The sequence below is a fragment of the Terrapene carolina genome, unplaced genomic scaffold, assembly GCF_002925995.2.
Source record: "Terrapene carolina triunguis isolate 2854851 unplaced genomic scaffold, T_m_triunguis-2.0 Scaffold397, whole genome shotgun sequence".
Lineage (NCBI taxonomy): Eukaryota > Metazoa > Chordata > Testudines > Emydidae > Terrapene > Terrapene triunguis.
The window spans coordinates 1,210,532-1,280,791 of NW_020664748.1; the positions used below are offsets into that span (position 1 = coordinate 1,210,532).

The window sequence follows — 70,260 nt, forward strand, 5'->3', positions numbered from 1 at the left end:
CACGGAACATTGCTTGTGGCAGCACCAGAGATACCAGCTGGCAGTGCAGTTGAGTATCTGTCTCTCTTTATAAACCAGCAAGAAACTTCTGTCAAGATAATAATCAATCCTAATGAAATTACGCTGCACTAGACAGTTATGCCTGTAGAAAAATTCTCATACCCTACGTGTGATATTGAAGCTTTCACTGCTTATGCTTCATTCCTCACAAAAGCTTTGAATCTGTTAGTGATTTGGCATTTTCCAGTCTCATCGCATTCAGTAGGATTTACCAACACTGATTATTAGGCACAAGTTTCCTGTTGGTGATACTGATCCTTTGCAACTAATCCTCCCTTTCGTGATCTAAAACTTGAGGATCTCTTTTTCTGTCTCTTGCTAGTACTTATATCACAGATTCAGTGTCAGTTGCTGTCGTTTAGTCCTATGTGAACCACCAGAGATGAAGACAAGTGTATTTTATAACACTATTTAGCATTTATAGAGCCTCTCTCATCCCTAGACCTGAAAACACGTTATAAAGATGGATAAGCATTGTCCTCACCATCTTACAGGAGGGGAAATGGAGGCAGAGAGATGGGAAGTGACTTGCCCAAGGCCACACAGCGAGGCTGTGGCAGAGCCAGGACAGGCACTCAGGGCTCCTGACTCCCAGGCGAGTGACCTAACCACTGACCTACACGGTATTTGAAAGGGGGAGCAGATGGCTACCGTGGCTAGAATATCTCCTCCTGGCCAGAGTGGAGGGATACTGGCAGTGATCTTAGCGTAGCCATCTCTCCGCTCCGAATGCTGCACATGCAGTCAGGGCTGGGAAAGGGGGGAGCAAGGCTCAAACGATGGCAGTGGAAATGGAAGCACTCCTGAAGTAGGAGAAAGGCCTGATGGCTACGACTGGGAGGGTGACAGGCCAAGCAATGGTTTGGCTATAAACCAAAAACCTCTCCCGCCATGGAAAGGGGTGTGCCTGAGCCCTGGCTTCTCAAGATGGTGACAGATGTGCTGAGTGAGGAGTACCATGGCTATTGGCGCAGGAAACCCTCGGAGGGTATGTCTACACTACAAAATTAGGTCGATTTTATACAGTCGATTGCGTATGTCCACACTAAGCGCATTAGTGGGGTGGGGCTGATGGAAAGGTGTCCATGGTGCCCTTGTTCCTGCTGGCATGGGGCTGTGTAACATCCTGCCTTGCCTCTGTAGTACTTCTTCGGAGGGTGTATAATTTCCCTCCTGACCTTGGTCAATTGTGTTTATGGAGGCTCATTTTGCTCCTGCATTACCGACGGGGTTACTCATACCTCTGTGGTACTAGGGCATTATTAGCAGAACTCCCTTGGTATTTCTGCCACAATATGCAGTAGAGCAATACCGTTGTGCCACCAGCGTTAGAGCGGGTGGGAAGAAGGCATATTCCTCTCTCCAACTAGTGATGGTTTCAGTGTAGGGTTTGACCTACCAGCAGCAACAAGGAGAGTTTTGCATGTAAACCCCTCTGCTGCTGATAGATCCCTGCCTAGGTCCCTATGGAATCCAGTGTTCTTTATAGAAGTGAGAGAGTTACAGAGGAGAAGTTTCCAGGCTAAGTGCCTGGAGTAACAGAGTGACTTTCAGTACAATTAGCAGACACCGCTGGGTGATGTGTAATTAATAGCACAGAGTAATTACATGGTTACTTCATCCGTTTAAAAATATATAAATATCCTCTGCTGAGTTCTCATTGAGAGCAGCCAACCCCATCCCCGGAGTTCTAAGAAAGCAAGCCAGCGCCTTGCGGCTGCCCCCAGGCCTCTGAACAAAGACCAGACAAGGCATTAAAACAACAAAGGCAGGAGCTGGGGCTGAACAAAGAGTTTTTAAAGAAGTGAAAACGTCAGAGGGAGAAGGGAACATTTTAGTTCCCAGAGGAAGCTGGGAGGTGACAACCAGCAAAGATTAGCCATCTCTCTCTCATGGACTGCCCTCTCCCACAGCCAGGGGCGGTAACTCGCACGTCCATCCCCACTCCTGACCATTGCTGTTGAAGGCAGCTCCCCCAGCAGATGGCCATAAAGGGCAGCATCTCGGGCTGTGGATATCTGTCTAGCTCAGGGGATCTCAAATTGGGGATCGGGACCCCTCAGGGGGTCACGAGCTGTCAGCCTCCACCCCAAAACCGCTTTGCCTTCAGCATTTATAATGGTGTTACATTTCTAAAAAAGTGTTTTTAATGTATAAGGGGGGGTCGCACTCAGAGGCTTGCTATGTGAAAGGGGTCACCAGTACAAAAGTTTGAGAACCACTGGTCTAGCTGCCTGCGAAGCCGCGCATTGCATCATTTACCCCGGGGTGGTTCTGCTGCTATCTACCAAGACCCAACAGAATCACTGCAATGAATTCGTCTTTTGTTTTAAACTGATGAAGTGTCCTAATCAACATTCTTTTCTGTTTCTCCCGATTACTACCTCCCATTAAAGCAACCTCATGGTTAGGTCAAGCACTGTTTGAGCTAGTAGAATGTCATTGTTGTCAGACAAGCTGAAGGCAGGGGGGAGAATTTTTAAATTATGTCACATGTTAAGACCCTCTCTCTAATTGGCCCTGGGTGTTTCACCTTTCAGTTCTGAAGCCTCTTCAAAGAGTACCTGGACTGGAGAGGTACTGGATTATTTGCTGAGACTATAAATGGTGGCCCTGGTGTGTGGCTGATGCAGGTAATTCAAGATCCACCACAAAACTTTTTCTACTCCTCAGAGGGGTTTTCAGGAGGAATGCAGGGTGCCCCCTTGAAAGCCCTGCAGTGCAGTGACCTTTGCTCCAGTCAACAGGACTGGATGCAGCTCCAGGAGGAGCCATCTGGTTCCATTCCACAAAGCCCTCCCTGACCCTTGGCTGAATGCATTGCTTCTGCAACCCTCGCTGCCCCGCTGACTCAGGGTGCTTGGAACTCGGATGCCTCGCATGGCTTCACTGGAGTGGCAGTGCATTTTTAACAATCCATGTTGGATTGACTTGCAGTGTGTTTCATCTGCCTGTAACCGCCCTGTAATGCAATAAACACCCCCGCGAAGCCGGCATGCCCCAGATGCTGCGCTCCAGCACGTGGCTTCAGGCAGAATATGGACTCACTCCTCTAAAGAGACTCAGAATAAAGCAAATGAAGCACCCTCCCCTAGCTGGAAATGTGTGTGTGTGGCAGTGTTTTGGCAGGGGGTGGGGTGGCAAACGGGCCTCTGAGCTCAGAGCCTGTGCAAGAAGGCGAGATATTGGCAGTTCCCCGGTAGGGCTGTGGGAGGTGCAGGAGGCAAAGGGATAGCAGTCGTGGCAAACTAATTGTCCTCCTCCCCCACTCGTCCTTGGCAAGACACTTAGCGAACAGGGCTGGGAGGAGTGGGGACGAAGGAAGGCCCCGGAGATAAGCCCCCCTTTTGCCCATGGCTCACAGCCCGCGCTGTGGAGTACTCTCCCTCTGGTGCAGCTCCATTGCTTCAGTGCTTCGGACTGTTTTTGTGTTTTCTATTTGAAGACCTGAGATTGAGTGTGGATTTCTGTCCTCCACCAAACACTGCAGCAAGGGCCTTGCCAGAGGCTTCCCCTCACATCCGCTTCCTTCTCATCGCAGGTAGAGGCACCGAAACAGAGATTGGATTTCTGGGTCCAAGGCGTTGTTGAACGCCGAGGGCTCTGAGCTAACCTCGGCGTTAGTTCGGTCATGCTTTCAGCATTGGCTTGGCCTGGATGTTTCTGTGGCGGCCAGAGGGCCGGAAGAAAGTTGACTTGACTCTGAAGACCCACAAGTAGCTCTTCTTGTCTGTCTTCCTAGGGCTTGGGGGCTCAGTCTGCAATTTAGCAGCTGCTTGAACTGGTGTAAGGAGTTGGGAAGGAGGTGGAGCTGACCCCAATCGGACTGTCGGACAGGGGCGTCTGGGGGGTTCCCCCTGCCATACTGATGCCACGAGCCTCAATAACAGCTGCGAGGAGCTGCTGCTGCTGGTGGCGCAGGGTTTCGGCGATGAGCAGGGGAAGAGAGTTGAAGCTAGTGGTGAGCTGCTCCAGTTTGGACTCTAGGCTGCCAATCTGCTTCTCCAAGTCCTCACTCCGATCATTGAGCTCTGTGATCAGGTCATACATAACGTTCTGCATCTGGGGGACAAAGAAGACATCACAGGGATTAGTGCAGAAGACACTCACAACCAGAACAAGTGGGAGGTAAAAGCCCTGTTTACAGCTGAGCTGGCACAGCTGGCAAAGACCTGCAAGAATGGAGCAGCAGCCGGCAGGATGTTGCATATGAAAGACCTGCCCTGTCTCTCTTGGAGATCAGAAATATTTGGGGGTGAATCTCTTTGGTTGCATTTCTGATGGGCTGGGGAGAGCAACAAGCTGGCTAACCCTGGAATGAAGCCTCAGAGGCCGAGAGTTCTGTACTGGGACTAAGAAGAAAACATTTCACCCAGCGAAAGCTAAAGGGCAAACGCTGGATGTTTACTCTCTGTCCCGCCGAGCTGTCGGCTGTAGAAACCTTGAAAATACATCTTGTTGGCAAATCCTGGGAAGATTAAGGACAGAACATTCTCCCAACTGAGCAGCTCCTAACCAGCTAATGGCCAAAAATTAAGAAATTAAAACTGGCTGCTGTCTTTTGGGAACGCTTGGAATCATCAGAGTCAGAGCATGTAAGACTAGATCTAAATAACAATGCTGCTTCACACTCAGGTAGCACCTTCCATGGAAAGATCTCAAAGCGCTTCACAAAAGTAAGTGTTGTCTAAGGCGCCTGGAGGGGAACTGATTTGTTCAGGGTCACACGGTGAGGCAGTATCAAAGTTGGGCTTGCCCCTACTCTAACCATTAGGCAAGGCAGCCTCTCTGGAATCTGGCGTATGGAAATACCAGCTCTTTTGGAAATTACAGAGTCTTCCATCACATTTGGTCTTTTTTGCTCTTGGTGTGGTCTGACATGGGTGCGCACACATGCAACCTCAGTGAATTGATTTCTGCACACCTCCACCTTGTGATTCTGATGCTGTTCATAAAATAGAGATGGGAACAGCCAAATACAGGTGGCTAAAAGGGGAGAAGAAAGAATAGAATAGAGGGAAAATTACAGCAGGGAGGTGAAAGTTTGATTAGAGGGAGTTCGGGCACAGTTGCACCTAGCTAAACCAATACTTGTAACAAATAGAGCAGTGTGTGAACAGTGAAGCCTTTTCACATGGATACTGGGAAGAGGGAAATCTCTGTTCAGAGACTGAACTTCCAGTGCAACAGAGCAAATTGCAACAAAAGTGCTGAGTCAATAAGTGAAGATGTTTCCTGTGTAGCGAGGCACAAGCGTATTTTCCAAATCAAGAGAGAAGTCTTTAAAATGAATCAATGACCCGTTAAAAGAAAAGCCTGTTACAGGATTTTGCTCTAACGAGTTTATTCCTTTAACAGGTTTTTACCAGAGATGCTATGCTCTTCTAATTCGTTGCCTGGTGACTGAATGCCGGGGGAAGCCTGGACAGAGACGAAAGATGTGAGACTTCTGGCTGGTCCAGAGCATCCCAATAAGAAAGACATTGATCAGCAGAACATCAGAGTTCACCTCTCGGCTGCAAGGTGCACACACTGGCAGCAGCTGGAACCGTCTGATTTAACTCTTTTCTGGCAGGACTCAGCCTAGGCTTGATTGTATCAGATACTTCGATTTATTTACTAGCGGTGCAAGCAGCCTGCGCAGCTTCGCCTCTGGCTAATGCTCTGCAGCTTGTTCTGTGTTATGATCCATCTGCACGCTGCGGAAATGATTAAACATGATCCCCAGCCTCAGCTATGCCTATCACCCCCACAGGGATTTGCATGTGTTCTGCCTCCACCTCTAGCCCTTCATCTTCTGCACTGAAAGCCTTGGAGGCCATGAAGAAGTCACCTGTGTTTGTACAACACCGAGTACAACAGGGCCCTCATCCTGACTGGGGCCTTTGGGCACACCCATAATACAACAACGAACAGAAGAGGGACCTGCTTTCTGGGTTGGACCGGATCTTCCCCTGGTTTTAGGCTACACTGCTGTGTGGGTAGTTCCTGAGTTGCTTGTGGGTAATTTGGGACACTGATATTTGCATCATAAGGATAATCCCCATTGGGGACCTACTGTCTTAGCCCATCTCCGCCGTAAAGACAAGCCATTGCATTGACAGCAACCCAACTTCTATTTGTCAGGGAGAGGAAGCACCAAGCTGCTCCCTAAATTAAATCTTTTTTTCAGCAGGACACCGCACGTGAAAACTGAGCTCTTAGTCTGGCTCTCCAACTAGGTTTCCCACTGCTACGAAATCTAACCCGGGATCGAGATGAGAGTAACCAGAAATAATGTCCTCCTAACATCTGAGCCCTGCCAATGGAGCAGCTGGGCCTTCCAGGCCTGGGAGCTTTTAGCTCTTGCAGTTCTTTGAAGACATGCATATTGTGACGCTGCTGCGGCTCCATTGATATTCTGTCTCTGGGATAAGCCCCTGTCTGCATGGGTGAGACTTTACCAGAATTTTGTCTTCAAATGAAGAGCATCTTTGGCTAATGTTTTAGGCTGTCATTTTCAACAGGGCCTGAGCTAGTCCAGCTGCTGCTGATTTTCAGTGGGAATTGGGCACCTCTCTGCCTAAAGCCCCTTTGAGAAGCCTGACCTTAAAAGATTGATCCCAGATCCTGCTTTGCTGTGTGTGGGCTGCAAAGGGAACTGGCACACCCCATCTGCGCCAGCCGTTCCCGTTCCAGAGATGAGACACAATACTATTGTACCTGTCCAACTCCAGCCTCTGTTAGAATCCACACTGCCCCAATCTCCGAGTGCAGTAACAGCTACAACCAGGGGCCTTATCCCTCGCTGCAGGGTATGAGTAATACCTCAACTGTCATTTCCAGATGCCTAGTGTTTGACCTTTTGTCTATTGCGTTCAGCCAGCTCCGACTGATTGATTATACAGTAAATGGAGATGGAAGGCTTGCAGCCCTGTGGGCCTCGGAGAGAACTTCAGGGACTTGCCTTGGAAAGGTCAACCAGCGTGTTGGCCTGGTCACTCAGCTTCCTCTGCTCCATCTTCACACTGCGCAGCCTGTGGAAGAAGAAAACGCTGATACAGCCATGTCCTTTTTCCGTGTGCTGGTCCCTCCATCAGCATTAACTGCTCTGGAAATCCAGCTGGGATTAGCCCCACACACCAAATGGGTCACAAGAGACAAGCATATTTATAATGGCAGCTGGCAAGGAAATGGAAAATTGCTCAGATTTTCTTCTCTATGAACGGAGCTGGAACATCGAGGTCTGGACCATGTTGGTCATTCTCCCTCCCACCCCACTGTTCTTCTGGTCGCCCTTTGGAGTGGATTCCACTTACTGGTGAATGGCTTGAAGGAACTTTCTCTGATGCTTCCTGACTTTGGCATGATCAATCTTCTTTAGCAGCTTTGTGTGTTTGTAGATAAACCACGTTTCCCGAAGGACGTTGGCTGCAGCATTCTTGATCTGCAAGACAAAAGTGGAGACCCAGCTGCAGGTTAGTTCCTCCACCTGGCTCAGAGAGCATATGGGATGCAGTATCTTGTACGTTAGGCCTGGGCCAATGGTTTGGATTGGTCTGTACTGGTCCTACAAGCTGCTGAGCACCCTCCCCTCCATTAAAGTCAGTCAGAACTGAGGGCACTCGGCACCTTACAGCACTGCTTGGCACTTGGCAGGATCGAGCCCTTGCTCACAAGAGCGACGGGTAAGAAAGAGGGTTGGTGGCGAATGGGCAGGTCTGAGGAGACACGGGATGAGTGGGCTCCTCCTTATGCTGACAAGGTGCTTTGCTGGGCACTTTGCAGGCGAGGCAGGAGTGGATTCGGGACCACGCAGCAGTGTTCTTGTTTGGGTTCCCACACACTCCCTAGCCTGCCCCTCAGTTTTTACCTTGCGCCTAAATGTGCAACAGTCTACCCTGTGCTGGGCAGGACCACGTTCTTCATGGAACCAGTTCCAGGCCATCCCCACAAGCCACTGAGAGTCCCTGGCAGCTACGTTCCCTCTAAGCTGCGTGGGCACACAGCAGGCTATCAAGAGGCACGCAGGTGCAAGAGGCGCCTCTCTCCCAGACCCGGAGCTGCTGCAGCTGATGAGAGGCGCCTGGACCTGGGCTGCAGTGAGAGAGCTGGGGGAAGTCCTCTCTCCCTGCCGCAGCCCCAGGGCAGCCTGCACCCCAAACTCCTCATCCCTGGCCCCACCCTAGAGCCCGCACCCCCAGCCAGAGCCCTCCCCCACCCCAACCATGTGCCCCAGCCCTGAGCCCCCTGCCACACTGTGAACCTCTTGGCCCCACCCCCACCACACGTCACCTCCATTTTGGTGCACATAACAAAATTCATTCTGCACATGGATGTAAAAAATTAGAGGGAACCTTGCCTGGCAGATATTTAGCCCTGTCCCCGAGAGGGCATGGATTCTGTATCGGCCGCCGGTGTGAACATGCCTCACATGCAGAGAGGAATCCACCCCCAGTGCCAGCTGCTCCTTCCCCACGGTAGCCAAACCATTGTGACAGCTGTTTCACACACAGGTAGGTTTGGTTACACTGGAAATGGGGACAGCACCACTGCAATTTCCTGTACTTATCCCCAATGATTAAAGCCAGAGCTTTTCCCCTTTGCAGCGCCCTCTCCATGCAATAAAGCCACATATTCCTGCTGATGGCATGGAAACGGCTGATATCACTCAGTGCACCACCGATTTGAGACAGACCAACAGGATCCAGACGGCTAGGGACAAAGTCTTCATTTAAACACAGACATCTTGAGTAATTAGTGAAAAGAGCAGGGGGAAGCGTTCCTTGGTTGCAGGAAAGACAAACTGATTTGTAATTAGCTGTTACCTTTTGGGTTTTTGCATGTTTTGCTCTGTGTCGGGAGTTTAAGCACAGATAACCACTGCTCAGACATTTCCAAACGCATTGCAGATTGCTGGGGCAGGAGAACAAAGAGAGGTTGTGAGTACCAGGCGTCGCCACTGCTTGGAGGGACTGACCGTGGGGCAGCAGTCTTCATGGCTCACTCCGTCTTTGGCCTCGCTGCTGAGACTGCCAACCAGCCAATCGTTTGCTTTTGTTATGGCCACTTGTCCACTAGGGACTTGACTGAGACCCCCCCAGCAGCCGTCAGATGTTAGTGACTCTCCGTCACGTGCTTCCCAGGTTTACTTGTCTCCGGTAGCAGGTCACACCTGAACACAGGCCTGTTCTATCATTGCCGGTGCTGGCGAGAGAATGAACCAGGGCTCTCCTCTTTCTACCACCCCCAAGTACTGCACTTTCCATACATGGGTTTATAATTCAATTTCACATTAGGCTGGTGGTTGTGCCCAGAGTAATCAAATCCAGGTATTTCTTAAATCAGGACTTCACGTGCTCTCGTCTTGGCTAGGCCGGGCTGTCAGGTGTGGGAAAACAGGATCCTCCGCCTGCGAACACACACGTACAAACCACAGTGCAACACGGACATCACTGAATTTATTAACCCCCTGCTGGTGGCTCGGTCCGAGAGAGTCTGTGCATGAACCTGGCTTGAAGAGTCTGCTGTTAAATGCAGCTTTGGTGCTTGCTTTGAAATGAATTGGCCACAGTCCACCTGGTACAAAGCCAGCAGATCAATAGCCACAGGAGGAGGAGGAACAGGTTTTAACCACTGTTTGCTTTTTGTATTGCTTATGTCACCATAAACGCCACTGTGGCTGTGGTCTCCCTGCAAGGCAGGCACTCTGCATTTCCTGCACAACACCCTTTTGGCAGCTTGCTCTTCGCAAGACATTCCTCCCTTGCCAGACACTCAAGCTCAGAATGGGCACCCTGCAGAAACGAATGTCTCTTCGCAGTGACACTGGGGCTGGGAGGGATGGAAAGGAGGAAAGTGCAGATTTCCTGAGGAAGGAGTGAGGCACCAGAATCTCCCCAAGATCCCTGGATATTCTGTGGGGTATGACAATTTTATCCCTAAACTTTTCAGGGGGCTCTTAGTTTTCCACCAGATTTTCCACTTGGATTTTATCTGCAGCTGCCTTTGATTTCTGTAGGTCCTAGAGCACATTTAACAAATAAAACATACATGAGGGTTGGGGAATGGGGCGGAGGGCAAGTAACACGGGGCGCTGCTCTAGTGAGGAGAATGGAGAGACCAGAAAAGAAGCTGTAAGGAGGGTGCATGGACAATTAGGCTTCCTCCATTTTCCTTCCAAACCATCACTTCAGGGGGTTTGTTGCTTTATAACAGAATCACGGTTTTATCACCAAAAGGGACCAATCCACTGCATGGTCCTTGGAAAAATACGTCCCACATCAACCTGCCGGCTTATTTTTTCACCATGTTTTAAAATCCCTTAAAAATGAGCACAGAGGAAGCTAGTTTTGCTCTTCTGACTGCCCCAAGTCCCTGGCTATGAAGATGATCATTTCAGTTCTCTGCTGCTTATGGGAGGCATCTGGTTTTCCTCCTAGATTTCTCCCTCTCTTCAGCAAGAGGGCACTGCACTCAAGATTTGTGTAACGTTCTTCATCTCTGACAGTTTCAATTCAATTCCCTGCCCGTGGTCTCGATCTCCTCTACTGCTAAGTCTCCACAGGATCCAGACACATTTGAAAATTGAGTTTCCAAGTCGTGTTGCTGAGCCAGTCCAAAGTCATGTACCTACCTTTGCTTCACTGCCATCTCACTCGTACAAAACATTGCTGGCGCCACTCACATTTGAAATGACATTAGGTACAGTCACCACAGGGTATAAAGTGATTATACACTGCCAGATTTCTAGTGCAGTTCCATGGCTAGGCTGCAAAGACTGGGTCCTCACTGATTTCTTCCCCTCTGAGAAACTCTCTCATTCATGCTGGTGAAATCCAGGCTTAGGGTTTTGTCTGTACTCACAGCGCTGTACTGGTGCAGCTGCTCCTCTGTAGAGCTTAGTGGAGACACTACCTACCTCCGCCTCCCCGAGAGGTAGCAGCTGTGTGCACTGGGGGCGAGGCGGTGTAATTACCTTGCTCAGGGGTGTGGATTTTCCATAATTACACCAGCACAAGTTTGTAGTGTAACTCGGCTAAAGTCAGGAGAGTTGCACTAGTGCCACACTGGTGTAAGTGGAAAGATTAGCTCAGCATGCTTTGCAAGGATCATCCACTCTGACTCATGAAAAGTTAATGGGCCAAATTCAACCCTAGTGTAAGCAATTCCCTTCGCTTCAGCTGAGTTGCACCTATTTATACAAGTGTGAACCTGACTACTCACGGCGAGAGGTGTAACTGCGCTGACTCCATCCTCTCCTCGTGGAGCGGCTTCCTGGCTAGACTCCCCTACAGCTGTCAGAACCTACTGCTACCTGCTGCGCTCCAGGCTGGCTTGGTCTATGCATCATTCTAGCTCAACACGAGGGCTCATCTGGAGGCTCTTGAAGAAAATGGAAAATGGCTTTAAGAATGAACTCCCCCGGGCAGAGGTGCGAGTGGGGGTCTGCGCGTGCTAGGCCACGATTAACAAGGTCACTTTACCTCCTGGTTTGCCTCTGGAAGGTTCCATGAGGGGAGCGTCACCGAAATCCCTGCACTGCCCTGAGTGGGAAAAGTTTCTGGCTCTGCAGCTTTCCCTCCAGCCCTTTTTGGGAGCAGATACTGGAAATCAGAGACATGAGGCCAAATTCTATGCTGATGTAAATGGATGAAATTCCACTGAAATCAGAGCTGCACCCATTTATACCAACTGAGAAGTTAGTCCAAAACGTGGTAAGCCCCGGATTCGATGTTCTGTTGAATCCCTCTGCTGGCCAACCCGCCCAGTATGGCTCTAAATAACACAATATCTTGTTCACGTAGAACTAATTCTTCAGGAGACTTTTCCACTGCTCCTACAGCAAAGGCAGAATAAGTCCTACCAAAGGATTTGAAACTTACAGTAAACAAACAAAACTATATTTTATAATGAATGTATCGTGCTCTCTGTTTGTATTATAGATTCCTTTGTTTAGTACTTGGCCCTGTGGCCCTCTCAGCCCTGGAGTGCTCAGTTGCTGTAGGTATCCCTTCTGCCTTACAGTCTGTCTGAGCTTTTCTGATCATGAGATCTTGGGAGCAGGGCCAGTGTCTTCCTGTGTGTCTGTACAGTGCTTAGTACACAGTGGGTACCATCCCAGCATAAAGAACGACTAGTAATTGGATGGGCAGCTGTCTGAAATGCTGGCCCTGCTGCTGAAGTGCAGAGAACCTCTGAGTGATCATTAGGCCCTGCCCAGCTGGGATCCAAAGCATGTAAATAAGCACTGTGCCTCCAGTCAGCACAGGCCTGCTCTGGAGAGATGAAGAGGAGGATCCCCTTCTGAGAGGGGAAAGGCAGCCTGTCTCCTCCTAGGACAGGGTTGTGGCACTTCCTCTGCTCGGGTGCACAGCTGGGCTTTCCAGATTTTCCTAAGTCCCTTGTAAACAGGAGACTTTTGGAGCAGAAGATTGAGAAAGAGCTGGTGTTACTTGCTCATTACAGACTTGACAGCTCCTCTTCCAAGCCTGCACAGCATTCAGACCATGTACGGCTTATACAATTTATTTTCTATTATGCTACAGCTGTTGCCGTGCCATTGTAGCGTGAAGTAGGCCGTATTTTTTGTATCGACAGCAAAAGAATATGTCCCTAAACTTTCCTTTTGACCTCTGTATATTCTCCTAAAAAAAAAGCCCTCCGCCAACACAATTTATAGTCAAAGCAAAAAGAACAGGAGGACTTGTGGCACCTTAGAGACTAACAAATTTATGTGAGCATAAGCTTTCGTGGGCTACATCCCACTTCTTCGGATGCAAAGCAAAGCAGCTCAACTCTCATTCTCATGAATAATTCCCCAGTGAAACGGGGCTGCAGGGACAACTGGCCATGCATTGCTACGACTCCACAATAAAAATCACTCCACGCTTAATTCAGGCTGCAGAGGATTAAAGCCGAGCTCAGTTTCTAATGAAGCTCCCAATGGGCGGCCGCTTGACAGAGACCTGTTGAGCACAGCAGGGCTTTGACACTGGTGGCGGTGGTGTTTCAGGATCCTTCTTGGGAAAAATATTCGTGATCTTCATGCAGACAGAAGTGTTGGGAAAACTTGTCACAAAAGCTGTCCTTCAAGAAACAGCTCCTGACCTGTTAATGTGCTCCATTGCTCTGTGATGGACACATTTCTGCCTGCTCTACAGGAGCGTTTTCCCCTTTGAGTGCTGTCTTTGCAGGCCGACCTGCACCAAGGCACCAGCTCAGTGATCTTTTGAGCTCTGCCCCAGAGAGGAGACTTTGGTTTTTCATTTTAACTAGCCACTTCCATAAGGAAATGAGGAAAATTACCTGGAGTGACCAAGGGGGGAAATGATTTAGAGAAGGGCACTTTGGAGAGGAAAACCTTCCTGCAGAAATGTGGGGAAACAGAAACACTGCAGCATTCCATGATATTTTTCTGTCAGGGCTCAAGAAAAGCTTACAGTGCAAATGGCCAGCGGCCCCCTTCAGCCAGCATTGTTGATGCTTGAGGAGTTTCTGGGTACAGGCAAGTTTTCTCCTCCCGGATCAACGTCCGGTCTCATTGTGATGTCACAATCTAGTTTACAAGATGAGAACGGTCAGGCCAGACTCTCAGCAGGCCTAGAGTAGCATAGTTCCATTGAGATCAAAGTGGATTTACACCAGCTGGCTTAAGGTTTCCTGCGGTTACATTTGGGGATTTTTACCCCAACCAGCCGTGACGGACGCCCCACTGCCTGGAGCACCTTACCCGCTTCGTCAGCTGAGTGTCCATCATGAAGTTGTGCACGTGCTTCTCGGCTTTGGTGAGTTCCAGTTTCCTGGCCACCACGGCCACCACCAGGGCAGTGCAGCCAGCCCCCTGCCGTGGGAAAAGCAAGGGGAGGAGAGAAGAAGGCAAAGAGTTAATCGTGGAGCAGCGAGCGGCCCCCTCCTACTTCCAAAATGCCACTTGCCTTCCCGCAGAGGGACGCTTGGGATGAAGCGTGCAGTGATGGTGCTTTGCATGGCCGCAGCCCCATCCCAGCCATTTACATACATTAATTACACTTCACCCCCCCACCCCCTTGTGCAGCAGGTCATCTATTTAATTACTCCATGGGGTCAGCTGCCCACAGTGCTGGACATGTGTCCTTGAGCGGCTGTTTGTGTAATTACTGGACCATGCTGCTGGTTGGCAGGGGGTCATCAGGAAACGGTCGCCCTCTCCTCACCCTCCCAAGACACTTAGAAGCTGCACTCAATACTCCAGCTCAGCTGGTGCAGTTGGCATAGTGCCCCTGAGCTAAGGAGCTGGCCCCACTGCTTTTAGGAGGAGAGCATCAGGACTTGGGGGCATTCCTGGCTCCTGGAGGAAGTCTGTTTTGTGGGTTAGAGCGGGGGGAGTCAGGACTCCTGGGTTCTATTCCCAGCTCTGGAAAGAAGCATGGGTTAGTCATCAGGTCCCCGGGGACCTGGGCATCAGGACTCCTGGGTTCTGTTCCCAGCTCTGGGTGGGAGTGTAGGCTCACAACTAAGCCAGGGGGACTAGGAGCCAGGACTCCTGGGCTCCATTCACTGCTGTGGGAGGATTGTTAATGCAGGCAACCGGGACTCCTGAGTTTCTTACCCTGACTCACTGTGTGACCTTGGCAGCATATTCCTTCCCCTCAGTTTCCCCATCTGTGAAATGGGAATAATGACACTTACTGTCCTGACTAAACCCTTTGTTATTTAAAAAATAGCTTCCTTTGTGAGAGTCATGAAGGAAGCCCTTTGTGTGTTGCCTGTATTAGGCTGCAGGGCCACGTGGCTGGGAAGAGGATGGCTCAAACACCCCAGCAGGTTTGCAGGCACGCTCCCTCGCTCTCTCTCAATCTCTGTTTTCTCTCATGGAGCTTCAGAGAAAAAGAAACCCGCCTATGCTTTTGGCGCAGCTGAAGCTGGCACCTTCTCCTTGGCTCTTCCTAAGCGATTCCTTTAGAAAAGGCTGCTGGCACCCTGCACGTTGGTCAGCTACCCATTTTTACTACAGTGAGGCTCGGCATAGAAATGAGATCATGTGAATCACTTTCTCTGTCTCGTCCTCCCTCCCCCCATCTCCCTCCCCCTAAACGGTGACAGCTGGTAGCTCCTTTTTACCAAGCAATTACAGTAGGAACTGTGCCCGTTTGAGTCAGGATATGTTCCATTTGGCAAGCGGAGAGCCCCGTTGGTAGCTATTATCTCCTGGATAGATTTGGCTTTGAAAGCAAAAGGTGCCAACCTGAAAGCGAATCTGTGCATGTGTGAGAGACAGAGTGAGAGTGTCTGCCCGAGTCTCCCTGTGTGGGAATGAGACCGCCTCCCTTGTGCTGCCTGGCAGAGACCGTGACCTTGGGGAGCGACCTTTCATTCCTTAAAAATCATTAACAAACATCCCGGTCTGAGCTCTCCTGTAAGGCTCCGTACGTACACTTGGAGTGGAGGTTCTTCTGGTTCGCCCAGTCTAGCTTGGGATTGGACATCTGCCCTTGGCTGTGAGGTTAGCTCGGGGCCAGGTCACTGCTGCAAGCGATTTGTGCTATTGCTCTTCTCTTCTGCCTTGCCCATCATGGTGGTGTCTGAGCTCTGCAGACCCACCCTGGATCTAACACCAGGCTGATGTCTTTTACAGAGTGCACGTCCAAACGTTGCAGATACGCCAGGCATCCGTGCCTGGGGACTACCTGCCTTCGCTCCTCCAGACAGGACTTTCCATCAGATGGAGGGGGTGGGTTTTCACGCCATGCCTCGGGTTCACAATAACCCCTGGCTTCTCTTTCAGAGCTTGGGGGGACAAATGCAGCGCCCCCGGGGAGCTTCCGGCCTCCGCCCCTCTGAAAATCAGACCACAGACTCGCTGCAACCCGCCAGGAGGACTCAGCCTTCACCTGGAAGTGATGGAGGCTCTGTCCGTTCTCCATGGACCTGGCATGATTCGTAAGCCCCGGGGTCACTGGGGAAACATTTCCTTCCTTCCCTGGCTGTTGTGCAGTTAATTCTCACCCTCCACCCCGAAAGTGACTGCACTCAGGGATGCTGTGTGCATTAGCCTGGGATCTGCTGAGATGCCAGGGGTTGTATCAAGACGCTCTGGTTAGAAAAGGGAACAGGGGGATAACGATATCCACATTTCTTACATTTTCATTCTCTTCCCCTTTCATCTTCCGAAAAGACAGTGAACTAAACCTCACAACTTTGCTGAGAGCGGAGTGTGCTCACCTCCATTTTACAGATGGGGAAACCGAGGCACAGAGCGAGGCAGGGACTCACCCAAGGTCATTCAGGGAGTCGCTGTTAGCCTGAGGATTAGAACTCAGGAGCTCCTGGCTCCCAGCACGTGCTCTTTCCACTAGAGATAACCCAATCTCTCTAATCCTCGAAGGAAACAGCTCACCGATGGGGAAACGGAGGGTCTCTCCCGTTATTCATGGGCATGTCTACACTGAGTTTTAAAACCTGGGGCAGCAAGTCTCAGAACCTGGCTCTACAGACTCAAGCTCATGGAGCTCATGTCTGGCACTACGAACAGCTGGGCAGGTGTTCAGGCCTGGGCTGGAGCTCAGGCTGTGAAGCCCAGGACAGTTCTTCGGAGTCTGCGCCCCAGCCTGAGCTGTAATGGCGGCACTGGTGGGTTGAGCACCCTAGCGCAAGCCGCAGCAGCCCGAGTCGGTAGAAGCAGGCTCTGAGGCGCAGCTGGCGTTTTGTGATCCCTCACCTGTGCTGACAGGTGTTCCACGGAGTGGAATGGCTGGGGCTGCACTGGAGGGCTCCTTGTGGTTCATGAACCTCTGGGGCTCAAAGAACAGTAGGCTAGACTGTGATAGGCAGCATAGGTGGGTCCCCGATGTAATTCACAGCATATTTAACCACGCTGGAGGGCGCTATACAATCCTCTGGGTCCCAGGAAAGCAGGGGTGTACTCAGGTCCCACTGTTCTGGGACTACGCCTGCTAAACTCAGACTAGGCCATTGGGTGACAAACTCTCCTTTTTGAGAGGATGGGGAGAGGCAGCCAGCTTAACTCCCTCATCATCAGGGTGGCTCTGAGCAGGCAGGTTCCCTGACACCCGGCTCCCTGTATGCTTAGCCTCACTCACACCTAAGCCTGACCCCTGTTGCTTCTGTTCAGCTGGGGAGCGTCTCCTCCCAGCTGCAGGAACTCACACCCCAGAAGATGCTGCTTGCTCTTCTCCACCACGGCTGGCTGAGCAGAGGGGCTGATCTGTCAGCTGTGGCAGGAAGCACCAGGGGCTGTGGCAGGCGCTAACAGACTCATTTTCTGGCTGTTTGCTGGGAAGTGTCACACTCCTCCCATTTGGCTGGCATATCCCTGGCAGCAGCCAGATAAAGTACTTTCCCAGGCTAGCGAGTGAATGCTCCCCAGGGGAGCTGCATTAAAAGGGTCTGAGCATGCTGGCCCAGCACAACAGCAGCAGGAGCTCACCATGGAGGCAGGACTAAAACCCAGACACTGAGGGGTAGTTTCTGGCATGTTGAAAATTATCTTTCTTGAGAGTCCGGCGAGCCTGGGATTCTAGGGGCAGGAGAAGGAGGGGGAACCAGTTGCTCTCATAGAACTTGGAAAATCTGTGAACTGGTCAGCCAGTGGAGCAAATTCATGCCTTAGTAGTTTGGCATGGTCCCCCAGGCCATGCCAGCCAGCAGATGGCTCCCACAGCATTGCTCCAGCCTGATGCACTAGATCCCACCCTTAGTCCCACTCAGGAGCTAGGAGGAGCAGCAGATGCAGCCCATAAAGGAGAGGGTCTTGCAAGGGAGGCAGGCAAGTCCGGGCAGCAGAGTGGAGAGAAGCAGAGTGATGACGGAAGAGGAACCCTTGGAATGAAACAGGGCTGGGCTTGGAAATACCTGACACGGTGTGTGCTCGGAAACGTGTTAGGGGAGCAAGCTGAGCCCTGGTCTAACACTGAAACGTCGGCTGCCCTACCTCTGTGAAAAACCCACACCCCTGAGAGCTGCCGTTCAGCCACCCTGAGCCCCCGTGGAGCTCCTGCGAGCTCGCCAGGATTCTTCTATTGCCCGAGCTATGGCCTCACTGAGAGCTGGATTAAATCCAGCAACGGGAAAACCCCCTTTGTCGGGGTCATGAGGGTCTACACTACAGCCACAGCACTGGAGTGGCTGCAGTGTAGACACAGCGTAAGCCTGTCTCTCTGGAGTTCCCAACTGCTGTTCTGGCCTTTGTGCCCCTCCTGTGAGCCCACGCTGAGCACCCACCCAAGGCAGCCTGGGGAGCGTGGACCATACCTCGATGCCAGGACCTGCATCCAGGGCTGTGGCCATTTAAACCCCAAAGGAGTAAGCAGGGCTTAATTGGTGCATAGGCCTCGTGCAGCTGCTCAACACAGGTAGATTTTTACCCAGATTTCTGCGCACCCACAGTGGTTGCTGGGATCTCTCCTGATGATAGAAAGGAAGAGGAGAGAGAAGACACACCCCTCTCCCCTGCACCCAATGACTGGGGAGGGAAGACTGGGCCAGATCCTGAGCGGTGCCAATTTACAGCAGTTGAGGACCTGGTGTCGTCTATTGACTGGAGAAGCAGAGACCCACAGAGCAGTTCCAGTGCTGTCTCCTGGTGGATGTGGTGGCATTTGCCTGGTGACAACGGGTCAGTACACAATAGAGCTCAGTTAAGATCATGCTGCGTCATGGCCCAAACAGTGCAGCACAGCACCAGGGCCTCCCACACGGACAATTTTGTGCATCTTCATTCAATAACGACCCATCCATCTCTGGCTAGTCAAGGTTGCACACCTTCATCTTCAAGTGCCTCTCGGCTTCTCCTTCAGGCTGGCTTCCATGGGACATCTCCAGCTGGAGAACTCTAGAAACTGGAACGTATCAAGAGGATTTTGGAGAGGGGACCCGGTATCTCTCACTCAGCCCTGGGAGAACTGACTTCATTAGCTTAGTTTACGGAACACAAACAAAATGAAATATTAATGAAGAGGTGAAAATGACAAATGGAATGAGGGGGTGTGGAGACTTCACAGCTGGCTTCTCGTCTCTCCCAAGGATTCCTTACAACAGCTGGAGTAGCTCCAACGTGATTGAAACCAGCTGGCACTGAGCAGTTTTAGGATGGAATCTAGTCCCCACAAGTACACTAGGGATGCTCACCATCTCTGTTCACTGTTCTGACAAACAGTTCTAGGAACCAAGCACCAGCCTGCTCCAGATGTTGGCTTGTCCTGGAGATATCCCTACCTATGATGGGGGTGGGTCACCCCAGCCTCCTGTACCGAATCCACCCATCCTTTGTTGGCCTGGAAGCTCAGAGTCGGCTTTGCTTCTCTCTCAGAGCGAGATCGAGAGACGCTCCTCTGCAGGCAATGTCATTGCACTGGGGGAATCAGCCCCAGTTCTCACTCCTGCTCACTCTGATACTGCAGCCTAGAGCCGACAGGGCCTCCGGAGGCCACTGGCTGGACACCGCGCTGTTGGGTGCTTTCGAAATGCCTAGCCAGAGAGGCGAGCTGTGCGATGCTGTGAGGCAGCTGCCATGGCGTCTCCTACTGAAATGCAGAGGAGCTCCAAGTGTCTGCTGTGGTAGGTGAAACTCCCTGGTCGGCAGGAGCCACAGCGCTCTGACCCCTGCTTGGTGGCAAATCACCGCACGGTTACTCGTGAACTCTGCAAGATGCCTGTTATTAAACCTAGTCACAGCACGCGCACATGCAGCCCTAGCCTTGGCCTCCATGGTCACCATGGTAACCAAATGGGGAGGTTGCCTTTAACTAATTACTGTAATCATCACCAGGAGCCTGGCATAGGAAGGGTGTGGCCGGGGAGGGAGGAGAGAGAAATGTCTCAGCAAGAGAGATTCCTTGATGCAGAGGGTGCCCATGAGGACTAGCGCCTGCCTGGGTAACCCCACGGAGCTGTTGGCCTGAACAGGGGCTGAGGAGCAGAGTTCCCCGCATCCAAGTGTACGTGAAAGAGGAACAGGCCTTGGCTAGTGATATAAACGGCTGTGGGACTCAGACACCGGCTGTAAAACAGTGGGTAGCCATGGCTGGTTCGTTTAGCTTGATTAAGGAAAACAGGGAGCATTATTTCATGCCAAAGCGAGGATCCTACACAGCGAGAGTCGCCCATCGTAGGCTGCTGAGGAGTGAGGTAGCTGGAAAAGTTTGCTGTACCAGGTGATGTTTCATTCCACTAATAAAAATATTCTCCCTGCTCCCTTCATTCTGCATCAGTCTCCCAGTAACACGTGACATCGCGAGGAGGCAGCTCTGCACACGGAGGAAGGGGCCCGCTTTCCACAGCTTTTCTTGAACTTGGCTGCGGGAGCTGGGGGGATTCGATAGTCGGTGAGACAATCCGGGATAGTCAGTCAGACGGGCTGCAGCTCAGTGTGGGGAGAGGAAGGCAGATGCTTGTAAAAACCAGTGGCTGAGAGGTTGGCCTGTCTGGGACAGCTGCGAAACCCCACTGCTGGGCACCGATTGAGGGATATTTCTGTCGCACAGACCAGGGTCTCTGCGGAGCTGCTCTGATGAGATCAGAAAATTTCTGTCACACAGCACTGTTCAGCAGCCTGTACTCAGTGGCAGCTGGGTCTCTGCCCCAGCCCCGTACTTGTTCTAAAGACTCACCTGTGCCCATTACATATCCCCGGCTCACCCTGCGTGGTTTGGCATTAGCTGCTGTGTTAGAGCCTCCCTGCTTAGTGGGCAGCTCTCACTGCCCCTCTGAGGGTTGGCAACCACTGCTGTAGCCCAGTATTGCTGAGACACTATACACACTACAGCCTTCCCACCCAGCGTAGCTCTGGGCATCCACTGGCTACAGAACTGGGCCCATGGTACTTTGGCAACTGTGTACTTTGCGGGCTTTTCAGGTATCCACACAGACACACCCCCTCCAAAGTCATGTGTCAAGATCTGGAAAACACCTGTTAGATCCTGTCTAAGTGTCATTCACTCCTCAGACAAAGGACATGTCAGATCCAACGCAGTGATCCAGAGACCGGAGTGAGTTTCACCACTGAGTGCCAGCCTGCCCGGGAGGCCTCCCGTTCGTCCCATTGTCCCAGTGCATGCAGTGGTTCAGATTAACGCTGTGAGTTTTGCTTACCATTGATGAGGGTTTGACCTCCCCAGCTCCCAGCATCCTGATTGCTCACAGCCTTGCCAGTTTTCAGCAGTAGAGCAGCAGGAGCAAAAGCTGTGAAGCCTTGCTCACAGACAAACTAGCTGAGAAGCCCCCGACCAGTGGGGAAGGAAGGGGGCTCTGTAAAATCCCCCAACCAAAACCTGCCTGGTCTTGCTTCCCAAGCTGTAGCCCTGGGTTAGACCCTGGGAGGGGAATCAGTGGAGTCCCAAGGAGCGTGTTCTAAACGGGAAGGAAACTGAGGCAGGATCTCCATGGCTCAGTATAGGAAGGACCCAGTGGGTGGGTGTGAGGGGCAATCTGTTGGCCCTGGCTCCCCGAAGCTTTACTCCGGATTGTGTACTTCCCCCTCCTGGGCCGCTTCCTTGAGAAAACACTCTTACCATGATGCCGGTGAGGAGGCAGACACCTTTCCCACAGTATGTGTGAGGCACCATGTCACCGTAGCCAATGGAGAGGAACGTGATGGAGATGAGCCACATGGCACTCAGGAAGTTGCTGGTCACATCCTGCTGATCGTGGTACCTGCCAAGGAGACGTACACCTCAGTGTGGCAGGAGAGGACAGGAAACCAGTCATCTCACACAACTCTCCTCCCGCACCCAGGTGTCTCTGCCAGGTCAGATAATGGTGCTCAGGGAAATAGGGCCTTGGCTATCCCACTTTCTAGTCCCCAGTGTCAGAAGGCAGCTGCAGAAGACACTTGTCTTGTTCTTGCACAACCCAGCCCTGCAAAACCGACAGGTCAAAAGGGCATTTTCAGTGGCCTCAGGCTGGATGTCTCCAACCCTGCCTCTGTTTGGCCTCAGGACCACAGCTTAGAACCATGCACTGCTAAAGCAGCTGGTCTTAAAAAATTACTTGCAGCAAGATTATGGAATCAGATAAGCGCCACACCCCTCCCAGGACATAATTAACCTTGGGCTGAAAGCCTCTGGACCATATTGCAAAATAGGGAATAAATAATAATGCAACAAAATGTTCCCCAGCAGCGGCAATTTCACAATTTCCTCATAAGAAAACCCCCCATGCGCCCACACCACACACACACACACACACACACACAGCAAAGCCTCAGCAGAAAGATTGATTTGCTTTCAGTCAGCGTTGCAGTCACATTTCAGCGAAATACCCTCCAAGCTCCATCTGCACTGGGGCCATGCTGCTGGGCAGGGACGTCTGTTTGATGGGGAAACAGACGTGACTGAATGGAGAGGAGAGAGGCAGGCTGAGAGCTGCTGCTGCTGCTCCGTTCCCACCAGCTGCTCAACCTGTCAAGGTTCCTCATGAACTTTTCATTTACATTTGAACTCACAGCACAATGTTGTCTCCTGCAAACTCATTATCACCACCTCCCCGCGAGTGATGGAGACCTCATGAGAACAGATTCCTTCCCCTCCTGACAGAACTGAAATGCACCTGCGCCGGTTTACACCTTTGATAACTTTGAACAGGATTCCCTACTTGGGCTCAAGCTGGCATGGAGACTGTCTGCATTATGGGTGTTTGACAGCAATGGCAGCTCACCTCCTGCTTTTCAAAAGGAGCGTGCATGTGAAACTGGCCCTGGATTATGGGTTTAGCACGCACATGCCCCCTGCGAACAACGAGCATAAACTAACAGAGCGTGTTGGCAATTTCAACGCCTTTCTGTGGCTTTATACATCATTCTGAACTTCTCTGGTTAGCAGCTCGGTCTCCAGGCAGGCGAGAGGCTTGTAAAACAACCCGGGGGGAGCAGATGACGTTAGTATCAACCCAATATTAACGTATTTTTCCTGACTTCTGTTACTACACCGACACACACGCACACCCAGCCACTGACTGAGGTTAGGGAGACTAGAGACCCAGGGTCACATTAACCAATGCCCCCTGCTCTGCTCCCACCTTCTCCTGGCTCTTTCCCTAGCTGCCCCCCAGGTAAGGGGGTCAGGTTCCACTGGAGGAAAACGTATGCCCAGTCCTGCAAAGACTTGTGAATGCGCTTTACTCAAAAGCATGTGAGGATTCAATGGCACTCCTAGCCTTAGCTAGTAACTCCAGGGAAACTTTGCAATGTTTCCATTGCCACGTTCCGTCCTTTGGAACATGCAAAACACTGAATTCTGGTCCATTTCCTGTCCCTGACAAGGTCAACAAACTCTCTGGCTGGGCCCACAGCCTCAGCTGCTTTTCTTCCTGTTCCTGTGCAGCAGTGAGGCCTGTTCCTCTGGCCCCCAACCTCTGCAGGCGAGCTTTGTCACAGGCCTCTGCCAGATCCTCAGGCTCAGTTCGGGCCAGTCCAGACCATCTCCTGAGCCTGTAACCTGGGGTAGATGGACTGGAACCACTGGCTGGCTTGGACGGTGTGTCCCAGCGGCGATGCGTCAGCGTACACAGCAATGGACTCTGGTCTGGTTACTGCTGGTCTCTTTCCCCGGCTGCAGGTCCAGGACGCCTTACCCTTTCAGATAACCTAGCTAGGTTTAAGATGAAGCTTGACAGGTTTATGAACAACATTCTATGAGGGGTTGCCTGCGACAGCAGGGAGCTGGACTCCGTGACCCAGGTGCTCCCTTCCAGACCTATGTTCCAACTGCTCAAATAACCAGAAGCTCTGACTAGTGAGGAGCAGCCTGGCCTGCTAACCTCTGAGGCTTTGCACTGTCATGCCAGATGGCACCCCCAGCCTCTCGCTGCTCTGCCCCAGAAGGGTGCTCGACCCAGCTGCCCGATTCCAGCCAGTCCGAGCAGTGCGAAGGAATCCAATCCAGACCTCTCCAGCAGAGGGCAGGTGGCTGGGATGTAAGCACTCCAGGGGGAGACGCACTGGCACTGCTTGGCAGGCGGCAGAGGGCATAGCCCAACATGCTGTTACCGTGATTGCTTTCTGTACAGGTGCAATGGTGGTCGAGACTGGAAGCCACTTCCAACCAGCAGCAGCAAGCTGTGTCTACGGAGCCTCTCAGAGGCATGCAGCCTTGTGATGCAGTTCCCAATGGCCTGGGTTCCAGACGTGATGAGAACCACAGCTCCTGCTGTCTTCAAGACCCAGCCGTGACGCCATGGTTTCCTCTGAGACTTCTTCATCTGTTTGCTGTGTACAAGAGGTTTATTTCCAGGCCCCTTTGGAGAAGGGGGGAGCAGATGCTTGATGGGGTGCTGTGGCTGGATCGGCCAAGGCCCGTTTGCATCTCAGGGGCGGGTTTCGCTCAGCTTCCTTGTGAAATCATTAAGGGAAAACAGATGGAGTTTTTGGCAATTTCCCCCAAATCAATTTGTCCAAGTTTCTCAACTCAGAACTCTCTGGATTGTTTTATTATTATTTTTATTTCCCTAAGTCTCCTGTATCTGGAGAGTCTAATGAAATATGCAAGCATAAAAAACTATGTTGACAAGAATCTGTTTAATATCACATTCCCCACCCTAGTATTAGCAGAGAGAGAGGTCTAGTGGTTAGAGCAGGGGAACCGGGGGTCCCAACTCCTGGTTTCTTTTGCCAGCGCTGCCCCTTGGGGAAGACACTGGGTCTCAGTTCCCACAAAAGGGGATAATGATATTTGGCCTCCCACAGGGATTAAAGTTTACCCGCAGCGCTCTGGGATCGGAGATGGAGAACACTATTGAAGTGCAAATTAGGAACAGGGCTATTTGTTTTCTATATGGGTGAGAGGCTTCTGGTGTATATAACAGCGCTGGAGTCAGTTCAGTTCCCTACTCCTAAAGCGGAGGGTCAGAGGCAAAAAATGCCTGCTTTGGAGAAGACCAGACTTCCCCGCTCGGTTACAGACTCCGAGTTGCCGTAACGAAGCTGTTCAGGGGTGAGAGAGACCACAATTAATTGGCTAGCCCAGTGCTACAGAGGCAGCCCAACGCAGGGCTCTGAGTGCAAGTCTCCGGAGCATTGTGGAGGCCGCCTGCTCCGCCCTCGGAGGAGGGAGCGCCTTGCATCATCTGGATGGCCCTGGCTGATGCAGAGTGGCAATGACAGGCTGTAGCGGAGGGGAGCTGTGTTCAGCCCTCCTCCCTCAAGGAAAGATCACCAAGGTCCTGGGAGAAGGAGGTGGGAAAACCTCCATGCCCTGAATGCCGGGAGAGATGAGGCAGAGTTCTCAGATGATGCTGGGGGCTTCATTTGATAAAGCCTCATTTCCTGAGCTTGCCTACAGCTCCGTGTCCCTCTCCCCAGTCCCATAGGAGCTGTTCTGAAAAACACCTCTGAGAATGCTGACTGCCACTGGGCCAGCCAGCTATCTGGGAAGTCACATGCTGCAGTGTGGCTGACTGGGAAACCAAAGGATGTGGGAAGCCTCCTGCGCTGAGGGGAGTTGCTGAAAACAGCCTCATAACTTTTTAATCTAAGTTAAAGACCATCTCCCAGCACAACATGAAGACAACTGTGCCCTTTGCAACCCACCTGGGGATGCCAGGCTAGAAAAACCAGACAGGCTCCCCACAAGTGCACAGCCGCACTCTCTGGGAACCAGGAGACAGGATACTGTAGGGAGCCAGTGCCTAGCTAGAGGCTGTAGGAAGTCAGAAAGGCAGGTCCCGGAGGCCCCAGCACTAAACAAAACAAGCTTCTCTCTTGCCATAGTCGGTCTCAAATTCATCGATTCCAAAGCCAGGAGGGACCACTGTGAGCATGTAATCTGCTCTCCCACGTAACACTTCCCAGACTTCATTCCTCTTTGAACTAGCGCACAGCCTTTAGAAAAGCAGTGTCTCCCAAGGCCAAGGCAGTCCAGGAACGCTGCACGGAACCAGGGGCAGCAGAAAGACCCCGCCCCCCCCCACCCCTTCCCGGGCTGTATTTGCAAAAGGCAGACGGAGGTCACCGTTGAACCATGCCCAGTGAGGAGATCTCAGTGCCATCTATTCACCTCCCTTTCTCTGCACAACCAGTTACATGGGACGAGTGTGCAGCTGTGCCAGACTGGGCGCTCATCTTGCTTTATCACAAAAGCGAAGTGTGTAGCTGTTGCACAGGAGACTCCAGGTAAACCCAGGGGCTGCAAGAAGTAGTGTTGTCAGTTCAGTAGGTGGCGCTCTTTCCCCCGAGTCAGTTCCAGCTAAGGCCAGTCTGTCTGTAAAATGCTTTGCCATCTTTCTGGATAAAAGATGCTATTTAAATAGAAGGTGGTGTTAGGATCTTGTACCCCTGGGAAAGAGATCCACCAGCATACAGTCCTACCCTCTAGAGGCAGCATGCCAACAGTTAGTAAGCAGAGTACTCGAGGAGTCCTGGGCCACACGCAGCAAAGACAATTACAGTTCTCCCCAACCCCCATGCAGCCTGGCTGCTCCGCATCACTCCAGCACAGAGCAGTGCGTCTGGTCAACTACATACGTAGCCATGGATAGCGAGATGTTACTGCAGCGAGGGGGTGGGGGGGGTGGACTCAGGAATCCCAGCTCTGTTTGAGGCGATTGCCAATACCACGACTGCTACTCCAGCCTCGCTCGCCACTACGCATTTAAACCATTCCTCTGCTGCACGTGCGCACACCCTCTCACAGGCAGATTTTCACTTGGCAGGTTACTTCTTTCTCTGCTAACCAGTCAGCAGGGTGTTCCTCCCCCTGGAAAAGTACTTCCCCATCATCAGGCAGCTGTATGCCTCTGATAAAGGGCTTGGAGCTGTCGTCTGGCTGCCATAAGCAGGATGTCAACGGAGGAGCCTGGCTGATGAGAACAGTTTGGTGGGGTTGAGAAGGAAAAGGGTTAGGGACAGGTCAACATACCAAAGTTTTTTTCTTTTTTCCCAAAAAGCACTTTTGAGCAGATGAAGCTTGTCCACGCACTGCCATGTGAACGCTGCGAGAGCGGCTGCAGGACCACGCTCACACCAAAGGCTGATGCAGTTGCTCAGACCAGAGCATTCATTTCCACCACCCGCCTTCCCCTGAACAAGCAATGCCAAGTGATGCTGCTGCTGGGAGCACTCGCCCAGGCTACTTGCTTTCCTCTCAGCTTCCCTTGCCATTGCTTTCCCCCAGTGCAGGGCCATTCCCTACCAAGCCAAGCCAAGCCTCTGGGACCGTGTGTTCCTTCCAAGGGAGCTGACAGAGCTGTTCTAAGCTCAGCCCAGTTTGGAAGTGGAGTAGCCGAGTCCAAGGATGCAGGTTACTACTCCTAGGCAATGCCCAGAGTGAGCGAGCGAGCGACAGGTTTGTGTAGGTGTCATGGGAGAGGAAGGGAGGGGAGTGACCACGAGGGAGAAGTGGGCAAACGGAGGGGTTGAGGCCGGCAGTGGTGACGGAGCAGAGCTGGCTTGGGGAGGCTGAGCTAAGAGACAAGGGTGACAAGTGAGCCAAACACAGCTGCAGCTAGGTCTGTGGCAGGTGGGTAATGCAGTGCCCATCTGGAGAGCACCGAGCCATAGTCACAGGGAGCACTTCACGCTGCCGCTGGTCACTGGGAACTGATGCCTTTTTCCACAAGCCAGAATGGGTGTGGGGCCCATGGTAGTCCAATAGCCCCAGAATCTCCATCTCTCCCCCCCCCCCCCAGAAATGGGGTGGAACAAGCTGTAGCTGGGGGAGCTGTGCTGCAGGCTACCTGGCTCCAAGCAGCTTAATGGGTGTGAACTTTCTGGAATGTGAAAAAGTGGGATGGGGGAGGGGTCACTGTGCTCAGCACACCAGGGATAATTGTTCTGATGGGGGCAAAACATGTGGCCCCCTCAGTGGGGGAGCCGGCAACCTCACTGTGCTTCAGCCAGAACCCCTGTGCCGAGCAGGCAGGGTGTATAAAGCATACTGATGGGTTGCTAAGCAACGCAAAGCCTTTTGAAAAACCACAACCCACCCCTGGCAACTCAGGGGGTTGGGAGGCAGCAGAGGAACGAGCAGGGAACAAAAGGGAAGCAGCAGCCAGGAGGAGAGAGAGCAGAGGGCTGTGAAATGCAGAGGGGAAAGGGAGGATGAATGGAGCTGGGGGAAAGCGACCAAGGGACGCAGCATCCCATGTGCCATGAATGTCGGGGTCCCCAGGTCACAGGTGCCCACAGCTCCAAAACCACCCCAATTGGCACTGATGGGCCCTGAGTGCAGCCTCAGCAGAGGCCACGGAGCTCGGGCTCCTGTGTTTAGTCCTAAAAGCAAGGAGCGAGTCTGCTGGCGCAGCCACACCAGCACGAGGCAGTGGTGACAGACACACACGAGGATCCGGTTCCCCCACCCCCCCCCACACTCACTCACTCACGCTCTCTGTGTGGAGCTCTGCGCTGGCAGACACTCCCTGTATTGCAGCTGCCTCTAACGTAGCCACCAGCTCTCCTGGCCGTTATGCTTGGGCAGCACTAGTACATGTCAAATCATTATTCTGCTTTCTAACTGCCCCCTGCTCAGCAGAGTGTGTGTAGGGGGTTAGGGAGGTTGGTGGGGGCTGCTTGCCCTGCCAGCCTGTGTCCTGGCCCAATTCCATCCCCATTAATTGCATTTTGACACCTGCCTTTTCAGTTGGATACAAAGTTATTCTGTATTTCCTGTCTTAAACAGTCGTGTAGCATTGCTGCTTCTTGATGGATTCTGTGGGCCACCCTAGAGAGGATTGCATTCCGGTCTCGGTGGCACAATCCCTGTGTCTCGCAGACCTCGCCCAGCTGGGAGGTGTAAGGATGCATTCGTTCGTGGTTGCTGTTCGGCCGAGGATATTGCTGTAGTGGTATGGATCATTACCGTGGCTGTGATCTGGAGTAGGGCGCTTGCTAACTTGTACAGTGGCTATTTTTTACTATTAATGCTTATTTATTTACATTTCATTTTCCAGACCAATCCCACGGGGGACAGGAGAGCCCAGGGACCTTGCCAGTCCATTTAAATCCCCCAAATACAGAACCCATAAACCACACTGTCATGGCACCGTCTGATAACCAGACTTATCACTGCAGCATAGAAAAGCTTGTGCAGTCAGGGCGTGTGGCACCAGCCCTCTTCCATATGACTTAAAGCAATCCGAGTTCCCCTTTAACGGGCCCAAGCAACCTAGACCAGGCAGTCATAGTGCTCTGTAGTGACCGGGCGCCCCGCCCAGTCCAGGCACCTGGAAAGCAGATGAAAGGTCTCTTGCTCTCGGCAGCTTCATCTCCCATAACTTCCTGCCCAAGGTGCCAGGAGAGATCCTGAAGATTCCCCTACTCAGGCAGGGATATTGGAAGCACAGGCCACGCAGCTGAGGGGCCAGGCCAAACCTGAGTGGTGCTGCGATCCTGTGCACAGGTAGCAGTGCCGGGGGGTCAGGCAGCTGGGGGGAAGGCACCTGAGGGGGGGAGAAGAGGGTCAGGTGCCCCCCACTTCAAAGCAGAGGCTGCAGAGAGCCATTGAAAGGACCAGTGAAGGTCCCTGCAGTCCCTGGCATAGGTACAGCTGATTTTACCATCTCCATGGCAGGATGGGCTGCTTCAGGCATGAGCCTGCGTGTCAGGAGCTGTGGGTTCAGTTCCTGCACGATCTGGGGCAAATCACGTAATCCCTCTGTGCCGCCGTCTGCAAACGGAGAGAACAATCCTTCCTTCCTGCATAGGGAGCACGCACACGCCATCAGGATGGGGCAGCGCCATAGAGTGACCTGGGTCACTTGCTAAGCCGGGCTTATGTGAACAACATACATTTTAATATAACCCGATGCCAGGTCGTACATCTCGGGATGCTGGTGCACTTCCGTGTCCTGGAAAGTCGTAGGGTCATGGCAGATAACCTGAGCTGAACCTCAGCTCGCAGTGCACTGCTGGCTGAGCGAGTCAACGTGATAGGGATGTGTAAACAGAAACACTGAACTGGAACAGGACCGTGTCTAGGGCATCCGTGAGACCATTCCTGGAATGCTGGGGGCAGTTCCGGTGTCCACACTTCAAAAAGCATGTTGAAAAATTGGAAGGGGTTTATAAAGAGCTACAAGAATAATTCCAGGCCTGGAAAAACCTGCCTTACAGGGAGAGACTTCAGAAGCTCAATCTGTTTAGTATAACCAAGAGAAGATTAAGTGTTGACCATGATCTTTAAGTACCTACACGGGTGAAAAAACAGACTAGTAAATTATTGCTCTTTAATCTAGCGAGGCAGAATGTGATCCTGTGACTGAAGCTGTAGCTAGACAAATTCAGACTAGAAATAAGGTGTGAGTTTTTTAAACAGGGAGGGAAACATTGGAACAACTTTCTTAGGAACCTGGTGGATTCTCTCCCTTGACATTTTTCAGTCAGGTTTGGCTGTCTTACTCAAGGATTGCTATAGTTCACTCAGAAGTTATGGCCTGGAGAAAGGAATTAGGAGAAGCTTAGACAAATCCCTGTCAGAGCTGGTCTAGACAATACCTAGTTCTGCCATGAGTGCAGGGGACTGGACTAGAAGTCCTCTCAAGGTCCCTTCCAGTCCTACAATTCTATGATTACTGGTTGAAATTGCAGGAGATCACTATAACCCCTTTTGGCCTTAAAGATCTAAGACTCTGAGCCGTGGCTGTTCATGCCTCTGTCTCTCACTATGGTTCGTTCAGGCCCTAGCACAATATGGGCATGACCGTAATACAGTTATCATTGTCTGGGGAGCAAAAGCATAAGCCCAGGTTGCAAGAGAGTTTTAATGACCTAGAGCATAAGGTCTGTAGGACAGCGCCCAGCACGGGGGTGGAGAGACATTCCTTGATAGGGGCCTCTAAACACAGCTCTAATATCAATATTAGTCCCCTATTTTCACCTCTCTGATTTGCCAAGAACGCCTTTCGGCCTGAAGCTCAAACTCCCCCAGCAGATCGCAGGCTCAGTTTGACAGGAGCGGACAGAAACCTGGCGTGAGGCAGTTGGCTATTGGGGCTTTTTGCACCTCTGGTGGCAGCAAACCCGCAGGGAGCTGATTCAGTGCTGCAAAGCAGACGGCCTGGATTACTCGGCACAGCTTCGGAGCACGTTTTCCTGTTGATAGTGGCTCGGTTCAGACTCCAAGGATGTGATGTGATAGCACTGAACAAAGTGCTAACTCCAACAAGACATCAAAGGTCAAGCTGCGTTCTCAGGCCCTAGGCTAGGCCGCAGCAGCACAAAGGGGATTTCACCAGGGCCGAGTATTGGGTCCTCCATGACTCCTCTAGGTGGTTACGTCTGTACTCACATCTGGCCCCCACTGGCAGAGAAAACCCTGGCGCGCCGTCTGTACAGACCAGGTTCAAGGGAGAACGTGGATTCCTGGTGTTTTACAGCCATTGCCAGGCATAGCTGCTCCCGCTCTGCCAGCGATATGCGTGAGCACAGCTCTAAGCGGGGTTTGGTTTGGTTGGTAACAGGTTCCAGGAATCCAGACTGAGGCTCCCCTTTCCCAGTGCACCCGCCCCCTGGGGTGACAGCGACCCAGGGTACAGCCAGTGAAGTGAATCTGGGCAGGCCTGTCTGCCCTAGGAAACACCATCTGTTCCTTGCATGGCAGTAGCAGCGGCTAACCCAAAGCGGGGCTGTGCAGGCAGAGACAGCACCGTCCGGGCATGGCAGTGCAAAGCACAACCTGTCGATCTACTGACTCCACACTGACACTGGCTGGAAGCGAGGAGGCCAGAGCTACCCAAGCACAACGGGCGGAAGATGGAACCTGCCCAGTCGGGGAAGAGGCGCTGAAGAGGTGCAGCTGGAAGGTGTCACCTGTCTCTCCCTCAGCAAGCTGGAGAACTGAGTAGCTTTGAGCTACTGAAGCGGTGCTGCAAGCGCTCTTCCCGCGGGGCTCCAGGAGAGAGCAGCACTCGCATTCCTGCGCAGTTCCCACCGGGGAGACCCCGACTGCCTGCACTGCGCAGAGGTGAACGGCAGCTGTGGCACCGCCATCGTCTGCACCAGCCCTTTGGAAAGGCGGTACCCCTAGTGCACGAATGATGAGGTTCTGGTGGCGGACTGGCCTGCAGTGGGCAGCCAGCTGTGACAGTACTTTGCCCAGCTATGGGGTCTTTCGTCTAAGGCTTCATCTGCAAGTACTGATTAGACCTCGCAATGCGAGGTAGGGCAGGGACACACGAGGACCCGTCTGCCTACCCTGGGGTGCACAGCAGCACAGGGAGCGGAGGGCCCTCGGCCAGGTGGTGACCAGCCGTGGGGAATATCCTTGAGGGCTTACACACAGGGAGCTTAGTCTGGTTCCTTACGTCAGGGCTGGTCTGGTCCTGGTGCCGGTGCCATGACCCCGGCTGTGTCTCTGGGAGTTAGGAGAAGATTTTGTGACACAGCCTCCATGTATGGGACCAGAACTGAGCCAGTGAGGGAGACGCGAATGCTACGGAGGGGGCTCTCTGCTGCCCAAACAGGCTGTGCCGCTCCGCCGAGCAATGACCAGCTTGCAAGGGCGAAGACTGGGCAGCGAGCAGGGGCTTCCCAAGGAAGAGAGAGACCCAAAGATCCAAGGGAAGGGGGGGAGTGGAGAAGCAGCACCGGAGTGGTTTGAGCAGGAGGCCAGGAGTCAGTGCAGAGGCCTGCGTGCAGGTGGCCTGCGAGTCCTCAGAGCGCATCTCCTGACCCCTCATTGGCAGCCCTGATCCTCCTCGCAGACTGATTGCGCTGCTCTCCCGCTCCATGATTTCCCCAGCCCACATGGGCTGGACAAGTTCATCTCAGGGGGAAGGGAGCAGGCCCCAGGCTCCCAATAGCACTTCCAGCCCTGCCAGCCAGAGCCAGCGTTATTGCTAGGTAAATGGCAGGTGCAGGGCAAACATGCAAACGAGGCTGCTGAGAGTCCTTCTGATCAATTAGCTACTCTGGCTTCCTAGTGCTTTTATCGCTGCTCTGCATCAAACAGCCCCTGGCCCCCAGTAGCGCAGAGACAGAGACAGAGCCAGGGCCATGCACCACTGACTCAGCAGGCTGAGGATTGCCAGCTTTTGAGCCTCTGGCCTACCCCATCCCCTCCCTGTCTGTCTGTCCATCCATCAGGTACTTCCAGGGGCGCCTTACCATAGTGCCGGAGTATCTCGCAGTACCTGTGCTCCTCCTGCTCTTCTCTCCCTGAGGCAGGGGCTGTTTGGCCCAGCACCTGGCGCTGCGGGGTCCCGATCTGACGGGCTCCTGGCAATGCAGCTAACCCAACCATTGCCTCTCCCTCCACACAGCTAGATCTCACCCTTGTCTTGGCTGTCTCTCTGGCCTTGACAAATGCAGTCTGCCCTGCTCAGAGCCATGCAGAGACCGTTTTCCTAGCCTGTCCCTCTCCCCATGTCACTTCGCTCTCACACCCCACGCAAGCGGCTGGTTTTCACTTTCCAGGCCCTTCCCCCCAGTCCCCACCTGCCTATCCTCTCAGTCACTACTGAGCTTTTGAAGCTCGCCTCTGATTGGCCCATAACACCAGCCTCCAGTGCCCACTTGTTACATTTTCAAACAAGCCGCTTTGTACTTTCTCCTGCGCTGCCCTCACGTGTGGGAGGACACCCCCAGAGCCGCTTCTGCACCCGCCTTCCAATCCCGCTGCCAAACTCTCCTTTGCTGTGATGCGCACAAAGAACTGGACAGCCGTTCGGCTGCTGGTAGGCAGAGTCCATGGCCTGGCATGCTGACCAGCACTGTCTCACTGTTCACTTGTGCTCCCATCTGTCTGGCTGCAGCCCTCTGGTGTCTCTTGGCTTATATGTGGGTTGGGAGCTCCTTGCGGCAGGGACTGTCTTTGTGTTCTGTGTTGTTCAGCTCCTAGCGCCAGGGGGATCTGGCCCCTGACTAGGGCTCCTACAGTAACAATACAGCAGAGGTGGGTTGCCCCTTCCAGAAAAGGTTTTCAGGTGACAAGAGGCCAGAGACTCCTGGGCTGTGGAAGGAGGCTGGGGAGTGGCTGGGAAATGGCCTCTCAGCTGAACGGCAGGCAGGGGCACTGCCAGTGAGTTTTGCCCGTCCACAGTCAATGCCACGCAGCCGGACTTAAAGAGATGCCTGCAGGGAACTTTTCTCTCCACCGTCTTACAAACATGTCCCATGCACCCAGCTGTGCCCATCTGCCTGCTCTCTACTAGCCTCACTGCTTCCCCTTTCTGTCCACCGCTCAGTCAGTTTTCTAGGGCTCCCTTAGTTGCTGAGGGCCCTCAGGCAGCAGCCCTGCCTCAGTTGCCCTACTTGTAGGGGCATGAGGCTGTGCAAGTCTGGACAGGGGCTGGATCGAGGGTAGAGCCTCTGCCCCCCGACACGCCTCTTGTCTCTGCTTGGACAGATAGGGGGCTACCGGGAGAGCAGAGGGGTATGAATTAGCAGCAAGAACAAAACGGGTTCAAAGAGACAGCACTAGAGAGCAGGGCACCAGCAGAGGCTGCTTATGTGCCTGGAGTCAAGGAAAAATCAGCAGCTAGATCCCTTATCCGTGCCCACAAAGTGCTCAGTGCCTAATTGCTGCCTGGCAAGCTGTGGCACCGTGGGTGTCTGACTCACCCGGGGACAGCCTGCCTCTCCAAACCTGTCGCTGTCAGACCAAGCCTCCGGGAAAGCCGCTGAGCTCAGCCCCACGTGCTAATTCCCACTTGGAAGGATTTAATTAGGAACCTGCATGGACAGATCTTTGCCGTGCTGGGGGAGGCTGGGGAAATGCCAGGCGTGCCCTGCAGGATGCCAGCAGCTGTCAGTCCCCCCTCCCGTGTCATGACTAATATGATCCGGCTGTCAAGCCACGTCTCTGTTCTGGCCCCAAAACAACGCGGAGAGCATTCGTGACCCTGTAACCTCCCTCTGCCTGCAGGCAGCCTGGCGGGGTTGTGAGAATTAAAAGCCCAGAAGGAGACGTATCCCTACACCCTCTCCCCCCGCCCCAGACTAGGAGTGCACTCACTGCCCCACATTCACACCTCGTACAGGGCTGTCTCCACAGCAACCTCGAGAGACATGCACAAATCCCAGCGAGATGCTCGCCCAGAGCTGCTGTGTAACCGTGTTGTCATGACAGTTGCTCTCAGCGAAGCGAGAGTGAGAGCCCGGGCATTGGGGCTTGGCAAGTTATTTTGCACCTTCTGTGTTTCCAGCAGCTCCCCCTGCACTATTCCACAGGAGACTGCGCCTGGCAGAATGGGGCTGGGCCCAGGCCATCTGAGCCAGCCCAGCCTTCGCTGGTGAGGGGAGTCACCCCAGCTGCCCGTACCTCTCCCCCAGATACAGTTTAGGACACTAGGAACCATTCTCTCCTTGTAACACTTGTGTGACTTGGTGGATAGGCTCTGCCCATTGTCAAACCCTAACCGGGAGGGGCCAATTAGCAGGGGTCTGTCATCCTGCCAAGGACGGCAGGGGAGCCTGGCATGGCAGAATGGGGCTGCTGGTGAGAACGGAGAGGCCTGGGAGCACTGCATGCACACAGCCTCCCTGGGACAGGAGCATTGAAGCCTGGCAAGGCGGCCCTCCGCTGGGTACTTTGGGAAGGCACTGCCTACAGAAATCTGGCTTTCCATTTTCAGGCAGCCATTTATTTATTTTCACTGGCCTGGCCTGTGCCCGCTGGCCAGCATACCTGGACCCCACGATCCCGGGGGCGAGGGGGTGTTGGATAGCCAGCTGGCCGTGCTTGCACAGCACCACACCCACATCCCCTGGGTTTGCTCACATGGCACCAAGGACACCCGCAAAGCACTCGGCTCCTGCATCCTGCTCCCTGGGTACGTCTACACTGAAGAGACCCCCATGGCAGAGAGTCCCAGAGCCCAGGTCAGCTGACTCAGGCTCACGCTCCGGGGCTAACCGTAGTAGTGGAGACCCTCCCCCCTTGCTAGGCGCCAGCCCGAGCAGGAACGTCACCCCGTAGTGAAAACCCAGTCAGCTGACACAGGCCCTGCGACTAGCTGCCCCGGGGTTTGTTTGTGCAGTGCAGATGTACCCCAGAGGCTCTAGGGGTGCCTGCCTTAGGGAGGGAGAGTTCTGTACGGAGCCCACATCATCACGTCAGCCCTTCATCTCTGCGGGGCCTTAGCATTGCTGAGCCCCTCTCCAGGGCTCTAGCCAGCTGTGGGAAGACGGGAAGGGTTCCCATCTCCTCCCCTTCCTGCCCTGTGTGGAGGGCGGCATGCCACTCGCTGCTCCAAGGAGAAAGCTGGTTAATCCCACCTCTGGCTTACCTCTCACAGACACGGACCGTCCAAGCGGCGATGATCCATAGGGAGATGCTGAAGACCAGCAGCACGGTGCCGGGGCAGATGGTCATGAGAGTCTTCATGACGAAGCGTGTGTTGAAGTTGATTTTGTTGAGCGCCCCGATGCTGCGTGACGAGGCATCAGTGAAGAGCTTGCTGTGCAGCAGCATGACCCGGGCAATCAGGTACAGGCGGAGGAACATGGGGATGGAGAGGATGATGTCCACATCGGCCTCTGCCCGCGAGGGTGTGTAGGAGAAGGCCAGACGTGCTGTCCAGAAAAATTTGTACTCCCCAGGGATGGGGTGTATGGCACAAACCAGCATCTCCAGGCTGATGTAAAGGATGCGCTCATAAGTCATTGCTATCCGCCAGTCATCGGCGCCGTTGTCGATCACGAAGAGCTAGCGGGATGGAAGGCACGTGATTAGAGACAGCACCCAGTTAGCGACACCCTGCCTTCCTTCCCATGAGCTACGCTGCAGGGCCTGGCCCCTGGGAATGGAGACCGCGGGCAGAGTGTGAGGGAATTCATACTGGCTATGGTACAGGGTCCAGAACCCCAACGTGAGCCCTGCCCCAAAGCGCTCACAGTCCAAAGAGCGGGAGGGGAAACAGAGGGGAGGCAGTTTGCCCAGTGGCAGCAGTAGGAACAGGACCCAGGTGTCCTGACACTGTGTCCAGTGCCCGAGCTGCCCCTTTTAGGCACAGTCTTTCTTGGCTTGACTTGTAGCAGCTGCCCCCATGAAGCCCCAGGACTCACGTTCTAATCCTACCACTAACACCAACCCCCTGCTAATGCTTACTCAGGCAGGCAGTGCCGCGGGAATCGTGTAAGTGACAGCAGCACAGATGGGCAGGATCTGGCCCGTAGCTTTTCATCTCCATCCTTGGGCACCTGTGGCGCACGGCGGTAACACGTGCTCACTTAGCCCTGTCTGATTGGAGCAGCGCGTGCCGGAGCCGGCTCAGCAGCAGGGTCCCTGCAGTCAATAACGCAGGCTGGAAGGAGGGTCTGTAGGGAACCGGCTGAATTGCTGCACTCCAGCATGGGAGAGCGTTTGTAAACTCCAGGGCAAGTTCAAGGTCAGGTTTCTCCCGTGGGGCCCACGGACTGGAACCTGGCTTAGACGAGGTTATTTATCCCAGGAACAGAACCCTCCGGGGAAAAGCTTTCCCTCTCCTGCTCTCGTCCCTGCATTTCTCCGTCTATCACAGGTTCACGCAGGCACACTGCGGGTGGGGGAGGACGACACACTTCTCCAGCTGCTTTAAAAACTAAACAGAGGGAGCGGTGGCTCCACACCAGGGTGGTAGAAAGGCCTGTCTGCCTTAGAACAAGGCTTTCAGCAGAGGCCAGGCGCAGGGAGAGTCATGTGCAAGACAGCCCCATGGAGAGGGGGCCGGCAGCCCCAAGGCACTTAGGTGAGCTGCATGCCAGGGCCAGATCTTTGCAGGCTAAGTTGGGGTGGGGTACTGTCTGGCAGAGCCTAGCCTGGGAATGGGAATGGCCACCTGCCGGGCAGTGGTAAGGGGCTCAGTTGGTTTGGAGGCAGGGAGTGGCTCCTGCAGCTTTTCAGCTGGCCCCATTTGGGGAGGGACAGCCCATCTGTGCATGTGGCATGATGGGACTCGGATACCAGCAGTCCTATTGGATGCTGCAGCAGGAACCACCGGATAAAAGCTCTGGGGATTAGCAAGGGCCAGCCCAGAAAGAAATGGAGATTGTGGTCTGCGCCCTGCACCTTTGGCTTGTAAACGCAGGGACAGAGCGCTGTACTCGGCGCGCAGGGCCTGCCTCACCGGTCTCAGGGCCCTTCTCCCCACAGGCCCCTTGCACTGGACGCTGGGCGTAGCAAGAGCCACGCCCTGCACTGACGAGCTCCGGGCAGGAGGGGAACCAGAATCCCAGGGAGGGCAGGTGACTCGTGCAGGGCCACCCAATAGATCAGTGGCAGAGCCAGGAACAGAAGTCAGGTCTCCTGGCTCCCAGCCTTGTGCCTTATCTAGCCCATGCTGCCTCTCTTCAGTGCATAGCAGAGCCTGCAGGGGGCCAGGGCCAACCCAGGGCTGCAGAGCTCAGGCGGCCGCAGCGCTCTCAGTCAGCCTAGGAAATGCCTGAACGGCCTTCCACCGAGCGTGAGGTGGGGCTTTGTCCAGCCCCCTCTGCTCTCAGGGGCCTCCCCTCCCAATGAATTTGTTGCTCACGCTGGGCCTTAGAATGGCCCAGCCCCCTGTGCAGAACCTGGCATCACCAGCTTCCCCGCTGAGCATTGCACTGTCAATTAACATGACTGAATGGCCCCTTAAAGGCCCCCTTGCTCCTAATTGCGGATGGACGGGCAAAATCAGAGCAACACAATGGGGCAGCCAGCTTTTCAACTGCAACATTAAACACCCAGACACCCTGCTGTAAGGAAAGATCCCATCAGGTTTCCATGGCAACAGCAGGTTCATCCTGGGCCAAGCAGTAAGGAAGCAGGGTCTCCTTGGCTTTGAAGGTCAGGCTGGCTTGCGCTGGGGACACCGCACTGGAAAGCACCAGGGCTGGCTCCTGCAAACCCTTGTTTATCTGCATCGCTCTTGCTCCCATGGGGGTTGTGAGTCCTGGGCCCCCAGGCTGCGTACGTGGGGCTCCAATGGGGCAGTGCATTATTGTATTCATTAAGCACTGACCATCACCCAGCTCCATAAGATACGTAGAGGGAGACTTGGTCTCTGCTCCACAGAGCTTACACTCAAACCACTTCTTCAGCTCCTTTTTGCTAAGTAAAGGCCCAGTTCTGCCCCCATCACTGCCTGGCTCAGCAGAGCTTTGGAAAGACGCTAAGGCTAGGAGTCCTAGCAGGGGCGGCTCTATGTATTTTGCCGCCCCAAGCACTGCAGTCAGGCCACTTTCAGCGGCGCGCTTGCAGGAGGTCCGCTGGTAATGCGGATTCAGCGGCGTGCCTGCGGGAGGTCCGCCTGTCCCGCGGATTTGGCGTACCCGCCGCCAAATTGCCGGCGAAGCTGCGGGACCGGCGGACTCCCGCAGGCACGCCGCCGAAGGCAGCCTGACTGCCGCCCCCACAGCAATTGGCAGGCCGCCCCCCACGGCTTGCCACCCCAGGCACGCGCTTGCTGCGCTGGTGCCTGGAGCTGCCCCTGAGTCCTAGGCATGACAGCCAGGCTGGCTGCTCGCTGGGTCTCAGGGGGCAACATCGAAGGGGTTCCCAGACTGACAGAGCGAGGACAGCGGCAGCACGTTCATTAACACATTCACATTCTCTGGGCTCAGACAGGTCAGTCAAGCAGGAGTCTCCTCCAACCACTGACCCCTAGACTGGAGAATGTACTAGAGAACAAACCTGCACAGTGCTGGGGGGAAGGGGATGGGAACTCCTCGGGCTTTTCCATCCCTGGTTTGTGATTCCTAGCAGCTCTGTGGGAAAGACGGGCACGCCAGCCGCTGTTAGTCACTGACAAACAGCTCCCTAGCGTGGAGAATTAGGCTTGCCAGAGACTCAGACTGGAGTCGTGTTCGCTGAGGTGTCACCCCCTCCCCTCTCCCTTTCGTCATACCGATGTTACAGCACTGGGGAGTGAGGGGGGGCGCTGAGCTCAGGGGCCCGGTACGGTTGTCCCTCCTTTCCCCCCACTCTCACCAGCCACATAAGGAATTAGAGCCCCCCAAAACCTGCAGTCTAAATAAAGACACAGGGTCAGAGGGAAGCAAGGAGGAGACTGTCCTAGGTCCTGCAGCAGGCAGCTCCGAGACCAGATCTCAGGCCTCCTGGCCACTGGATTCCCTTGAGCAGATCCCGGAAGATATGGCTCCCCTGTGACCAGGACCCCAGTCTTATTTCCCCACTTGCCCAGCCAGGGGCAGCACCTTACACCTGCTCTGAGCAGCTCTGCCTGGGGCTGGGTGTGAGCATCCTTCGTGGGTGAACAAACCCACAGGCTCACTCACCCAGCTCCTTGGTCTCTTCCCCCTGGTCTGTTTGGAAAGCTCCACGGCTTGTAGCTTAAGCAATTGTTTATAAAAATGCTCCAAACTGCCAGGACGATGCTCAGGGGTGTGAGCAGCTGACAGCCCATTCCTTCCTGCAAAGGGTATTACAAATAAACAAGCAAAGGAAATAGCCCAAAAGCTGTTTTCCTCCTTGTGCAGGAAAGGGGGGGATGCTTTCATGTTTGCTTGTTGTAACCTTACCGCACTAGCAGGGAAGTGAAAAGGGGTGTGTGTGTAAAGTTCTCTCCAGCATGCACACTGGGAGTGCACCATTGCTACCGGGGTTTCTATGGAAACCACATCCAAAGTCCAGCCATATCCAATTAGGCTTCCCCAGGCTTGCCGGCAGGGAAAGGCGCGGCACTTGCCCCAGTGGCTAGGAAACAATGATGCAGCTGGAGAACGCAGCAAGAAACCCAGGGGAAGGAAGAAACTCTGTTAAGAAGCACGGGCCTGCACCCATCGGTGTGGGAGAAGTTCCAGTTAGGGCAGCTCTGGCATTTGCTGCCACTTCCTGCGTGCCCTCTTACAGCTGGGGATTCGAGCGCGCCGCAGCGTGTCACAGGCGCGCAGGCCTGGCTCCTACGGGACTCATCAAGGGACGACTTCTCCTTAGTGCTCAGGGCAGGGCTGTTGAGAGGAGCTCTTGACTTCACTCTCAGGGATACGGGGCCATAGACATGGGCAGCTGGGCACGTCCTTTCGAGCTGACATTGCAGCACACGTGTCTGCGTAAAGCTGGAACTTTCAGCACAATGATAGCTGTTGTACACCCCATCCGGGCTGTCTGCCTCTTTCAGAGCCCGGCTCCCCTGAGACCTTCCTGCACGCTGCCCTCCATCTCTGCCAGGGTACAGGCACTTCCTCTTGGGCAGCCCGGAGCCAGCTCCGGGGGCTCTGACCCTCCAAGTGTTTTACACCTAAATCAGTCACAGACCAGCCCTTTCCGAAAGCCAGCCCTGCCACATACCTGCTCGTCTTCCGCACAGCACGTAGCAGGCTGAGTCTGTGAGGAAGAAATTAAGTTTGCTCAACAGGCACCAGGAACCACCTTTAGAGCAGACACAATCCACGTGCTGAGGGGCTGGATCCTGCTCGGTTAAAGTCAAGGGGAGCAGAATAGGGCCTATAGGTCTTGTGTGCAGTGGGGATCGGTCCCGATTTCAGCCATTCATGGCCACACCCATACAAGCCTCTAGTGCAGAGTTAACTGCTATTAGCCTTGATTTGGTAGGTGCAAGCTACCCTGGTTTCAAGCAGGGTTCGGCTCCACTGCTGCCCTCAGCAGGGGCTTTGCCAGTCTGCGGTGGTGCAGCTGTACGTTGGGCCAGTCCCTACATGGCCCAGGCCTTCGAGAATGCACACGCTGCTTTAAGCGCTCCCAGTTCTGCAAAACCCTCCAGCAGATGCTTAATTTTAAACACAAGAGGGCACCGCTGAATCTGCTCCCCTGTTCCTGGTTAGCTCTCTGGCTTAGTCTGCTGGGGGAGGCAAAGCAGGATGGGGTTCAAAGGCACAAGGGCAGTTTGGCACCCAACTCCCTTTGGAAGCTGGGCAGCTCTCCCCCACATGCGCCGTTGAAAATCTCCTCCTTACGTTCTCACCTACAGGTCATGGAAGACGGAGGCGCGCTGTGGGGCCACAAACAGTGATGTTGGCCATGTGACTACAATGCCACACACACACACACACACACACACACACACACAGGTTTATATACATGCCGACTCCTGAGGCATCCTGCAACAGCAGGATGCGAAATCCATTTGCGGTTGCCGAGCAAGTGCTAATTAATGAGACCAAGAGGCAGAACATGGGCGAGGATTCCATTTCCCTTTCCCGTACCTGGCCACAAACCAAAGAGCCGTGCTTAAGGCAAGTTCTCCTTCTGCTAATAGCGGGGACACGACTCCCAGTCCCAGCCAAAGCTCCAGCAATTGCTCCCCACCAGCCTACCAGTTACTATCCGCTATGGTTAGAGCAGAGTTAAAACCCAGGGACAAAGGCTGGAGTGCACATTGGACTCCAGCCATACGTGCTGTCTTGATCCTTCCAGAGAGCCTGGGCAGTGGGGAAAGACCCTCGGTCTGCCTATTTACACCCCGTGCCCTTCCTCGGCGCGCTTGGAACACGGTCTGCAGTGCGTCGATTGCTCCGAGTTCTCACACCTTGCTCATCAGCAGGGCAGTGGGAATAAAAAGAGGCCTTTCCCCATGCAGGAGGCTGGGGGTACTAGCCCCACAGCACCCCTAGCCTCAGCCAGCCCACCACCAAGCCACAGCCTTACAGGAGTGCTATTGAGGCAGGCACTATCATTACCTGCCAGAGGCCTGAGGAGCCAGCAATGATCCTTGCCCACTGTTCTGGGGGGCACTGCCAGTTCTCCCTGTAGTTAGCTTGCCTAACACTTTCCATTATAAAAGATTCTTTTGTCCTTTTCTATGGGAAGCTGTAACATCTCCATTGTTTGCAGCAGGCCTTTGAAATTGGGCAGGGACAAAGCCTTGACACTGGCACCCTGCCTTTTGCTAGTGCCAGGCAATTCCATTCAGCTTGAGCTGAGTTATAAACTCTTTAAAAAGTCACCATTACCCTTCTCTCACTTGCGTTCCTCAGGCAACATTGGCAGCCTGCCAGAATAACACTGACCGCCAACGCTCTACAAAGCTGGGCCCACGCCCTGGCCAAAGCAGCAGCAGCACCCACTGCACTTGGAACCCGGCGTGAAAAGTAGTTTGGGCAAGTCCCCGCCGCGCTCTCTGCCTCAGTTTCCTGATCTCTAAAATGGGTTACCCATCTCCGGGGGAGCCACGATGCTTATGTGGTTAATGTGCATCCAACATAGGGAGAGGGGAAATTATAGTGTTTGTTCCAAGTGTTAGTAATCGTATTAGGAGTGGCTGCCCACAATGAGCACCTCAGTTGGCCTTGGCCAATGCCTGCTCCTTGGGTAGCACGGAGCCCACACTGGATAAGAGAGGCTCAGCACTGCCATTTATGTATTATACACATCCCACCCTACATTGGCAGGGGGAGGGAAAGGGGGCCCTGCTGTTCTCTCCCCCCCAAACGCCTCTGTTCCAGGCCAGATTCTGGGTCAGCTGGCAGCCCATTCTGCTCAAGAACTGATTGCTCGGCCCTTCAGAGTGAGGTAATTAGTTCATTGGCATTCTCAGCCTGCAAGCCACTAGCTGAGAGCGAGAAACCCCAATCCCTGTAGGAGAGGAGAAGCTCTTGCCTTTGCTCTTGGAAATCAGTGCACATCTGCTTCCTGCACTGGGCATCCCTGCATGGGGGCTGGGGGAGGGAGCAGCAGACAAGCTTCACCCCATGTGACCCAATGAAGTCAGAACCGGGCCACTGCCAAATTGGCAGCTCCACACAGCCTGCCAGCCAGGAGTCCCTGATGACACTGTCTCAAGAGAGGTAGCATCAGGCCCCTCCATTCAGTGCAATGTCTTCCACAGTACTGGCTTGAATTAGGAAAAGAAATGGGTCCCTGCCTAATTGGTTTTCAGACCCCCCAGTAGAGAAGGGACGTGGCTGTATCCCAGTCCTCAGCCAACCTGTGCCCATGCCCGGGAGTTTGCTTGGCTGAGGCCTGGCTCAGCCCCTCCCCCAATTGGAAAGGTGCACCCCCACTAAACTGCTGGCCCAGCCAGGCCAATGTTCAGCACATCCTGATCGTTTTACCGGGGGTAGCTGGAGGTGAAGCAGCTTCATGTGACTAAACAGAACAAGCAGTTATGGACAGCCTAATCTCCCCAGCAGCTGCCTTCAGCCTTAAAGCTGCTGCCACCCCCCCCCCCCCCCCCCCCCCCCCCCCCCTCAAAGGAGGAGTCCAACAACAGAGAGCGACATTGTCCTCTCACCTGCACGCCCAGGTCTGCACTGAGGGCAGTGAGGTCACACTGATGGCAAGAGGGGAGGCAGAGACGGTCTCACACCAGCTCTGTGCAGGATCTGGCCCACTTGGCTGGGGCCTCTCGCTGTTACTGGAACGGAAGTAACACTTGCCGTCAGCCTCTCCTAAGGCGAGGCCAGGTTCCCTTGTCTGCAAAGGTCACAGGCACCAGGCCAACCCTCCTTCTGACGGAAGGAGGGATTCCATGGGAGCCAGGACGGGGCCTTGGGGAAGGTCCAGTCCCTCAGGAAGCAACCTGCAGCACCCACAGCCAGTATCCTCATCTGCTCCATCTGCTCTCCGCCCCTCGTGAGCAACAGGCTCAGTCAGGCACAGGAGACGGGGAGGTGGAAATGCTCACACCTTGGCCTCGCCTGTCCTTTTCCTCATGCCAGTGGTGGTGGTTGGGTGCTGTGCTGGCAGGAGACGCTCGCTGTTCAGGAAGCCGCTCATCCTCATTGTGTTAACTTCGTAGGAGTGGAGCAGCAAACGGCCCTGAAACCAGAGGCTCAAGTATTCCCAAGTTCCCTAACGTGTCTCCAAGCCTACTCCATCCATGCCTGCGGGCAGCTCAGCTACAGGCAGGTCACCCATGGGCTGCAGGAAGGGCTCAAAGTCTTTCTCCAAGAATAATCATGTGTCCTCATTCATCTCCTCCCATTAGCTGTTCATTCAGGCTTAAGCTCCCCTTCCTCCCCCAGCTGTGTTCCATCCCAAACCTGACTTCAAGGGTACAAGGAAAATTCAGCCTCAGCCTCTGGCTGCAATGTGCCGCCGAGGCTAGTGCCCCATCCTGGGCTCCTGAAGTTAGCGTCTGGCTGCTAGGCCCTTCCTGGGGCTGGCTGTCAGTGGTGCTGAACCAAGCCACATGGCCTGAGCTGGGCTCCCCTAACCCCGTTACACCTGCTGACAGGGCAGGGGCTCAACTCAACCCCCGGCTTCTCGAGAGAGAGGGAGCACTTGGTCCTGTGTGCGGCTGTAGCTGCCTTACTGAAGCCACCTTCACCCCCAGTCTGGCTGTGGGTGCAGACAGGCAAAGCCCATGGCACCGGCGGAGCTGAGCCCCAGGACAGACAAGGCCTGAGAGCGGAGCTGTGCTGCCTCCATGGCAGGCAGGCAGGGTGCGACAGACCCTTCAGGGCCAGGCAAGCGCTCAGCAGTCACACACGCTCAGCAGGTCCAGGGGCTGCATGTGCACCGAGGCCTTGTCAGAGCTACAGGAGCTGGCCCATCCCTAAAATGCTGGATATGGCACAGGTCCCCTCGATGGTGTAGATCAGTATAACCATCTAAGCCGATGAAGTGCCACCAATTTACACCCACTGAAAGTCTGGCCCAGACACTCCCCCTAAGTTTGAAGACATCCTCGCTGGGAACATGAGCTAAGCCCTTGCAGCTCGGCCACCGACTGATTCTGGGTTTATCTAGCAGGACCTGCCCCACACGTGGTTACGGGGTGACAGTTCTGTGCTTCTCCACCGAGTGAGAGCCCATCTCGTCTCCAAGGGGAATGGCATTGTGCAGTCAGCACCCAGTAGGACAGTAGTGTCAGTCTGTGACGGGGAGCAGGAACGTCTCAGCAACACCCCCACCCCCATTCTTGTTCTAGCTGGGCCTTAGCGCTTTCCACTGCCCAGTTCCATCAGGGTCGGGTGCTTCCTTCCCTCATTTCCCAGAGTGCCAGTGCCTCCTCCCCCCGCCCCCTCGGAACAGCCTTGTCTTTGCTGACAGCTCCCAGACACAGACAAACGAGGCTCCCTCCCCAAGCAATCACACACGGGAGGCGTATGTGCCGCTCTGCAGCTGGATAGGGACAGCTCAAGCCAAACCGACCAGGCTAGGGGAGTGCTGTAATATATCACGCCCAGCCTCACACACGCAAACTGACTGACAAACAGCCGGGGCTGGAAGGGGGGCAGCCCATTCAGCACCATCCCGCTAGAGTGCAGCTCCCAGTTGTCTCTTCCCCATTGCTGGGGGCACTGCCCACTAGGCAGAGCAGGGGAGGGGCAAGGGTGGCTAACCCCAGGCCCTGGAACACTCTGCAGGCTCCTGGCAGGATCTGCTGTCCCCAGGCTATCCAATCCCCTCAGGTGTAGTATCTCCATTATACCAGCGTCACTAGGCTGTAGCGGAGCTCAGGGCTGTATGTACACACAGGGAGAGAGACCCAGCCCGAGGAGCTCACAGTGTGAATACACAAGCCAGAGGGCAAGAGAAAGGAAATGTAATGGCTGCCCTTCTACAGCTAGGAGATCAAGGACCAGGCCAGGTTAAGACACAGATGTGCACAGCGGGTTGAACGTTGCAGCCTAAGTGCCTGGTCCAATGTGACAGGGGGCTGCACCAGAGCCAGGAGCTGAACCCAGCTCTGCCCACTCCAGTCTAGCGCCACATTCACAAGCCCCTTCTCTTTCCCCTTAGGCTGCCATGCTATCGGCCTCGTAGCATCAGAGAGGATAAGGACCCTTAGATCATCTAGTCTGACCCCCTGCATAAGCCACTTACAGATGTTTGCTAACTGTGCATCATCCCAAACAGCCTGGACTGCCAACAAATCCTCCAGCCCTGTCCCACTTCAACTGAGCCAGAAACTCCCTGCTGAGGCTAGGGGCCGGACCTGCACCAGTGAAGGGGTTAAAGTTACTCACCCTGGAGACAGGGGAAAGGACCAAACTGTCTCCTGGGGCAGGGAGAGGGGAGTTGCTTACTAAAATAAAGAGGCAGCTGAGCATACAGTTGCCCACAGGTCACGGCCTCAAAGCAAAATAAGATGGTATTATTCATACAGCGAAACCATCACAGAGAAGAGGGGAGCTGGTGGGAGCGAGAAAGCTGAGTGTGGGAGGAGACAGGCATGGAGAGAAAATAATGTAGGTACGAAAGGAGTCCCTCCAGCTGACAGGGTGGAGGGGCAGTTGGGGATGCGTTGTGTCTCAGACAGTCCAGGACTGAGTCCTCTTTGCTGATGCATTCTGTAAAAAGCATTATGTGCAATCAACATAAATCACAATGAACGATAACAACAGGGTGTGTACCAAGCTGGTGGTGTTTGCATGAGAGCAGGTGCTAGAAGGGTTAAGTGAGGTCTGCTGATTCCCTGCTGATGCATGGGGAGGTGACAAGAAGAGATTTGGGAGTAGCGCATTAAAGAGGGGGGGGGGGATCTAGGGTGTGGGCTGGGCAGTCCAGAGGGAGGCTCTTCAGGAGTATCCAGGCCTCAGGAGAAGGTCTGAGCTGAGCTTTACGGTACCATTCAGTTTTTTTACTAGTGACTAACCGCCAGGAAGGGGTGTTCTTTTGGACCCTACACAATGTCCTGATTTTGTTTCAGAGTGAAGGGGAGAGGTACCGATTCACAACATCATCCCACAGATTGGTAATTTCCAAGCCAAGGTCTTTAAGATTCGTGGTATGGTGCGACCCATCCTGGGCAGGCTAAGCAGGGATCCCGGGCCCCTGTAGGAAGAGCTGCTAGATGGAGATGTGAGGCAAGGCACGTTCCAGACAAATGACCTTAAACAGAGGGAAAAGCAGGGGCCCGTGGATTAGCATCCACAGGAAGCTTTCGGGAGGAACATCCCTCCTGTAACTCTATATGCCACTGGCATTTGCATTAATCTCCTTAAACTGTTGCCACAACTCCCTCATGGTCCACTCTGCTAGGGCAATGTCCTTTGTACCCTTGCAGCACTGAACTTCTTACCATGTTCTGGGCGCCAGCCCAGCCTCTCCAGCTACCTGGCATCTCCTGAGGGGTGCACCTCAGACCGGCACACCCAAGGAACCAGCTGCAAAGCACTGATTGAGGGGCACTTACTGCCCATCAAACTCACTCTGCTGAAGTGCACGAAGCAGGATCCGAAGAGGCCCCAGCAGCTGTCGGGGCTGCAGATGTAGTTATCGCTGTCCACAGCGAAAGGCAAGGCCAGGTGCCTGGGGAGGTCTGTGCAGCTGGGCCCAGGTACAAGCGTCAGTTGAGTGTGAGCAAGAGTAGGAACGTGCAGCCCAGGGATGGGCAGCGCAGGGCAGTCTGTGAACGCAGCCTGAGCTCCTGTCTTGGACCAGGCTGCAAAGCTGGGGCCTGAGAACCACAGAGAACCAATGCCCAAGGCAGAGGGGTGGCAGTTATCCAGCCTGCTTGCAGGCCCTCTCCCAGAGTGCCTCCACTGGCCAGGTCTGGTGGATCAGCAGTGCTTTGGCAGGGCTCAGGGCTAGGTTGGCAGGAGCCCAGCACTCGCCCCTGGGGCCTGGCTTTCAGAGCAGCTCAGTGGAACATCAGGCCCCAGCCTCACACAGGGCCTGGGCCTGCTCCTGCACCCACTGAAATCAGTGGCAAAGCTGCTGGTGGTTGCAATGGGAGCAGGTCAACGTCTGTTATCCCACAGATTGGGAGTGAACCGACAGCTCACATGGGGGGGGGGGGCAGAGGATCTCTCCCTGCAGGACTACTTTGCTGGCTGGGCTTCACGCTGCCAGCTAGGGACAGACGCCCTTTCAGAGCTCGGCTCCAGCACAACATCCCATTCCAAGCAGAAGCAGCCACCACCCCTGATCAGACTCACCCAGGCTCGGGGCTGCTGTCACTCAGTGGAAGAGAACTGCTGCCTGGGCAGGGCAGCCCCATAAATCACCCACGTACTTCATTAAAGCCAGACCCCATGAGAAATGAAACCAGGAGCCCGGGCAGCTGCTCTTGATCTGGTTTTCTTGCCAGCTGAGCCTATAAATCCTCGGGAGGAAAATGTCTCGGTCTGGTCCTTCCTGCGTCAGCTCAAGGTAATGCTGGGATTCAGCGGCAGACGCTAGGGAGAGCGAGAAATTCCCAGCGCAGTCAGACATGCCAGGCGCCACGGGGCAGCATGAATGCAACTGGACAATGGCAGGAGGACAGCAGACCCCCTGTGCATCACACAGGGCTGACAAGGCAGGCTCTTCAGAGCAGAGACACCACGGCCACAGGATGGAGCGCACAGGCCTGTGCTCTCCATTAGCCCAGGTAACAAAAGGCCCACTCAGCGAAAGCATTCAGCCCCCCTCAGCGCCAGAAGAGCCAGGGAAGGGCAGGGCATTTAGCACTATTCTGTGTTATAGCTTGGCGTCCTTTGAGGAGCTCCCCCTCGCCTGGGTCGCATAGACCGTCAGCGGCTGGAGCAGGTTGGACAGTGCATGGCCCAGCGTGCCCAGTGACGCAGGCTAAGAGCGGGAAGAGTGATCAGGACGTCAGCTAGACACCACTGCCATCAGGCAGGAACGTTCTGCCATCTGCAGCCTTCCACCTTCGGGGCCCGTAACTGCTGACGCTTTCAGTGCTTTCTCCTGAGCATCTCCTGTTGGATGCTGCAGGCAGGATACAGGTTCCCCGGGCCAATGGTCTAATGTCACTAACCTTACGTCAGAGTCAGGCCCACTTCCAGGCCCCCTGAGCTGTTAAACCCTGGGACTCAGCTCCAGCACTCCACCGGGGGCTAAGACTTAGGAACTAGCCTATTGCTATGGCATTGCTAAGAGCTCTCGCTTGTTCCACCCATTACAACAGGGAACTCCCGCCGGCCTGGGCTCCAGCCTTCAGGAATGCCCCATTAAGCCACGATACGTTATCTAGCCAGCTTTAAACTCCGCTTAGGGAGCTGATCTGCCCAGCCAAACCAAAGGCTCCCCGAAGGAAGATGCCACCAGTCTGCTGCCTGGGGCACTGAGAACAAGACCCACGCAAAGCCCTCTGCAGTGGGAAGGAGACTGACAACTCTGTGCGGCAGCCTAGATGGCATCCCTTGGTAGGAACAAGAGCATTCCTGCTCCCCAGCCCCAGGGGAGGCCAAGAGGGGTAATCCCCATTTTCCAGCAGGCACAATGGACCCAGAGTCGACAAAAGCCCCACGTTGAGTTTCTGCCAGAGCTGGGAGGTGGACGATTAATCCTGTTTATTAGCTGGAAGTCCATTGTGCGAGGCGCTGTACAAACACAGAACAGTCCACAGGCATTACATTAGAACTCAGAAGGGCTTGGCTCCTAGACCCAGACTTTATCCACCACATCACACTGCCTTCTCTGCAGCTCAGTCCCAAACTTCATATTGAACTTCCTGACGGCAGCTCCAGGCTGAGGTGAGCAAAGACCAATACAGAAACCCAGGCTTCCAGCTGGAAAGACTTTCCTGAGGGAGGAAAAAATCCTCCAGCTGGGAAGCAATTGACAAGTGCCCTGCAGAGAGACCAGCAAGGGGCAGTCTCTCTCTGCTCCGGTGCATGGGCAAAGCTTTTCTCAGCCCCATAGTGGCTCATGCCATCCTGCCAGGGTTCACAAGACAGCATTGCTATTGGAGCGCCAGCCATTCCAAAGGGACTGGGAAATGCAGGGGGCTGAGTTTTTTGAGAACACCTAGGGGATGGGTTAACTTTCATGTGAATTTGCGCAGCTTGGAGACTCAGCCTCGATGGATAGGACTAAATCAATTCCAGTCAGTTATTAGTAAAATGTACAGGCAGCTAGAGACCAGCGTGACATCTCAATTCAGCTCTCTCACCTAGAAGTTAATGCTCAGAAAACACATCCTAACTCCATCTGGCTCTTTATTCAGCCTAAATTTGCTGTATATTTGGGAAACGGCGGATACTCTATTCCTCTTGGAGGCTAGGACTGGCTGGGAGCTGGTCAGAGAGGAGTTTTTTGCATTTTGCTGCACAGCAAGGAAAGAAATTGCTTCCTTGTAGTGGCAGATTTTACACTCCAGGCAGGAACATTTGTCACTTAGGCTTACATGTTCTTGTTTGTGGCTGACAGGAAGACACTGACGGGGGAAATTCAGAGTTTCCAAGGCCAGATGAGACCACTGTGATCATCTTATCTGACCTCCAGTACTTCCCAGCCCAGAGCCCCATCCCCAAGTGATCCCTAGAGCAGAGGTGTTAGAAAACCAGCCACTCGCCATTTAAAAGTTGACAGTGATGGAGAACCCAGCACACCCCTGGGTCAGTTGTTCCAACGGTTAATTCCCCTCACAGTTAAATATTTACACCTGATTTCCAATCTGAATTGGCCTAGCTTCAACTCCCAGCCATTGGCTCCGGTTAGACCTTCCTCTGCTAGACGGACGAGCCCCTGATTAAATATTTGTTCCCAGATAGATCCTCAGACTGGGATCAAGTCACCCCTGAACCGACTCTCTGTTCAGCTAGACAGACTCAGAGCTCAATCAGTACAACTGACCAACCAGCCCAACTGCATGCGTCTCCGCTGCTGCCTGGGCCTGTAAGGACCCAGCACCCACAGGAGAGAGTCACAAGGAGATAGGACGTCAGTCCCAGTTGGTGCTTCTGATGCATGAGCTACTAGTGCTTGGAACATGGACCTCAGCTGCACGCAGGGACCCAGGCTCGCTCCCCTGTCCTTCAAGCCACGTATCCAAGCGCTGGTCGCGATGGACTTGCAGCAATCACAGATATTGAGCAGGAAAGTCAGTATGTTAGCAGAGCGTTTTATTAACAGGAGTCAGCTGCTAGGTCAGGCTTGGGTTTCCTCCAGGTGCTCTTCGGGGAAGATCTTTTCCCCTGGTCCTTCTCTTCTGTTCCTACAGGTTGTTCTGACCCCTCAGTAGCAGAGTTTCTTTTCCCTTCACAGTTTCTCCACTCCATGCTGTGGAGGACAAGCACCGTCTCTGGCTTCCTGCTTCTCCTCTCCGAGTGCCATACGAAGCACGCATTGTTGCAGAAGGAACTTGGATTGGTTTTGTTGGGGCTGCTCTCGTTGGGTTGCTTTGAGTTTACAACCAGTAGCCTAACCCTACTGAAAGTTGCTGAGTCTTTGCTGGGCAAATATGAAAATGCCACCTGGAGATACTAGGGCCAAGGGTTGGCGCGTGGGTGCCAAACAGGCTCTTGAATCCAAGGCCTTGATTCAGTAATCAATGGGAATTTTGCCTTTGATTTCAATCAGAGGTAGATCAGACCTGTGAAGCCCTGTGCACAGCTCAAGAGGGGGACTTTGTGAACCTCTCACCAGAGAGGACAAGCAGGCCCAGGGGTGAAGCTTGCATTGACAAAGCAGCCTCAGGGGAGATTATTTCTGCAAAGGCCAGAGCGCTCCCAAATATTTGCTCTGAAATGTTCAGCTAGAGGAAAGGTCAGCAACTGCTCATTTGCCAGTCCCTCTGGTGGAGTCACAGGCCAATCTGTGCATAGCCCAGACGCCTTCTACTCCCAGAGCCCGAGGGGACCCGGGGCGTTTTCATGACCGTACAAGATGTGGGTTCCTGGGAATGCCAGGAGAAATCAAGCATCTTATCTAGCCTGAGCTAGAAGTGACCGAACATTTTTCACATGCTGCCTGTGCAGCAAAGAAAACACAAAACGGTTCCCTCAGGGCAGCAGCTTTTACACTTCTGACAGGTGCAACATTTGTCACTGAGTTCTCCACGTGCTTGGCAGTGGGTGATTGCAAAGCTGGTATGGGGGGAGGGGACCACAACTGCCAGCTGGGCCAGTTAGAAAAGTAAAGGATCTGACAGGCTGCATTGGAGGCCTAGGGACTGGGCAGCGCCTCCGAGTGCCACGGGCCTCGGCTATGGAGCAGCATCGATGGTCCCCCACAGCGCAGCTCCCTGTGGCATGCAGCCGGAGGAAGGGTTAGCCCAGGTGATTAGCACCTGGCCTGAGCACCCAGGTTAGCTCCGTTTGGGTGTGAGCAGCCACTCTGTGAAGCTGTACCAAGTTACCATGTGCCCCTGGTGCTGTGCTCCCTCAGCTGGGGCGCTAGGACTTCTGGGGGCATCTCCCATGGGGCTTTGAGCAGCTCTGATTTTCTCAGTGAATTGTGGGAGAGCTGGTCTGTCCCTGCACACACTGGAGGACTATCATCTTCTCTGCCAGGCGGGCGAGTCCCTAGCGAGAATGCAGGCTCCCTCATCCCCAGGACGGCCAGCTACCTCAGGCTGCGAGCAGCCCGTGACACCCTCAGCTGCTCTTCAGTGGTTCCATTGCCCTTCTGGCCATTTGCTTTTGGAGCCCCTGGGGCGTGGTTCTCCCCACGCAGAGCACTGCAGACTGCCAGCCCCTCTTGCAGGTAGCTGTGCTGCTGGCTCTTCTCCCTGGATTTGCACCGGAGCAACCCACTTGGCTCCCTCTGAAGAGATTGCTTCCGGCTGCAAAGTCTTAAACAACAGCACTGGGAGAGGGAGAAATTAAGCCCTAGAGATGAGGGAGGGAGGGAAGGGCAGGGGCTGCTGGTGCTCCCAGTGCAGGAGGCCTGAGTTGGCACCACCTCTACAGACACTCGTGGGCTCCTGCCACTGGCAAAGGTACATAACACTACAAATAAAATCAGAGATCTGCAGCACCTGGGCCCAGCCTGGGTCACAGGCTGGATGTTGGTGTGGATGGACCTCGGGTCCCACCCAGTCTGCAACCTCGAGGTTCCCGAACCTGGTCCCACTTTGTGGGAAGGCTCCATTTACAAAGGGCTAATCAGCGACCAAGAGACGCTACAGACACGAGCTGCAGTGCTGGAAACAGGGACAAGCCCATCAGTAGCAGGAGCTCCCGAGGGCTCTGAGCAGCCTGGGGGCCTGTGGGATTTTATAACTATGCACAAGACCTGATTAGCCAGTTACCAGCCTGTGCTAATGCTTTAGGAATGGACCCTTCATACAAAGAACCAAAAATTCACCTGCACACGGAGTGTTTTGTTCCTCAGGAGTCGGTGCCGAGCTGCAGGCTCTTGGCTCAGGCTTGGGTCTATTCCCAGGCCCTCTCTTTGCTTTCTCATTTGGCTCCCATCCTCTCCCATCAAACATTTCCATAAAGTGCCTCCTTACTGCAGAAGGGGCTTTTCTGCTCTCCCAGGAGCTGTCCTGGTTGGGCTATGACCTGAGTGTGCTGAACATGGCCAAGTCTTCAGTGAAGAAACACAAAAATGACCCCCAGAGCCCAAGAGAACCCCATCACCAATGCACAGCGTGGGCTTTGTGGCTGCTGAGTTCTGAAACCATGGCACAAGAGGCAACACTAGAGAAGGGGGGTAAAGTTAACACTGGTAACCACAGGTAGCACGGCCTGTGGGAGTAACAGCGTTCGAGCCAGGGAGCAGAACTCCATCAAATACTAGGGTTGAAATAGGCAGTTCTCTTCCATACCAAGATCAGCTGCTTCGGACAGGCCAGCTCGTCAAGGCTAAGCTGGGCTTTAGGGGACTGGCGGAGGATTGGAGCCTGCTGGGACAGAGGCTGTGGAAAGGGGGGGGTTGGTTTGCTCCCAATCTCTGTCCCTCACTGTCTTGGGCTAATGTGTGTGTTGCTCCTCCCCTTTTGCAGGGGAGCCTCATTGTGGTAGGCAGGGAGCCCCACAGTAGGCCCTTCCCAGCTAGCAAACAGGGCCCCAAGAATGTCTCCCTTTTGGGCAGAGCCCCGATCAGCACAAACGCCACTAGGCGATTGATGAACTCTTCCCGCGCCCAGCCCCATCCCCTGGGAGCAGGCGCCTTTCCCACACGGGCTCCTGGACAATGCTCAAATGCAGTGTGTGATCAGACCTTCCTGGGTATGGCTTCATCAACAAAGAAATCCACATCAATGTAACATAGCTCATCTCAGAACTTCTCCCCAGGCATAGCTGTTCCTCCCTTAGGTTTGCTCAGCCCACCCCCTAGATCTTCCTTCACCAGCCCCTGCAAGTCTGCAGTGCCCACTTACTCCTTCTCCAGCAGGCCCTGCTGATGGGGGGAGAGAGGATTGCCTGCCTGTTCAGACCCTCACATAGCGCATGTGGCAGCATCCCTGCTGTGAGGCTGAGGCGCAAAGGGTAAGCTACTCTCAGGCGGGAGCAGCCTGTGCCCTGCAGCATGTAGGAAGTGCTCCGATCCCTCCCAGCCCCTCGGATCCATGCTGACTGGAACAGCAATGCTGCCTTGTCTCCCCAGCAGATCACAGCCCTAGAGCAGGCAGGTACTAACTCCCTAACAAACGTATCTCAAAACACAGCAGCCCAGGTGCAGGTTTCAGCATTGGTCTTCAGGGCTGCTCCAGGGAAGGAGCAGGCACCAATCTAGCTCCTGGCTGTGGTGGGGCACGGGCTTCCAGCATGGGGGGGAAGGGAGCTACTCTCTCATGGTTCCCACTGGATCAGGCATTAGGCACCTGCATCCCCAGGGCTGCTCTCACTTACGCACCAGCCAGCAGGTCAGTCCCAGCCAGCAAGGCACCAAGGTGGATTGAAGCCTCTTGCTGCCCTCTCCTCTGCTGGGTACAGCACAGGATCCAGCCCTGCCCCTTCCCTCACGGCCATGTGGTGCTTTGAAGGCCGGGCTGGCTCCCCGTCTCACGGCCTGCGCTGCGCAGACAAGTTCTCTGCCCCCGAGACGCTATTCAAAGGACAGAGGGAATGGTTAATCCATTCAGAGCTAGCCTGAGCCCCCTGCAAGGCATGAGACCCGCTCAGCTGGAAGTGAGGCCTGGCATGCATGGGGGTCCCTCATCTTCCTGCAGCACCACATGCGATACCGCAGCCAGCCTGGAGGCAGGGCTGAGAGCAGGGCGGGCCCAGCCACTTGCAGCTGGACAGCTCCCAGCCAGAGCAGCCTTGGTATCTCCCTGTGTCAAACAGCAGAGAACAGTCACTCTCCCGGGAAGCCTGGTGGGAAGGACCATTAAACCAGAGCAGCTGGGGCAGAAGGTGGTTTCCCAGCCCCTCCACTAGCAAAGCTCCCTCCCAGCCCAGCCGACTCACGGCCTGGCGCCAGTGCAGGAAGTTTGCTTTTCCAATCACCTTTCTTCAGTTTTTCACACAGACATCTTCCCTGCAGGCTGGGCCGACCAGGGAGCCAGCAGCTGGCTGTCAGTTCAACGAGGCCAGCGATGTGATCACGCTGGGGTGGGCAGGGAGGTGAACCCCCCACTCCAGGCACGGCGGGATGAACCCTGCTGCATGCGGAGACTGGGACCATGAACCCTGCTGCGCCTGCTCAAGGATCATGCCGCTCTTGGATTCCAGGGCCGAGAGCTTCTTTCCACGGCCTCTACCTCCCACAGAGCAGCAGCAGGGCTCCTGCTGGGCTGCGAAGGCTGGAGAAGGGCATTGCCGCTCCAGAGGCCCTGGGCTAGTGCAGCTCGTGTAGCGCCCAGACGGGCTGCAGGTGTCCTCTGGGAACGAGCCAGCCCGTCTGGCTCAGTTTCTCCGGAGACCCTTGCCCTTCCCGTCTCGGCACTGAGCGGCTGCAGGAGGGGCCTGCGCTGCACTCTCAAACGAGGCTCAGGGGGGTGATCTCTGCAGCATCCCTGTCACTCATGTCCAGCACGGATGGTGCAAATCCACTCCAAGGGGGACATTCAGCATTACGTCCCCCAACACACACACACGGCTTCATCACGACCACAAACGCAGACACGCCTGGAAAGGTGCCTGGTTCTCCCCAGGATTCTCCCCTCTGGAGGAGCTCCCACCCCAAGGGGACCTACCTGCACTTCCCGCGTGTGGTAGGCAATGATCAAGCCCAGCAGGATGACGGTGGACAGGCTGATAAGGCATTTCAGGGCCAGAGAAAACATGGACTCCTGTAGGACAAGGAAGGAAAAAGCATTAGGGGAGTGAGGGCCAGGAAGGGGTCACCCCATCCCCATCCCACCGAGACATATGGGAACTGGGTCCATGGGCCAGGGCAGACGGGAATGCACGGGCCTTGGAGAAAGCAGAATGCCTCCATCGTTACAGGGGAAGCTGCGGGCACATGGATCACACAGAGCAAGGCATGAGGTGGAGGCATCTGCCCACCCCACCCCTGTTCCTGAGCCTGGAACATCAGCACGTGCGCTACCTTACCCCCCCCCCCCACACACACACACACTGCAGGCAGCTTCCCAGAGACACCTGCTATCTGGCCCCTCCCCACAGCCTCAGCCATGACTGTACAGCTCCTCCAAGCGCTCCGGCGCCGCAACCCCCCTTCTCCCCATCTGGAGGTCACTCCCACTCAGTGATGGGCCACCCAACCGAGAAGAGTGGGGGCCGAGCACAGGGTGCCCCAGCTGAGCATACTAAACAACAATACCTGTGCCTTCGTGTCCCCTTCTGCCCCAGGCCCTCCAAGTGCGTCACAAGCACTAATTCATCCTGCCCCCTTTTCTCAGGGCAAACTGAGGAACAGACGGGGTGAGTGACTCACCCAGAGCCACATGGCAAGTCAGCGACAGCTGGGAAGAGAACCCAGGAGTCCTGATCCCCAGTGCCCTATTCTAGCCACTAGACAACACTGCCTCCAGGCCACGGCAAGAACCTGAGACTGACGCTCCCTGCAGTGACCACTAGATACTGCTCCTCGGAGAGCTGGCAGCCACAGGCGCTCAGCTCGTCTGCGCCCCTCGGCGCTGCGAGCGCGCCACGTTCCTTTGGGAGAGTGCACGGCACCCCAGCACCCAGGCCATCTGGCACCGTGGCAGGAGGGGTACAAGCGGCCGCCGGGGCGCAGCTGGTGAGCTGGGCTGACAGCCCAGGAGCAGGACGGGGACTCTGCAGCCAGGAGAAATGAGGCAGCCAAATCAGAGGTTCTTTGCAGATGATGCGATGGGGGCTCAGAGCTGGGACGGGCCATTGTGGACGGCCCCTCTATCTCACTGCACCAGCTTGACCCCACCCCACAAAGGTGCCCCTCGCCCTCAAACTGGCCATTGCCCCACCCCACACAGCCACCCCCGGCTGCGGATTCACTCCTAATGGAGTTCAGGCAGCTGGTGCCGACAGTGTGGCCCAGTGCCTGGGGAACAGTCAATACTGTTTATATGTGAGCACTGGATGCAGCCTCACAAGTTACTGGCCCCCAGCCGTGTGTTTTACAGCAGGAAGTCTGAGGCTGTAATGACACAATCCATCAGCATGAAGGGACACATCAAACCACCACTTCTTGGCTTGTTTTTGCTGTTGCAATTGGGAGGAAAAAAGACAGCTCCAAGGCCCCCAAGTTGAAGCCTCAGCGTATGAACGACAAGGTGTGGGAACAGAGCCTGGAGACCCTTCCCATCACATACATCCACCCAGCAGGGGCCATTGGCGGAACTGCTGGTGCACAGGACACAAAGGTTAGTGCAAAGCTGGTGCAGTGGGTAGGATGCTGGCCTGCGGTCTAGTCCTTGCTCTGCCGCAGAGGCCCTGGGTCAGTCAGTCTGTTCTGTGACTCAGTTTCCAGTCTGTAAAATGGGGACATCCCTTCCTTCCTGCACAAGGCTGTGAAGATAAAGGTGCTCGCACACGACACCACTGCAGACTGTACACCTACCAGCATGTGAATGCCCGAGCTCAGGGGTGAAAGGTGCTGACTGCATGCCCCCATGCTGGCAGGAAGGCCCGAGGAATAGGGGCCCAGTGGGCAGTGCCCCAATCCTGCTGAACGGACTGTGCCACCAAGGTTAGCAGCTTCCTGAGACCAAGGACCCAGCTGATCTCAGTCACACAAGCAACAGAATAGCAATAGTAGATCCCCTCTCGTGCCTTCCTCCAGGGATCTCAACCCTCCTGCTTCAGGGCACGAGCCAGCCTCTCACTGGGGGTCAGGAGGGAACTCCCTTGGGGGCAGATTACCACATCACTGGGGGGTACCTTGCACCTTTGAAGCAGGTGGCACAGGCCAGTGAGATGGGGACTGCCCAGCCCAACACTCCCTGTCACTAGGGTCTCAAAGCTCCACCCCCTGGTGGGAGGGAAGTACTATCGATCTCCTCTTTACAGCTGTGCCAGCACCCTACTTGGCTACAGAGCCTGACCCCAGGCAGCCCACGCAGCAGCTGCTGCACACCAGGCCCCCCATCCAGGCTAGTGACAGCAGCCACACGGCTGTATCACGGAACAGAGGCCAAGGGGACCAAGAAGACTTACAGAACAGGTCCCTCAGGGCCACCACCACAAGCCCAGCCATGCCTCTGCATGCCAGGCTATGTGAGCAGCCACTGGACCAAGGGGGCCACGTCCCTGCGCCTCAGGGGGCTCAGCAGCTGGGAGCGTGATGTTATTGGCATCGATTTGCCGTCTGGAAGAGCAGCCCTTTCTTCAACGAGGTTTTTAATCGAATGCTGTTGGATGTAATTACGTCTCCCCTCAGCTGGCCAGGGGATTCCAGCAATCTGCTGAGAGTCCGCATTAGCTCTGTAATATGGCATCCTAATGGATGGTCTAATTAGATCCTCCTGCTAATCAATGCTATGTAAATTAAACCAGCCCTTAGTTGCCCATGAGCAAAGCGGCTGCTTCCAGACCCTAGGTCTCTGCTGCCTGGCTTCCCACCCCCCCTCCAAACAGCACTCCCCCAGGGAAAGGCCAGACAGCCGCACCCCTCCCTTTCCTCGCTGTCTCACTTCCTACCCACTCCCTCCTTTTCCTCTCCATGGGGCTGAGGCAAGTGCAACCCCTGCCCTGTCTCGCCCACTCCCCCCCCCCCCCCCCTGGATGGCTGCCCTGGGGCTCTAACTGGCATCACTGCTGGGTAGTGACGGACCTGGGTCAGCTCCAGCCAACGGAGTGATGGGAAGAGCTAGGGCTTGGCGCCCCAGCGCAGCGTAGGTGTTGTTAGTAGAGGGGCTGGTTCCTCTCCCGGGGGGACAAGGGCCAGCAGCAAGCATTCAGATGATTATTGCAGCTGTCCAGTGACTCTGGCTCACCCAGCACACAAGAACCCCGGGCCATTTCAGAGCCATGCAACCTGCCCCTTCCCCCCAGCAACAGGGGAGCTGGAGTCTGGCTTTTCCCCGACTCCCCCCGGATGCTCTGAACACCTGGAGCCCTGTCTCCACCTCCCCAGCCCTTCTGCAAACCCCACACTGCAGCCAGCTGCCCCCTGAGGACCTCCTGCCACCCCCTCCGGTGTTTATGGCTCAGCAGCCCCCATATTTCACTCCAGCTGACAGAGCCAACATCCTTAAACGCTCTCAAGACAAACAAGCTTCTGGGTGACTTGCTTACAACACCGAGTTCCTCCTATTACAGCCTGACTGTCTCATCCGGCACCAGGCTCTGCTAAGCACAGGGTTGGTGCAGTCAGAGCACTCCTGCCTGGGGCTTACGGGGCAGCAGCGCTCGGAGACCCCAGCTGCAGGGTGCTCCCTACCGGCCAGGATTGCTCAGTCACAAGAAAGACTAAAGGTGGAAAACCGAGGGAACCAGCAGAACAAGAAGGAACTGTCCCAGAGCCGGGACCCCACTGGGGTCAGGAACCCCACAGACAAATACCAGCCCCTCCTTATTATCTGCATTGAGGTAGCACCTGGCGCTGCAACCAAGGTGGGGCCCTGTTGTGCCGGATGCTGCAAACACAGCAAGGCAGCCCCTGCCCAACGAGCTCCTAACAAAGGTAGGGTTAATCTCCCCATTAGCAGAGCTGGAACTGGAACTCTCAGACTTTCCCAGCAAGGTCAGCATGTGAGGAGCAGAGCTCTGTAGATCATCTAACCCCACCTGTGGGGGTCAAGCACAGGCCATCCGGCCCAGGACACCCACCCGGGGAGCCTGCTAGACCCAGCAAACCAAGCCCAGCTTTCCTGAGTTGTGAGGCATTAACCACAAGACCCTCCTTCCTCTCTCTCAAAAGTGTTGCAAAGGGGGGCAGAGCCAGGGATAAGCAGGGCAGAATCTACCCTGGGAAAGGGACCCGGGGGGTTGTCAGTAGAGCCCCAGGACAGACCCATTGCTGCAAAGGCCTCGGTAGTGGGTCTCCCTTTGCCTTCCCACGGAGCAGGTCTCTGCCAGGGCCACTGGTGCTAATGGGGCTGCTTGGCTTCTCACTGCAGCTGCCGGAAGGGAATTTCACATAAACCCAAACAGCAGAGCCAAAGGAAATCGGGGCATTTAGTGGGATTGTTCTAAGTGCCAGGAGATAAAGAGGCCCATGGGAGAGATACAGACAGGCAGAGAGCGCTGACGGATGAGCAGAGAGCAACAGCTGATGCCTCATGGAGAGTTACTCATGGAGCACCGCTCCTTTCCCAGGGAAGTTCCCGAGCTGGCTCCGTGGGCAGGCTGCGGTGGAGGGTGGAGACTCAGGCAGGGAAGCCCTTCTCCACTAACCCTGTTTGGCTGTGCTGAACTGTTGAGGAATCCCGTGGCTCATGAGCAGAGCATGTATGCAGCCACCCACCCTCGTGCAGCCAGTGCTGGGGAAAGGCACAACACACCAGCCCTGGGAGGCAAACCTCTGTTAATACATCAGCAGAACAGCCCAGGCAGCAGTGCCAACTTCCCTGGTCAGTGTGCTTCAGCCTTGCCAAGCAGGGACCGGCCCAGGTGCGAAGGGGAGTTCTGCCTCAGACACTCAGAATCCAAGGCCAGAAATGACCCTTATCCCTGCATTGCCCAAGCCAGAGAACCTCACCCAATGACTCCTGCATCCAGCCCAGAACATCTGGTTCAGATGGAGCGTGTCCGGTAGAAAGGCATGCAAACCTCCCCCTGTGACAGGGACTCCCCCACAACCCTGGACCGGCTGTTCTGGTAGTTCGTTACCCTCCTGTGAAACAACTGCACCTTATTTTTAGTCTGAATGTGTCTGGCATCAACTTCTAGCCCCGGACCCTGTTCTGCTTTGGCTGGATTAAGGAGCCGTTTATCATCTGACATCTCCCACCCCACCCCCGTAAGTACCTGCAGGTCATGATCAAGTCACCTCTTAACCTTTTCTTTGTTCAGTGAAATAGCTTGAGCTTCCTCAATCTGGTGGTGAGGCAGGTTTTCCAGACCTTGACACCTGGACCCTTTCCAATTATCACCATCCTTTCCAAAGCATGGACACAGTATTCCGGGACTGGCCTCGCTAATACTGTTTACAAGTCACACCACCTCACTTCTCCACACTCATCCAGTCAGGATCGCATCAACCCAGCCGTGGAATCGCACGGAGTGTTTCTACCCAGCGGATTTCTACCAGGACTCCTTAGTCTGTCTCAGTCACTGCCTTCCAACCTACAGCCCCTGTAAGTGCTATACAGGTGACCTACATTCTTGGACTCTCTCTGTACAGCATTGTCTTCGGCTGTATTCAAATGCACGCGAGCCCAGCACAGCAGGTGCCCAGCTCACTCTGGAAATGGCTAGTCCCCATCACTATCACATCTGTCAGCAGAGAAGCCAGTCAGTGGTGCTTTTTAGGATGTTCACTGGCCTGAAACCACCAGCTTGTTTCACAGGGGCTGCTGAAGAGCATGGTCTAGTGGCAGGCAGTGTGGCCTAGTGGATAGAGCCCAGTGGCCTATGGGGGATCCCCCCCTTCCCTTAGATCCTCCCCTGGGGCTCTGCCTCCCCACGAGCATTTCAAAACAAGAGGAAATCTGTCCTAAAAATAACCCGCTGGTACTAACGGGAGCGATATTCTTGGTGCAGCCTGGTGAATGGGGAGCATTGTTCTCCTCCAGCCCGGCAGGGCCATGCATTGTTGTCAGCTTCACAACTTGGCACTCACCTCTCCATTGTTTGGTTAGAATAGCTGGTGCCAAAAGGAGTGCCGGAGACCAAACAAAGGCTATTAATAGGCAGGCTCTAGAGTCCAGCTCCTGCCAAGGCAGCTACAGCTCTGACACGGCCACAGAGCCACTGCCTCTACCTACCTCTGCGGCATCCAGCCCTTTAGAGGTACCCGGACATCTGGGCAGTCCAACACCTCTCTGGACTGCAGTTTGCCACAAACCTTGTGACGTGCAGGTCTAATGTCTCTCCTGGAGACATGGAACCATGGCAAACCAGGACTTGTTCGCTACCAAATGCGCAGTCATGGTACACACAGGTTGGGATTAAAGGGCATCAGCCCATCTACAGGGGCAGGGAGAGCTCAGGGCTGGAATAGCCAGGGGCTGCAGGCTAGGACTGGGGTGCTGGGGTAGGGGACCCCCAGGACTGGGAGAGCAGAGGGGCTGCAGGACAGGGTTGACGCATCTTGTCAGAGCGGAGCAAGGGGAAACTCACCCCTCACTTGCTAGTACCATAGATTTGCCTTGACTGGGCTGGTTCTTTTCAAGAGCGGGGAACGTCAATGACCAGTCAGAACATTTACATGCACAGAGAGTGACCGAGCCTCAGGATTCAGGGTGACTCAGCACTTGTAGGGGTCAGGTAGGAATCTCCACTGCCACCTACAGAACTGCACAACAGACTGACTAAAGGGAGGGGGGCTGGGGCTGTACCCAAGGCAGGAGACCACACCAGATGGGCCAGTGTCTGATCCAGTGCCACGAATCCCAAAGCTCCCCATATCAGGAGGGGAAATGCAGCCCCTGCTGTATAGTGTTGAGCATGGCCTGCTGCTGTTCCAGCCCGTCTGCCTCCATGCTGGGTCAGAGCCCCAGTTGGCTTAAATCAGCATCATTCCTTTGAACCCAGTGCTGGCTCAGGCCAGGTCTGGCCCACGGTGTCCAACCAGTCAGAGAAGAGGGACTGGCAGGGGGCTTTACAGCCCAGTATTATCAGTAGGGTAACCAGGATCAGGGCCCCATCGTGCCAGGCACTGCATACGCAGGCCTACAGCCACCTGGACAAGGGCTAGGCGACTGCTGTGCAGAGACCACCAGCCTGGTCTCATGGTTTCCTCGTTCTCCCCCGTCTGCCTCGGGTTGAGAGCTGTTTGGAGCAGGACTGCCTTCTGGTTCTGCGTTTGTGCAGCGCCCAGCAGCCAGGGACCCTGGTCCATCGCTGGCTTGCTCCTTTAAAGAGGAGCAGGTTTGTGTGTGATTTGAAATGGATTTAGTGAAACTAGCGCAGCTTTGTGGGTGGACACAGGCAAGCTACCCCACAAGAAGTGTCCACAGCCCCCTCACACACACTGTCCACCCATCCCCATCCCAGTTTACTAACCCTAATCCTAACCCTTGGAACTTGTGTGTGCAGGGAACTCTCTCCTGAGAGGCCCTGCCCTGAAGAGCTCAGTCTAGAAGCAGGAGACACAGGAAGGGTGGTGGGAGGAGCAGAAGAGGCACGAAGGGGTTTTGCCCCTGGTCACAGCAGGACTCCTGGGTTCTTTCCCCAGGCCCGAGGGGCCCATGGAGTTGGGAATGGTAGTGCCAGCAGCAGACAGCCGTGTCTCTGACCACACTAGAGCTCGTGCTGCCGTTGCGCACCTGGCCCTGGTAGCTGTCCAAAAGAGGCTACTGGGCTGGCTGGGCCGCTGGCCAGATGTAGGGCAGAGCCCTCACATCCCAGGCGCCGATGCAGCCCACAGCTCGCTATGGCACAAGCCATGGTGATGCCTAATGGGAAGCCCTGTTCTAAACAGGTCAGTGTCACTGTGAAAGGAACACCCAGGATTAACGTCAATTAGGTGTCACTCCTGGAACTGTTCTGCCATCAATTATGGCCAGTTTCAGCCACTGTCTAGACAGTGTTAGCCCTTCACTGCCAGGCAGCTGGTCAGACCAGGAATGGCTGTTAGCTGAGGAGCCTTTCCCGAAGCAGAGAATACAAACACGCCCAGAAGGTTCTGTCAGTGCTGCTGCATGGAGCTGTCCAGGGCGCCCTGTAGGAGGCTGGCAGTGTTCATCTGTAGCACCCCACCCTGTGAGCAGGGGTGGATGCTGCTAGGAAAGGGTTACGTGGGTCCTGCTGACTCACTGGGCATGTGGCTTAGTATGACACCCAGAGACACAAGGGCGTGGCCCTCTGGAGGGGGATCAAGAGTGCTGGCTGAGCAATGCTGCAGGAGGATCCTTAGGTACTGCCACGGCACGGGGGGGAAGAGATCGAGCTGAGCTTGTCATCAGTAAAGGCAAACCCCAGCTCACGCCCACACACGGTTCTCACAGGACAGGCTTGGCTGCAGTCTGTTAACGTGCTGAAATCTTCACTGAAGAGTCCACAGCGCTGCCCTCAGAGCCCCCCCACATTCGCCTGCCATTGCCAAATCCCACGGGGGGTGCACAGCCACGGGAGACGGTCACAACGGGGCCACTAGGGAAATCCTCCTGGTTTCTCTGCCCGTGGGATTCACTGCGCCTAGTTCCGGACCTGCCCCTCCGTCACCCTGCTCTCAGGGCACACGAAGCAGCTGGGACTAGGACAGACATTAGCCTGATTGAGCACGGTGGCTTGGATACCAGTCTGTCACCCCCAAGGGGCTCGGTCCAAGAAAGGCCCAGCTGTGTGGGTGACCCCAGCCGGGCAAGCATGCAGAATCCAGGACATGTTAACATGTCCTTGCCCACTGGAGGAGTCTCTCAGACCTCCCCGCCCCTGCATGCATGCTGCTTTCCAGCTTTAATAAAAAGCAATCGAAGCCAAGCTGGAACAGCCCAGGAAACAGAGCCAGAGCCAGCAACAATTCCCTTCGCCCCCTGGGGCCAGGGCACGGCAAGGCGGAAAGGTACAAGACAAACGATACTTTGGGAAAACCTGCCACACAGCCCCGGTCTTTATGCACCGCTCCCGGCAAAGCCGGCTCCAGAGGGGCCTGGACAGGAAGAGCTAGTGCTGGCTCCCACGCTCGCCCCCAGGAGCGGGCAGAACTGAGATCAATGCCATTCATGGGCAAGCAGAGTCCAGCTCGGAGAGGAGACTAGGACTTAGGGCAGGTGAGCACCCGGAGCAAGGACACGCATGTGCACACATGTGTTGGGGAGGGTGGCTGCATGGCCCCATGTGTGTACACAGGGTGTGGGGCACAGACACCCCAACGACCAGCCCCTCTAGAACAGCCCCCCCCCCAACCTATCACTCAAAGGGATGGGGGTGCCAGGCTGCCAGGGAGACCACATGACAAGAACTGGAGATCCCCACTCACAGTCGCCACTGGGTGCATGGAGGGGTCCAGAGGCCAGGTCACCCACAAAAGGCCACTGCTCTATGGCACAACTGCACCTGGGAGCCAGCAGCCCTGGGGTGCCATGCCCTGACTCCAAATCCCAGCATGCAGTGCTCCCTCTTGAGCCAAGTGGAAGGCAAGGTGGCACGCATGGCATGGTGTTGACAAGCAGTCCTACAACACCACACATGCCAGGCCTCGCAGTCCAGAGCCTGCAAACAGCCCTACAACAACACGCCCTACCTAGAACGGGGGTGCTGTCGGCTGGCACCGCAGCCCAGGGTGCTGTCGGCTGGCACCGCAGCCCAGGGTGCTGTCGGCTGGCACCGCAGCCCAGGGTGCTGTCGGCTGGCACCTAGCTCTTGGCTCCGGGTGCCACGCCCTGGGCAGCAGGGGCCCTATCCTCCAGCTGGGGAGAGGCTGAAACAAGCACCCGGCATTCTGCTCTCAGCTGAAGGCTGGAGCCAGGCCAGGGCCCAGCACTGCAGCAGCCCCAGGAGCACAGAACTCTACTGCCAGCTCCCAACACTGGCTGCCCCTTCCATCATGGGCCCATGGACACTGCCAGCGAGCTCCGGTTCCTAACACAACGGGGCCTGGAAGCTGCCTGGGGATATTTATAGACAAATCGGAGCATTGCTGGAGCTTCAAACAGCAGCCATAGAGCAGCCTCGACCCTGCAGCCACACCGGGAGGGGCGGGGAGGGAGAGGGATGGGGACACACCTCAGCAGCCAGGTCACAACCATTCTCATTGTGGCAGGGAGTGGGCAGGACCCCTCTTGCCCAGGGGCAGCCTGCAGCCAGAGGCGGCTCAGGAGGCCCCGGGCCTGGGAGTGTTTGCCCAGGACACAGAGACGCACGGCCTAGTCTCAGTTTCCCGGCAGCAGGTGCGACCCAGGTTCCTGGTCTCTGCATCACGGAGAGCGCAGCTTCCAGGCCACAGCGCGTCTGGACCGCTGCAGCCAGAGCCAGCAAAGGCTCTGCCAAAGCCCCTCTCTCTCTGGCCAAAGCAACCCCTGTTAGTCCAAACCTGCCCCCCCCCAGCTCTGCCAATGTCCCTCTAGCCCCATCCACAGCCCCCCTGCTATGCCAGCACCAAGTGCTCTTAAGCCCTGGCTGCAACACCCACCATGCTAAGCAACAATCTCTGAAGATTATATTATGACTAGAGCCAGATACCCCTGTCCTGCCCAGCTGAGAGAGGCCTGGGGGCAGCTGGCCCTGCAGAGCCCTCTCCAGCTTCCATCTCTCCCCGGCCTAGCGCAGCTGAGACTCAGTGGGGGCGGGAGGGGCTTTTGCCAGATGAAGCACTGCCTTGGGCTAGCAGGCCCAGGAAAGACTCCCTGCTGGGGGGAGGAGGGGGGGGGGTCAGACAGCCGACCACAGGGCTGGGGGGCATCACTGCAAAAGAGAAATGGATCCTTTCCCCTCCACCTTGCTCCCTGGGGATCCACACCCACAGGCTCCCCTCCAGCATCCCATTGTACAGGGGGGCAAATGCGGCGCACCGCAGCTACCTTCCTGGACAGCAACTGGCCAGACCTTTCCTAGCAGCCGCACCCATGCTGGGCAAACCACATCAGCGCCACCCACACAGAAACAAGGCACCAGAAACACCCAGAAGCCAGCTCGGGGGTGAGGGAGGAGGACAGAGCCACAGCTGTGGGGTCACCCAGCCCCTCCACTCAAGAGCCTTGAGCAAACCTAAGTGCAATTAATTTGAGCACAGGAGATCCTACTCCATGCCTTTGGTGCCATGGACCTCGCTGCAGCAGTGGGTGACCTGAAAGCTCAGCCCACTGCCTGTATATTCCTCTCAAACACCCAGAACTAGCCCTGTCCCCCCACCCCCCCATCCCTGCATAGCCCAGCCAACAGCCCAACCCAGCCATGCTCCACCCCACAGATCAGTGCCTGTCTCCCGTTTGGGAGCCCTGTGCACCCACCAGGACTTTCAGGCATTTCTCCTCACCTCCTGATTTTTGGTTTCAAGGGAAATGAAGAAAGGCAGGAGCTGAGTGCTGGAGCAGCCTTTCCTCTTCTGCCCCCTCCCCCGCCCCTACCGCCCAGCTCCTCAGCTCGCTGCAGGAAGCGGAGAGCAGCCCCTTCCCACACAACTCCCTATCTCGCTGCTCCCTCTGTGCCTACGTGACCCGAGCCCTGCCTGGCACCAACCCAGCTGCAAACCCCCCGTTAGCAAGAGCCAAAGGAATGCCAGGGAATGGGACAAGCTGCACAGATCCCCCTCGCCACACAGATCAGCGCCTGACCATTCCACCGCCCCCTGCCTGCACTGCACACACCCCGCTAGCGCGGATGCCTATTCATCTCCCCTCTCCGGATAGGTATAAATAACATGACAGATGTCTATACAAAGAGTTATTCATATCCCTGCCAGCGCACAGCCAGAGAGAGAGAGAGAGAGAAAGGGAGACAGGGCGGGGGGGGGTTTATAAATAAAACACACCCCCTCCCAGGGGCAGGGGCACCAGTGTACTAGCTGGGGGTGCCTGTGCCACAGAGCGTTCTCTAGGCAGGGGGGAGAGTGTGCCATTCACTGCCACATGGGGTGCTGGGGAGCAAGCCGGGACACTGGAACTCATACACATGTTGCCCAGACAGGCTCACGCAGAGCAGCTTCTAACTACACAGGGATCAACTTTGAGCCGAGGGACTTGTCTCCTGCAGCTGGTACTCGAGGGCCCTGTTCAGGGCTGGGGTCGGCAGGGCCCGCCTGCACATCCTCTGACTGTGCCCCAAACATCCAGCCCCAGGCAGTGTTTTAAAGCAAGTCTGGGGTCGCAGAGCCAGCAAAACAAAATAATTAAAGTCGGGTCATGAGGGGCACTTGAAGCCTGGGCTGCTCCCAGATTAGGGCAGAGCCCCCATTATTTCAGACTTCTTTACGCACTGGGCCCAGGCGCAGAACAGCCGCAAGGGTCAAGGGCAACGCCCCACGGAGGCCAAGCAGCCATTTTAATGGTGCCACCCTCCTGTCACGGAGGTTGAAAACCTGCAAACTCCTGCAAGGGGGTCAGCAACACCCCTTGGCTACTCACCATCCTCCGCTCCTCTACCCCCCCTCTCCTGCAGGGGGCTGGGCTGCTCCGCCCCATTAGCAGGCGCTTCCCCCACCTGTCGGCTTTGTTACACAGGACCATCGCCCTTCCCCTGCCCCTGAGAGTGGCTCCAAGCAGCAGCAGGCTGAGGGACCAGAGCCAAAAATCAAACCCTCCAGCAAGTCCAACAGCATGGAGATCCCCACCCCCAGGCTGAGCCCCACCCCAGGGACCAGGCTGGGGGGCTGTCAGGCAGCGAGCAGACAGCTGTGCCCTCAGGGCTGGTGGCTGTTGGCAAACAAGGCCAGAGAGGAGGAGCCAGGTGTGACCCCTGCATGCCAGCACTTTCTACAGGCAGCCACCCTCCTCTGGGCCTGAGGCGTGAGGAGTAGGAGAGCCCAAGGAAACAGGAGGGAAAGACACCAGACATCCCTTAGTTAGGAGGTAGCCAGCCCCAGCCCCCAACCCACACCAGCCATGGGCAGAGCCCAGAATCCCACGGGGGAGTCACAGAGCAGATGAGCCCTGGGAAACCCAGTCCCCCCACTTGCTGGTCCAGTGTCTCCACTGGAGCAGATGGGGGTGGGTCTTTCCTGCCAGGAACGGTGCTACTGCCAGAGGCATCCTGCTCCTGGGAGGGCTGAAGCCACAAGGGGCTCCCCCCACACCAAGGCAAAGGCACATCCCTGGCTGCAGGTGAGCCCATGGCAGGATGGCTGGGGATGAGGGGGGGCGCAGCTTTGCCCTCGCTTTCTAACAGGAAGGAAGGAGTATTTCACAGGGCTCAGCCAGCTCCAGGGTCCAGCTGCTTGGGCTCAAGGCTCAATCCCCTCTAAGCAGATAGCAGAACATAGCTGGGCCAGGCCCCCTCTCCCGAAGGGGACAGAGCCAGCCAAGGGGAATCCCCAGCCATACCCAGACAAGGAGCCTCCTGGGCAGGGTCTCTGTACAGCTCCCCACACAAGGGGCCCTAAGGCTGGACCAGGGCTACCAGAATACACACAAGGGCAGGTGTTGAGGAAAAAGCGGCTCTGGGGCAGCCAGTCCACCCTAGGTAACAATCCCACAGGAGCTTGGCCATCGGGGACTGCCAGGAAGGATGGGGGTCGAGCTGCAGAGGGCAGGATCAGAGAGTGCTCTGAGCGCAGGGGGGGAACTGAGCACTCAGGCAGTGGCTGGCAGGGGCAAGCGCAGCGGCAGCCACTGCCCTCCGGAGCCGCTGGACTCCCATTGCCAGAGGCATCCCCGGCCCCTACTCTGCGGCTGGGTTTCACGGAATAACGTGCCAACCTCGCAACAGCTGCGCCCTGTCTGAAATTAGCTCTACTGAAAATCAACAGCTGAGCAGCA

The 70,260-nt window shown here is 55.2% G+C and overlaps 1 protein-coding gene across 1 annotated transcript; it reads right to left on the minus strand.

The window, feature by feature from the left end:
- Positions 1–2,229: 2,229 nt before the first annotated feature.
- KCNN3 (potassium calcium-activated channel subfamily N member 3) lies at positions 2,230–56,646 on the minus strand. The gene is made up of 7 exons (XM_024203145.2): positions 56,551–56,646; positions 36,193–36,611; positions 21,549–21,690; positions 13,772–13,882; positions 7,359–7,486; positions 7,007–7,076; positions 2,230–4,122 (listed from the first exon to the last, which is right to left on the minus strand). Exons 1-7 carry the CDS (start codon positions 56,638–56,640, stop codon positions 3,826–3,828), a joined length of 1,257 nt encoding a protein of 418 aa, XP_024058913.2. The 5' UTR covers positions 56,641–56,646; the 3' UTR covers positions 2,230–3,825.
- Between the last annotated feature and the right edge of the window lie 13,614 nt (positions 56,647–70,260).

What these genes read in the sequence shown, in the direction of transcription:
- KCNN3 (XM_024203145.2), bottom strand. Translation starts at nt 56,640, where the DNA reads ATGTTTTCTCTGGCCCTGAAATGCCTTATCAGCCTGTCCACCGTCATC. An exon ending in ACACTCAGCTGACGAAGCGG is followed by an intron (nt 7,487 to 13,771) that starts GTAAGGTGCTCC and finishes TTTGTCTTGCAG; the next exon opens with ATCAAGAATGCTGCAGCCAA. An exon ending in TTCCTTCAAGCCATTCACCA is followed by an intron (nt 7,077 to 7,358) that starts GTAAGTGGAATC and finishes CTTCTTCCACAG; the next exon opens with GCTGCGCAGTGTGAAGATGG.